The following is a 72089-nucleotide window of genomic DNA, read 5'->3' as shown; positions in this document are numbered from 1 at the left end:
GGTGATCATAGTATCTTACACATGGTTGTTGTGAGTCATCCACATATATATTCTGATTATATTTCTTAAATTCTTGCTTGTGTGTATCTTGATTTGCTTCAGTCGTTGAGTTTGTCTACGACCCTCCTGCGTCTGTTTCATTATGATTTTAGGTATGGTTTTCGTCTTTTCAATTTTTTTTGGTTTTGTTTTCAATGCTGAATTTTTGTTTTGTTATAGGTTCTTCAAACACATACCGACTTGCTCTCAGTAACCAACTTTCTAAGGAAACGGAAAGACTGAATTTGAAGTTTACAAACAACTAAGTGCAATGTACCAATTTCAATGCATGCAATACTAGTGTAAAAGACTAAGCCCATGACCTAAGTGTAAACTGACAAAATTACTGCAATAGTGCAATGTACCAATTTCAATGCATGTAATACCAGTCACACAAGCATGATTACTTTGGATCTCATACCTTGTTTTAGGAGTTTGCATTGTCTAATTTACCCTTGAGTGAAAGCAATTATTTGAGAAGGCCCACCTGAATAAAGCAGTTGACCCACAATTCCTATAATTGTTTTCAGAAGAATGCTTGGGTCAGAAAAAATAATTTTATAAATATAATGTATGCAATGCATATGTGAAGGATATAAATAAATGACATCATGAAGGAAACCCATATTTATAATTTTATAAATATAATGTATGCAATGCACCTCTTTCAGTAAATCATTAAAAAAACAACATCCCAAATTAATAAAGGGTTAATAAGAGTATATTAAACCAAAACCTGCTAGCCATTGTAACCAAAGATATTCAAAAACCGTTGAAATTGATCGAACCATCCAAATTGACAAGCTTTTTATGATGTTCATACAAACTAATCTAGAACACACAATTGTCAGCATCACGAACAATTCCGCAAATTGCTCCCAGCTAATATCTCCATAATCATACTGCAAGTTTACCGAATACGCCACCAATTAGTACAGTCTAAAACCAACATATTGCATGCAAGTTTACCGAATACGCCACCAATTAGTACACTACATATTGCGTTAAATCGAGCAAAAATACAGCACAACGTGCACTTTACCTTAAGATGAAGATCCTTATGGTCAGCCTCTGTATTTCATATATTAGCATCATCATGGATTCCAAAACTATGCCGGATTCTGGAAACCATTTTGTGCCACTCATACGCTAATTTTACAAAATAAAAAAAAAATCTTAGAAATAAAAATTAATTTATAAAAACAAAATCTACAAAAAGCTGCCAGTCTAAAGCATCTGAAAGGCAGTGGTTGATTATTAATGTTAACATGTAACCGTTTATATCTTTTCATCTAATACTGAAGTCAATCTAACTGCCGTAAACCTACCTGCAAGTTAACAGATTGAATAAGAAATCAACTGTAAACAAAACACATTTTCAGATCAGAAAAGGTAACAATCGTATTTTAAAGGGTAATATTACCTGTGGTTCACGGAATGGAGTCAGCGTATGACAAGAGGTTGACTTTCACAGGTTTTAGAAGCAGTTTGACCTCCAGCACTCTGGTCAACTATCTCGAATGACTTTACGGAAGCTTGAGATTCACAGTGGACAGAATCATCACTAACAATATGCACATCAGTCTCCACTGCAGCAGGCTGCAGATTCAAGTCAGACCGTTAGAGGTGGTTGTCATAATTACTGCAATTTTTACAAGTAAGGTTCTTTGAATCATCTTGGCTCTTTTCTTAGGTCTTTGAGGGAGTTTACACCCTTTCATTGCCATAAAGTCTTCTTCTTTCTCTGTGCTTGATAATGTAGTAAACAATTTGGGCCAAACAATCTTTTTACTATCTTGCTTTGCATCCATTGTTAACACCTTCTTGCTACTGCTACTTTCCTCGAACTCGGGTCCAGCCGATACTCGTGTCGTGTAATATCGATCTTCTTTTTCGGGTGATGATAATGCCGACATAATCTTCCTGTTGATTACCCTTTAATCAATCAGAAAGCAAGGAAAAAACCCACAAAACCAAGATAGTAAAAGAACTTTGGTATAAATTGAACCCACATGTTAAAAGAACTCGTGTTTCCATAATTCCATTTCAAGTTAATATATTACTCTATAAATCCTACTAATTGACACTTGCATAACTCAACTTTTAGTTCACTTATAAGGCGATTTCAGACGGATAATTAATACAACTACTTCTACATAAATCAAGATAAAGAAAGACTATGACCCTAATGTTAAAAAATAAGCATATATACACAAATTTTGATATCAAAACTGACTTAAGCATTTCAACAAATACCTGGTGGCCAAAACTCTATCTCCAACAGTAAACATATTAGTCTTATCAACAGTAAATGATACAAGTAAAACTCTAAAGCAGGTATGATATCAAACGACTTGATTCCTCGATCGTTAAACAGCGAACTAAAACCCTAAACCTCCAATCACTTTATAGTTCAAGACGAAATTAAAAATCCAGATAGCAAACACAGTAGAAAGTACAGATTGATGTTTTAAGTATCTAGAAATTAAGAAAAGTATGAAGAACTTACCTGATAATCGGATCGAGAAACAATGAGTGGAGGCCTGCACTATCCAACGGTGACATGGTCACCTTCTTTCACTCGGAAACATGGCGAAATATGTGTTGGGATGTTTGAATGGCGCTTCTCATAACTGCATACAACACATAAATTTTGTGAATTGGATTAGTTATGGATAAGTACGCTGGTAAATTGCAGCAAAGGGTTTTGAGTCTGAGTCTAACCACTGATACTTCTTCACATAATGGAGGTAGTCCTGATGAACAATAATGGTCCTAACCATTTTTGCACTGTGGCAAGTACCAGCAAGAATACGACCTCTAATGGAGACATCACCAGTGAAAGGGCACTTCTTGTCAATGTAAGTTCCTAAAGTAATCAAATATCGGATCATGTCTCAAATAAATGTCGGAAATTCATTAAACAAACCTAAAAGAATAATGTAATCTCTCTTAACTGAACAATCCTTTTACATAATCCTTCCATTCCCGAAACACAGTCCATATATTTCACCCAAGTGATCACTCAACTTTACAAACCATTTCACTTAAACCGACTTGCATTCTTGCGAAAATAGAAACAGTCACTCAAGTACACTAACTTTCGCATACAATTTCACAGTAATCAACATTCATTTGCAATGGAACTTGACAAGAAATATTTTAAAAAGTCAATCAACCTACTTGACTTTCTAATTTTCTAGTTAGTTGCTATCCAAATTGAAGGATAAAACCAGCCTTTTGGAGACCAACAACAATACAAAAAGACAATTTTACTGGTCCCTAAAGTAAACATCAATGATCCTAACAATATCAAGTCAAAATCACAAACATATGACCTAACCCTAGTCAACATCCTAACAAATCAAATGGGTGGATCATGGATGAATCGATATTGACCTAAAATCAAGATTCAACACCAACTACAAAAACATAATATCTCAATTGGGTAAAAACTAAGAATAAAAAACCAAATTACCAAATTGAGCATCTCTTCAACAGATTCATTAGCCTTGAGTCAACAAATCCTATAACAAAAAATATCAACAAAATGAAAGCTTTAAATGGTTGTTGTTGGAAACCATATCAATGCAACTTGGAATGTAAGTAATCATCAAGAAATAAAATGTACTAAAAACAAAATAAGCCCTAGATGTGAACATCCGAATAAAATATATATCTGGTTTAAACACATTTGGGGCTAATCGCCATATTGAAGTTGCTGAATCTTACCTTCCCTTCCCTGCTGGCTAAACACATTTGGGGCTAATCGAAGTTGCTGGCCAAACTCGATATGAAACTTACATTTGGGGCTAATCGAAGTTGCTGAATCGAAGCTTACCTGGCTGAGTGAAACTTACCTTCCCTGCAAATGAAAGAAGATCTGTCGGTTATCTTTTAGACCCTTCAATCAGTGTGCGTCATCTTTCGTCGTCGCCGATTTCACCATTTCTCCTTTCTTTCTTTGTCTCACACACACACTGATTCAGTTTCTGTGTGTTTAGTTTTAAGAGATAGATAGAGGGATAGATAGAGCAGAGATTAAAAAGTGTTTTAAGAGAGAAGGATTTAAAGAATGGTTTGAATTTTGAAATTTTGAAAGTGGAGCCAGATTTCAAATTAAAATGGTATCTATATAATAGATTTTTATGTATATAAATAAATCGGATTTGACATCAGCACATCCTACGTGGCATGCCTAGATGGTTGACACGTATGCAAAGTTACATCAGCTTCTCATATCTTCTTATAGATTATATAGATTTAGAACCTATGAACTTTTAACGATTATTGATTATATGAAATCATTAAGAGCTGACTCATCAAAGGTTCTAATCGAGCTAATGACTCATCAAAAGTTCTAATCGAGTTGATCTTAAACAACCACGAGGCATGCCTTAAATGAGCTCAGGTACAATTTTCACATACTGAGTTTGACTAAGCTTATGAGTCTATACAAGCTCATTATATATATGAATTTTTTATGCTATATAAAAATACATAACACATTCGGATAATGTTATATACTATGAAGCACAGGGACACCCGAAAGCATGGAGTACCCATCCCGGGGACGGAAACGCCATGGGGACGTTCCCTAAACGTTTCTGGATATTGGGGGACGGCTACTAAACGTTTCCGGAAAATGGGGACGGCAACTAAAGGTTTCGGGGCGGCTACATAGTTACATGGTTTGGGTGTGAATGTCCGATGATGAAAGCGGCGTTCTAGAAAGTATTGGAGATGAAAAGAAAGAAAGAAACTATGAAAGTCACACTTTTCCGGTAGTCTGCGACGCTGCTAAAGAAAGACAGTAGCCAAACGAAGAAGATGGCATATAAACCTAATTTGACTCCGATGTAGTGGGCTTTTTGTTATAATCTACTAAAGCCCATTGGTAACCAACATGAGAATGGGCCAAGTCTGTCCAAGTGTCCAACCGTCAAAAGTATTAAAAAAAGGAAAGTTCATAATGACAATTGTATTTGTTTAATATATTTTTATTTTTTCTAGATTTTTTGCCGTACCTTTGTCGTACATGTATCTTGGATTTTTGAGTTTTGTCGTTCCCAGTATCGTCCCCATACCCCAGTCCCGTACCCGTTCCCGTGCTACATAGGTTATATATGTTGTTATAACAAAATAACTATAAATGTGCATTTTCTTATATAATATTTAATAAATAAAATAAGCCGAGCCTGAACAAAGCTCGGCCCCTAAGACCATGTGTAGTGGTTCACCTCGTTTGGGGTGTCTATCGTCATGTGACATCCACGTCAACATGACCTTTTTAACCACAAACGGGTGTAATGGTTAACCACCTTTCACGCCCCTCCAATGATTACCTAATGATCACCCAATGACAAATTAATTTTATATTTAACTTTTTTAACAACAATTAACAAAAAAATAAACATTTAGTTAAAACTAAAAAAAAAACTACATAGAAAATTTTATTTTTAAATAAGAAAAAGGGATATTGGCCTCTAATAATCTCTACTAGACGTCATTGGCCATTGGCAGTCTCACATTTTTTTATTCCCTCTGACAGTCCCACATTTCAATTATTTTTCCTCCACCGGTCCTCAGTTAAAAAACTTAACGGAGTTACGTTTTTTTTCGAATTACAAACTGACGTTTTAGGGCATTTGATCAGAACGAGGATACGAGTCGAATGATGTAAAACTTACCTTGAAATTGTGCTCCAAATGAACAACGAGTGTTTAAACTTCCAATTAACAAAAACCAAGTCGTTTGGAGCACCGTTTCGAGGTAAGTTTTACATCAATAGACTCATGTCTTCGTTCTGATCAAAAGCCCTAAAACGTCAGTTTGTAATTCGGAAAAAAACTTAACTCCGTTAAGTTTTTTTAACTGAAGATCGGTGGAAGAAACACAGTTGAAAGGTGGGACTGTCATGGGGAATAAAAAAAAGATGGGACTACTAATGGCCAATGACGTCTAGTAGGGATTATTAGAGGCGAATAACCCTAAGAAAAAAACTACTCGTTTTTTTTAGATCATTATCATCATACTCAGTAAATCCCACCAATAACAAAGCTAAGGTAGGGTCTGAGGAGGGTAGATGTAGACAGCCTTACCTCTATCCCGTAGGAATAGAGAGGCTGCTTCCAGCGAGACTGTCACACCCTCAAATTACCACTTAGGGAGTGTCCCTGTTAGGCATGTGACCACTAGTAATGAGCCACCAATTACATTGAATCCATAAATTTAAAATAAAGTTTCATCATTTAATAGTAATAAAATCCAAACATAAGTAATTCAAAAACCATCAAGTTCAGCGGAAGCGTTAACGTAACATAATGTAAATACTTTCCAAACATCCATAGTAAATAAATGTTTGATAAATAAACCCATCAATGCAACCATGACCACTCACGCCCTCCAGCCAGCAAGTTCCTGTTCCCAAGTACCTAACGACCTGCGAGCATGTAACAAGTGTATCAGACAAAGCTAGCGAGTTCACAGTTTTAGAAAACGTTTGTTACCAGTTGTATGTAAAACAGTTCAATAACCAATGCAAGTAATATTGTTAATATCTCAATTCCGAACAAGACGGCTCCTGAAATACATGACTGCCCTTTCCCACGTACTCCTATCCAGTACTGGGCCCGACTGGGTCATTAGTTCACATCCGTCCTCTCTAGGAGCGGTGTGAGGGTGCCAAACCTAAGTAGCGCTACCAACTAATACCCGTTACCCTCCAGGTAACATAATAAGGGACTTACAAAAATGATAGGTGAGAATATTAACCAATATACCCGTTTTTACCCAAACCACTAACTGTCCCCAACCACTGGGACGCATGCTCGAATGTAGTGAACTCACCTTGGAGTGCTCGGTATATTATGTTGCACTATCCGTTCCGATTGATCAAGCAAATCCTAGTGTTGTTACCAGTAACAGTCAGTTTCATATGCCCATACAACACGTATTCTCTACACATGCCATGCTTATAGCGTACATAAATTTCACATAACATCATACCAGTCGCTACAGTAATTCATGCGACACACTAGTTTGGTATTATCGTATATTCATATAGCATATATTCGAGTCACATACCAGATCACATTGCAAGTTCATGTTTCAGCAAACACCCAAACAGTCCATTATCATTTATCATTGGAGTTTGCGGCCCATTAATATAGTTTAGCCCAATAAACCATGCGGCTGCCCGCACTTGTAACAGTTGCGTGGCCCTTGTGCACTTATTACTCGTTTGGCCCAGACAAGTGTGTGTGAAGCCCACCAAAATCATATGCTAATTATCCCAATTAACTACCCAACTAAATCAAAATGTGCAGCCCTATTCCGAAATACTTTAAGTTGCGTGTTTTAACCCACCACTTAACTAATTAACCCAGCCCATTTGACAAAGCCCTACTCAGTTAGTATGTGTATGTGTCTTATGGGCTTGGTGTGTAATCCGTATTCTAGCGCAGCCCACTGCCTTGGTGTAGCTCCCTATTGTAACAGGTCCATAAATCCTATAGTCTGATCCGCTAACATCCATACATAAATACCAACCCAATGTTATGAGTCCATATTCACTGATGTTTCGACCCATTAAACAATTCAGAAAATCCTAAACTATAAACTCAATGGATAAGCACCTACAGTTTCTTCAAGATAATCAATCATGCCTTCCTTGTTTCATAGAATGGCAAGTTAATAATTCAGCACACACACAAGAACATCTGAAACGATTACTAGTCATAGGTTCCCCATTTACATGACCCATTACTAACCCCTATTCATTATTGAATCACATCACAAGATAAATCAAAACTTAATTCAGCAATAACATTCAGTAGCCTATATGCTCTTAGTTCACAACATTAACAGGTAATATTTTATGATCCATATAGATAACATGTATCAGCACAACATAAAACATGTAAACCAGTAACATACATGGACAAGGTCATTCACGAGAATTAATATACCACACATGAACAAGATCGACCCACAAGAGTTAACAAGATCAATCATTAACAATTAAAACTCACATAAATCCACTAACCAAGTGGGGCTCGAATAAGGATGATGCTTCGAATAACTCTTCTGCCATCGCTAGTTTGAGAGAGGGGGTAGGGTTTGTTGTATTTTGTGTATTTACAAGTAGGTTACATATACATATAAGAAGAAAGGGGTTGGGCCAATTAGCTTATTGATAACACAAAGTGGATTGGACCGATTTGACTTTTATGCACCCTTGGGCGGTTCTTATGGGCCATCACGTGAACTTATGGGACAAGAAAGTCAAGTTATCATTATTAATATAGGAGAAGGTATTATTATTTTTGAGGAGGTATTAATATAGCAACTCTTAAGTGGATAGGTATTATTATTTTTGAGGAGGTACACGTGAACAAGGGTTTTGAAAGGACATCCTCATTACACACTTAAGATACATCATCATCTCACACACACCAAGGCTTGATTGACGGCATCATTGGACTTGAGATGTCGTTTTGTTTTTCACATAAAATAATCAAACAGTAACATATTCATGTGCAAATGGAACATGAAAAATAAAGGAAGCGGGCCGACATATCGAACCCAAATGTCACATAATGTTTACTTTAAACACTAACTCGTACATTTCATTCACATAGCACAATTCAACCAATACATTAGGATAAATTTTCAAACAGTTACACGTTTCATAACATCAAACAATTTATCAAAACAAAATTACTAAGCAAGTGATACATAAATGAAAAGACTTGAAATCCCGGGTTGTCACATCATTCCCAACTTGAAAGAAATTTCGTCCCGAAATTTGACAAGTAGCACAAAGGTATGAAGCGAGAAAATCAAGATTACTGTGGATTTTGCTCAGGTGCTACATCATCCCCAACTTGAAATGGAATTTCATCCTGAAATTCACCAGTAGGACCAGAATTAGATTGGTCAACAGGAAAGAGTTGAGGATACTTGAGTTTCATCTGATCTTCACGCTCCCGTGTGGGCTCCGGTCCACGCCGTGAGTTCCAACGAACTCTCACAATCGGAATACGACTATGTTTACGCACCTTGACCTCTCGGTCCATGTTTTAGGTAGACTACTCGACAACTGTAACTTGTCGTTAACCTTAGATTCTAGTAAAATGTATCACAAGTGTTCCATCGAACAAACACTGCCTTAGATTCGAGGCATAAAGGATATCATGTACATTACTCTATTCGTCATGTAACTCGAGTTTGTAAGAGATATGATCGCTTCTTTCCAGAATTCTGAGTAACTCCACGTAACATGAATTACGCTTATCACGCTTCTCATGCGTACCACACCCTCCCAGGGCGAGATTTTCAACACGATACGATCGCCTACAACGAACTCCCAGTGTTTCCTAAGTTGTCAGGTTTCCTGGCGATCACGCGTGGTCGCCACCCGATTTCCAATCTACATAATATTCCCCAGAGTTTCGAGTGCAATTCCTGGACCCGTGATCAGGCTGTCATCCACCTCCGTCCACAAGGAAATTGGTGTTATCATCCATGCAATGCCCCAAACAGAGCTGTATGCATACTAATACGATAATGGCTGCAGTAGAGCTCACCCAAAGATGAATGTCCTTCCCAAATGTCCACTAAAGTCAAACACGCACATGCCCCCAAACATGTCTTCGTGTGTCAGGATGGTTCGTTACTCTGTCCGGTTGTCCTGCAGTGATGAGTAATGCTCATGTCTAGATGTGACCCAAGGGTGTTGTAAATTGCCTGACATAAATCATGCATCGATCAAATTCAGAGGTAATAGGAGTTGGCACCTCGTGCCTAAAAGCCGCCTCTCTCAGAGGAACATTCACAACTGTGAAGACTCGTCGGTTTTCTTGATTGCAAGAAAGTGTGCTGGTAACTTGAGTCCATCAATAATCACCCAGGCGATAATGTTTCCGTTCCGAGTCATAAGTAGACCAGTAGCTAACATCCATGGCAGTCTATTCTCATTTTCATACACGTATTTCCGGTTGCTAATATCTCACTTTGACTTCCCACATGTCAAACTTCGTTCCCATGCGTGGCTATGTGGGCCTTCCGGCCCGGTCAACCGTACATGGTCTTCGGGTTTTAATACATCCTATCAAAACTCAGATGAATAGGATGTCGAGGCCGGTGTGCTTCGCCTGCACAAGTTCCCTAAGGTTGTTGTATAGTGAAGTCCAAGTTCCGTTCTATGAAGTAGCAAATATTGTCCGACCTGCCAAAGGTTCTTCCCTATGCCCCACATGGGTCAATCTTGAGAACTCTCTTCCTCTAGTTCTTCAATTTGAGCAAGGAGAGTCTGTTCAGGTATGTTAGAGTGGATAGCGAGCTGCAAAGCTCGTGCGCGTCCATGTTTCACGGTCGTATTCGTTCAAAAGTTCCATCCAGCGATGCCATTAACTGATTTAACTCCCTCGTAGCCAGGGTACGCCGGAGGCCCTTGTGATCGGTCTAAGCTGTGTATTCGGTACCGTCCAAGTAATGCCTCCAATTCCAATCCAAAGACTACGGCTTCCACCGCAGGTCGTGACTCGTGTAGTTCTTCCTGTAAGTCCACCATGTAAGCCATCGCTCTCTCATGTTGCATCGGTGTGTAACTGGGACACTAATTCGAACCATCATGGTATGTCGCCAGATCATCAGTACCCTCGAATAGAAGTGATGCTCAGTGCGTTACAGGGTTGGGTTTCAAAAGTTGAAAAGACGTCCTCCTATTTTGGTTCCCATGGGTTCACAGCTCCCCGCTGCGCTAAAGAGGTTAAGGTTGCGCAATCTTCGAAAATCCTATGATGAATCTACAATAGTATCCAACGAAACCAAGAAATCTCTGCATCTCCGAAGGAATCCTTGGGGTCGATCAGTTTCTAGCAAGATGGATCCTAGCAAGATCCATGTGTGTTCCCACTTTGTTAGTTACAGGATCAAATACATCTCTCGAATCTAGATGTTACACTAAACAAGACTTCACACGTAATGGCTCCTCCCTCGGGAGCCCTAGAGTAAGATACAGATGTCCTCTATGATGTTCCCTCCTCCTGGGAATGATTCAACACGTTGCCAATAAGCATAGTCGATTCATGTGGTCCATGCAGCTGCCGGTGTGATGATTAGTCTAAAGGTTTTGGTATACAATGTCGCAATGGCCGCCCTGCGCCTGATATGCCGTTCTAGGAATATTCTCCCCTCTGAACTCCCATATGATGGCAGTTCATTCGTTAGTCATTCCTCGAATGGAAGCTTGACCCTCGCACTGGTAGACAGGTTGCCAATACATGATCGGGGCAAACGGTTCTTAACTGTATCCTTGTTAGGTTCCGAATAATCAATACACATACGAAAAGGCTTATCTTCACGGATATAGCTGGGGCTCCCCAAAACGAAAAGCTAGGTCCGACAAACTCCTGTCCAGTATTTTCTGTAGTTGATTAAATAGTTCTTGCAACCCTCATGAAAGTTCCTCGAGTAGCACACCGAGAGGAGTCACGAACAATTGGTGGATCCCCGATCCTATCTTCTTTAGCCTGACAATCAGAAACGGTTACTATCACAGCGGGGTAATCCCCCCCCCCCCGTAGACACTTCTGGGCTTTCATTGCAGAGTCGATGCTAACCTTTACACATCTCTGGTACATTGGAACAGATGATGATTCTCCACTAGGGAGAGGGATACGCAAAATTCTCTCCTCACCGGGTGTATCTGCGCGACATCTGGATAGCCAATCCATGCTAACTACTGCGCCATACCATCAGGGGTAGCAGAAAGAAGGTTGACGCCGAACACTTTTCCCACAAGGTTGAGTTTACATCCCAGCAGACATATGAGGTTTCATTTAACTTGCCATCAGTTGCTGCCACCACAGGTTCGGTTCCAAGAAGCATCAGGGTTGACTAAAACAAGGCTACTCATACAAGTTACCATGCCGCCATTATGCCTGGCGTCACCTACGCCTATCCTAAATACCCTCCCGTAAACATCATTTCCAGTATTGTTGTTTTCGTTGCGAGAATTTCTAGTACCGTCTTTGTTCCCTAGGATGTTGGCACTTTGACTTAACACAGTCAATCCTTGTCGAGGTCACCTTCGTTTCCATACTGTAAGCTACGATCACGAGTTCCTTGATGTTGCCGTGACTGTTGTCTCTACTGTCGTTGCTTAAAACGGAGCCCTAAAATCTTTCACCATCAGGGTCCATCTTGTCATATTTCGTGTCACGCATTAGGGCACTACTCACTGTGCGGAAAGTTACACATTCCACTCTGTAGTCAATTGTCATCGTTCATGTTCCAGTTGATTCATAAAAGTTGACTCCCATAAGTCGCTGACTAGAGTTAAAGGTTCGATTGAAGTCAATTCACTGGTGTTAGCTGACGGTAATCAGGGTCGTCCAAATTCTGAGGTCGGTAAGGTACTACGCTCATCCTCTTGTCCATCGACCTAGCAAGTTAATTGAATAATACATGGGCGAGAGTGTAGCAGAAGTGATCGCACTTTGGAGTCTAAGACGTCGATACATATAGTTCCCACAACAAAGAGGAGTGGGGGGTATAGACTAATCATTGATGCTGCAACATCCACTCAGGGATGTTCGTACAAGCACCTAGCATTCTACACAGTTTGCTAGGGATTCAGATGAATGTTCAGGTGATTCTCGATAGCATCGATGTTCAAAAGGTTTCAGAGGGAAGTGAAAAGATCACATTCAAGTAGGAGACAATCACTGCTATGACTCCTATAGACTGTTGTGTTTCACAATAACCAAATAACGAGACGGAACCCCTTTTTCACTTGTTAAGCCTCACTGGGACTCACATGCACCCCACATTATTATTATGTGTGCACCCACAATAATATTGTGATCTGCATGCTCATCTCAGTTCCTCCTAACTCATGTCAAACGGTTCCCCAAACTCAAGTGCCAAACAGAGGTTATCAAAACGATAATATCACAGATATCCCAAGACTATGACATACTAACAACGCATCATAATGTAAGCAAGCAAATTCAGGTAGTTATGCCATAGTGACGAGTGTGTGTCCATGTGCTACATCATAAACAAGTGTGTACTAGTCATGTATTGTATGCAACAAGTGAGGAAGACGAACCTTGCGATCTGGAGCTGAGTGTCATGGTCGATTTCGGATCTGTTAGGTTATAGTCTGGTTTTACAAAAACGTTTTAAAACCAAGTTCACTATAACCAGCGGCTCTGATACCAAACTGTCACACCCTCAAATTACCACTTAGGGAGTGTCCCTGTTAGGCATGTGACCACTAGTAATGAGCCACCAATTACATTGAATCCATAAATTTAAAATAAAGTTTCATCATTTAATAGTAATAAAATCCAAACATAAGTAATTCAAAAACCATCAAGTTCAGCGGAAGCGTTAACGTAACATAATGTAAATACTTTCCAAACATCCATAGTAAATAAATGTTTGATAAATAAACCCATCAATGCAACCATGACCACTCACGCCCTCCAGCCAGCAAGTTCCTGTTCCCAAGTACCTAACGACCTGCGAGCATGTAACAAGTGTATCAGACAAAGCTAGCGAGTTCACAGTTTTAGAAAACGTTTGTTACCAGTTGTATGTAAAACAGTTCAATAACCAATGCAAGTAATATTGTTAATATCTCAATTCCGAACAAGACGGCTCCTGAAATACATGACTGCCCTTTCCCACGTACTCCTATCCAGTACTGGGCCCGACTGGGTCATTAGTTCACATCCGTCCTCTCTAGGAGCGGTGTGAGGGTGCCAAACCTAAGTAGCGCTACCAACTAATACCCGTTACCCTCCAGGTAACATAATAAGGGACTTACAAAAATGATAGGTGAGAATATTAACCAATATACCCGTTTTTACCCAAACCACTAACTGTCCCCAACCACTGGGACGCATGCTCGAATGTAGTGAACTCACCTTGGAGTGCTCGGTATATTATGTTGCACTATCCGTTCCGATTGATCAAGCAAATCCTAGTGTTGTTACCAGTAACAGTCAGTTTCATATGCCCATACAACACGTATTCTCTACACATGCCATGCTTATAGCGTACATAAATTTCACATAACATCATACCAGTCGCTACAGTAATTCATGCGACACACTAGTTTGGTATTATCGTATATTCATATAGCATATATTCGAGTCACATACCAGATCACATTGCAAGTTCATGTTTCAGCAAACACCCAAACAGTCCATTATCATTTATCATAAAAGTTTGCGGCCCATTAATATAGTTTAGCCCAATAAACCATGCGGCTGCCCGCACTTGTAACAGTTGCGTGGCCCTTGTGCACTTATTACTCGTTTGGCCCAGACAAGTGTGTGTGAAGCCCACCAAAATCATATGCTAATTATCCCAATTAACTACCCAACTAAATCAAAATGTGCAGCCCTATTCCGAAATACTTTAAGTTGCGTGTTTTAACCCACCACTTAACTAATTAACCCAGCCCATTTGACAAAGCCCTACTCAGTTAGTATGTGTATGTGTCTTATGGGCTTGGTGTGTAATCCGTATTCTAGCGCAGCCCACTGCCTTGGTGTAGCTCCCTATTGTAACAGGTCCATAAATCCTATAATCTGATCCGTTAACATCCATACATAAATACCAACCCAATTTTATGAGTCCATATTCACTGATGTTTCGACCCATTAAACAATTCAGAAAATCCTAAACTATAAACTCAATGGATAAGCACCTACACTTTCTTCAAGATAATCAATCATGCCTTCCTTGTTTCATAGAATGGCAAGTTAATAATTCAGCACACACACAAGAACATCTGAAACGATTACTAGTCATAGGTTCCCCATTTACATGACCCATTACTAACCCCTATTCATTATTGAATCACATCACAAGATAAATCAAAACTTAATTCAGCAATAACATTCAGTAGCCTATATGCTCTTAGTTCACAACATTAACAGGTAATATTTTATGATCCATATAGATAACATGTATCAGCACAACATAAAACATGTAAACCAGTAACATACATGGACAAGGTCATTCACGAGAATTAATATACCACACATGAACAAGATCGACCCACAAGAGTTAACAAGATCAATCATTAACAATTAAAACTCACATAAATCCACTAACCAAGTGGGGCTCGAATAAGGATGATGCTTCGAATAACTCTTCTGCCATCGCTAGTTTGAGAGAGGGGGTAGGGTTTGTTGTATTTTGTGTATTTACAAGTAGGTTGTAGGATCGGATTTCGACCTAAACGAGTCGTTCGGAAGAGCTCAAATCCGTTTCAGCGGCGGAAACAAAGAAACGGACGTATACACAGCTTGTATCACACTTTAATCCTCTTGTATATTGATATAACAGCGATTACAGTAAGAGGAAATACCGGCAGCACCTCGGTATCAGTTCTAAACTCCGTTACAAATGAACTCAACAATGAACCTATATATACTAACTAGGAACCGCTCATAGTGACATGCCACAAAGGCGGTTCCAACACTAAACCGTAAAGGCGGTTCCACATGTTGACCTTATAAGCGGTTTGACACGTATGCCGTATATACGATTCCAACAGTTGACCATCTTTATGCTTCCATTCCATTCTTTGTCTTCTAGTAAATGATTTAATTGGATCTTTGTTAGGTGAAGCCTCATTGGACCTCCATTTGGTCCAATCAACACAAGGCTTGAAATTGACATTTTGATTGATTAGAATAAGAATATAATCGGCCATATATTGATACATGACATCACTTGTGATGTCACTTTGGTGATGTCACTCGTGATGTCATGCCCGATCGGATCCGTAACGAGACCGAGACTCGACATTAGACGTAGTCGACAGATGACTGCACCAACAGACTCCCCCTCAGATGTTGACGAGTCTTAAGTGTCGAGTCTTCAACGACTTCAGTCTTTCTCACAGTCTTTGGACTTCTCTCTCTATCTTCAGAATCTTCAGGCTCCCCCTTTCGTCGAGCTTCCGTGCTTTTGGGATCGACACCTGGCTTTGCGTATCAACAGATTGAATGTTGACAGAATCTTCAGTGAGAGTCTTCAACATGACATTCTCGGATATAGTTCGGTCTTCTTCAAGAATTCTGCCTGGATCTAACTTTCTTTGGCTATAACCTTCATCAGACTCCCCCTATCACTCTGCTAGGATAGTTGTCTGGAATTTTGTTACCACCATCGAAATTATCTCCTGGCTTCTCTCTGTTCAGCTCATCATCTGCATCATCTGCATATATCTTAAACACTCTATCACAAACAAATAAAGTTGTGATTCAACTTAATGAATCAACAAATCATTTGAGAATTTTTACAATTTAAACACTGATCACAAATTTAAACATTTCAATTTCTAATTCAGATTAATGAATTATCTTAAACATTTCAAACCACTTAACCAACCTGTCTGTTCATCATGTTTAGCCTTTGAGATTTTGAATGTCAGCTTTTCAACATCAGTTGTCGAAAATCTTTTTGGATTTTTCAAAATAAGAAACATAATTGCAAAAACAGAAATTTAAATGCAAAACAAACATATTTTTGTGAGTTTGTGCAAGAGGATCATATCAGTTTTTGAGACATAACACAAGCACCGTTAAGCTTTTAATCGTTTTAAGTTCTAAACGATTCACGTAGATTGACGATATAATTGTCCTCTTAAATTTTCATACAATTTTCAATCTATTCAGGATACTATTTAGGTATTTTATGAACTTAGTTCAATTCATGTGTCCCACCTCTTGAATATACTCCCGTATCCAGAATCCCAATATTCAGTCTTACAGGTATGAACACTACAATGATGTCTGTACATAAATTAGGGGAAAGATGCGAGAACTGAGGGATCTCAGGTCAGAACTTCCGTTCAGCAGAGAGATATCAGCTTCGACTTAGCAGTGTGTCCCCTTTAGAGGATCTTTTCAGCTACAACAGATGATTATCAATTTTATTGTCTAATCAGCTGAGGGCTTTATGCTATGTTTCAAGCATTTTGCGGAAAGTATTAGCCAAGGACTAGGTCAGAACTACCGTTCAGCAGAAGTCCCGGAATAATACCCCAGACATCATAGAGTATAAACACCTAGTATATCAGAATACGAGACCTTTCAAACGAGATTTCAGGGGTTACCTATATATCCAAGTAGTGTTCCCCACAAATTTCACAAGTTTGAAATTTTAGGTTTATATCCCGAATAAATCTACTAAATGTACAAAAACCTATCGTCACATCATCAGTGAGACCGTTTATCACATTTGGCATTACATTTCTTTAGCATGCTGTGATAGTCCACTGATTTACAATCATTTCCTCTTTTTCACAACAAAACTCATTTTTAAATTTTTAATGTTTTTGACATTTTCAAATTTTCTAATTTTTTAAAAAATTTTCTCCCCCTAAAATCAAAATATGTTTCAATTTTGATTTTCTGGGAAAATTTGAAACAAACTGTACAAACTTGACAACCTGATGAGAATCACTTCAATTCTCTATCCATCTGGCATAAACAATCAGAACTCCCCCTCACAACAAACTATTTTCCCATTGTGATTTCAAAACACTTAAGTTTGTTTTAATCAAAATGGCTTTTCCGGAAAACTTAGTTTGTTTACCAAACAGTTTAGGTACGGGGTTACTTCATCATCTTGTTTTCTACACAAAAGTAGGAAAATCTAAGTACAAGTTAATGTCCTTGATTTACCATATGCAGTCCAGAATCCTCTGTACCACTTGTAAAACATTCACAAACACAACCAAACCTCTTTACCGTTTGCATGATTGACGTTACCGAATAAAATTCAAGAAAGATGCCGATTCATGATCCACGCTACCATCTTGGGATCTCCGGCAATTCCTGCAAAATCTTCAAACACAGATTTAAAAAGATGCCGATTCATGCTCCACTCTTACAAACCTGGGAGCTCCGGCAAGTCAGGTTTTTCTATTTGAATAGTTTCACCCAAGCCTGACCAGCCTTGGGTGATTTTGAATTCTTGTTCAACAATGGTGGAAAATTTTTCTCATCCATTGTTAAGCTAGAATTCTCGACCTTTACTTCTTCAACACATGGCTCTTCTGGCTTTACCATTCCAGAATCATTGCCTGAATGTGGCTTGTCTGACTTTAATGAGTCAGATTCATCGCCGACATGTGGCTCCTTTGTTTTCGAAGAAACAAAATCATCGCCAGGAAGTGAAAACTTCACTTTCTTCTTTTTCTCCTCTTTTGTCCCCAGATTTGTATCTGATGAATTCTTTTTGCTTGTCTTTGCAACTGAGAGAGTAGATTCATCAGAACTCTTCTTCGATCTGTCGAGTGAACCCGAGGACAAAATCTTTTCGAGATATTCTCTCGCTTTCTTTCTCTTTTTCCTCAGTCGATCTTTCTGCCCCTGAGAAAGCTTCACTTTTGTTTCTTGAACTTTAGGTTCTTTGACCTTCTGTTCTCTGACGTTTTGGCCCGAAACTTTCAATTCTTTGGGCTTGACAACGACTGGTATCTTCTTTGCCATTTTCTGATAATTAGCCCTCAATCTATCATGCGATCTCTTTGGGCAATCTCTGGCAATGTGACCTTTGATATTGCAATTATAGCACCTTCTGGTCTCATAACTCCAGTATTGGCAGTTAACAGCAATATGCCCCTGATATCCGCAGCTGTAGCACATCCTGTTATCATACCAGTTACCATTTTCACACCAAACGCTCAGATCATAGCATTGTCTGGCTTGGTGATATTCCTTCCTCAAATGTGCTGGTTTTGACGCTTTTGCACTGTGGTTTGTTCTGCACACAACAAATTTTGAATTTTCATTTTCAATTTTTTGTAATTTTTTCTTTTGATTGGATGATCGTACTGATGAGTTTTTTCTTTCATTTTCAAAGTTTTGATTCTGTTTTACAATCTTCTTCACAGGTTTTTGCTTAGAGCATTCACCTTTTTCAGTTGATTGCAGAACAGTTTTCTGAAATTTTTCTTTCAATTTTAAAAACAATTTTTGTTTTTCTTTCTTAACATTTTCATCATCAGACTCTGTCACAGACTCATCTGCTGAATAAAATTTCTCATTTTCCTCATCAGTTTTATCATCACAATCTTTGACTTTGACTTTGTCAACGTTTGTAGCCTTTTCACTCATCGGAACTGAATTGATCGGTTTTGGACAAGGAATATTCAACTTGTCAGATTTAGTCGCAAAACTAATCAATTTCTTCTCAAGTTTATCTATCTTGGTCCTGGAATTCTTAGCTTCTTCCTCAAGCTGAGATATTCTCTCAAGATGAGACTTGATGGAATTGTCATTCTCAACCTTCAAACTTTCAAGAACAGACTTTTCATTTATCAAAATTTTGATCTGTTCCTGAAATTTTGATTCATTGGCTTTTAGATTCTTGTTTTCAAGCTTTATCCAGAAATCCTCATCTTCTGATGATTTCTTTTTGCTATCAAGCTCTTTCACTAACTCTTTGATTCTCTTTTGAGCACTTTCACCTTCTTTTTCAAGTTCGACAATCTTCTGAAGATGGGAATTTATCATCTTTTGTTTTTCAATGTTGTTTTTACTAAACACATTTTTCCCGTCTTCAAGAATTTTCACTTGCCCCTCAAATTCTTGATTTTTCAAAATCAAACTGTTAAAATCAACCAACAGTTTGTCATTTTCAGCTTTCAACTTCTCACAATTTTCTTTCAAAATAAGAATCTGATTTTCAGCAACGTGCTTCTCGTCTTTCAACTTTTTGACTTCGGATGCCAAACTTGCTATGTCTCTCACGAGTTTGTCATTGTCAGTCTTAAAGTTATCGCATGTTGAGCACATTGTTTCATTCTTCACCGATTCTTCAGCTTTTGAAGTTTCTTCTTCCTTTGCTATCAATGTACCTGCACAAAACAATTTAACGAAATCAAAAGGATTTCCATTATTATCAATATAACAACCTCGTTTGAAATCGTATTTCAGCACATGTTTTGCCCTGATACATTTAGTAACCCTTTTGTGCATCTCTTCAATCACATCTAGCACATTATATTCCAAAACCTTGATCAAATCTTTCTTTTTCTTTCTGGTTTCAAGTTCATGAGTTTGAAGTTTGCTGATGAATTGATTTAGAGGTAATTTTGAAAAATTTGAGTTCTCCCTTAAATTCTTCAAACATTCACCCCATTCAATCGGTAATGCATCTGCAAATTTCTCCAATTTTTCAACATTTGACGGGTATATCTCATGATCTTTCAGATAATTCAGTAAAACACTATATCGGTCTTTAAGATCATCCAATGTTTCGTCTTTCAGACACACAAAATATTTAAACCTTTTTGCCCATCCATCTTTGCTCACTTTTCTATAACCCTCATCTAGAAATCCGTGATGCCAATCATTAAATCTTTCGAAATAATAGTTCTCCTGTTCATCAAACACCATTGCCATTTTTCGCAAATAAGCGAACCAAGTATGACGGAAAAACGGACCAATCAGCAATTTGACACAAAGGTGGACCCGTATCTAAATGGGGCGGTGGGAATGGGCTGCCACTATAATGGGCGGTGCTTGGTAAATGTTAATTTGTCCTTTTTATTATATGATGGTGGCCGACAAACAAACAAGAATATTAAGAGACTATTGGGCCTTTGTTTTAGTGTGGCGGTGATATGATCAAATAAAACTTGGGCGGTGCAAGAGATAAGATTGGGTCAAATGAGAATATTGGTCAAATGGGCGGTGACTAATAAGCGACCCTGCTGATTGTCAAATGAGTGGTTTAATTGTTCCACATGAGCGATTCATATCATTGACTAAAAGGCGGTTCAACGTCATGTAATTATGAGCGGTTCAAGGATGTTTTGGAGCAGTTCCAGACAGAATTTTCGAGCGGTTCCAGACGTGATGTCAGCAAACACGAACCGCTTGTTAAGCAAAAATTCAATTTTAACCAAATTTAAGCCGAATTAAGGTCTGAAAATTTCCAGGTTTTGTTAAATCATGATTCCGCACATATTGTGAGAATTTGGAGCAATTTTGACCGTAAAAAGTTGCGTTTTTCGAAAAAGAAAGGTGTAGAAGCAGAAAAAATGATGAAAACGAGTTGTATATGCGAGATCTCCTCCTCCTTGGCTCTGATACCAATTGTAGGATCGGATTTCAACCTAAACGAGTCGTTCGGAAGAGCTCAAATCCGTTTCAGCGGCGGAAACAAAGAAACGGACGTATACACAGCTTGTATCACACTTTAATCCTCTTGTATATTGATATAACAGTGATTACAGTAAGAGGAAATACCGGCAGCACCTCGGTATCAGTTCTAAACTCCGTTACAAATGAACTCAACAATGAACCTATATATACTAACTAGGAACCGCTCATAGTGACATGCCACAAAGGCGGTTCCAACACTAAACCGTAAAGGCGGTTCCACATGTTGACCTTATAAGCGGTTTGACACGTATGCCGTATATACGATTCCAACAGTTGACCATCTTCATGCTTCCATTCCATTCTTTGTCTTCTAGTAAATGATTTAATTGGATCTTTGTTAGGTGAAGCCTCATTGGACCTCCATTTGGTCCAATCAACACAAGGCTTGAAATTGACATTTTGATTGATTAGAATAAGAATATAATCGGCCATATATTGATACATGACATCACTTGTGATGTCACTTTGGTGATGTCACTCGTGATGTCATGCCCGATCGGATCCGTAACGAGACCGAGACTCGACATTAGACGTAGTCGACAGATGACTGCACCAACATAGGTTACATATACATATAAGAAGAAAGGGGTTGGGCCAATTAGCTTATTGATAACACAAAGTGGATTGGACCGATTTGACTTTTATGCACCCTTGGGCGGTTCTTATGGGCCATCACGTGAACTTATGGGACAAGAAAGTCAAGTTATCATTATTAATATAGGAGAAGGTATTATTATTTTTGAGGAGGTATTAATATAGCAACTCTTAAGTGGATAGGTATTATTATTTTTGAGGAGGTACACGTGAACAAGGGTTTTGAAAGGACATCCTCATTACACACTTAAGATACATCATCATCTCACACACACCAAGGCTTGATTGACGGCATCATTGGACTTGAGATGTCGTTTTGTTTTTCACATAAAATAATCAAACAGTAACATATTCATGTGCAAATGGAACATGAAAAATAAAGGAAGCGGGCCGACATATCGAACCCAAATGTCACATAATGTTTACTTTAAACACTAACTCGTACATTTCATTCACATAGCACAATTCAACCAATACATTAGGATAAATTTTCAAACAGTTACACGTTTCATAACATCAAACAATTTATCAAAACAAAATTACTAAGCAAGTGATACATAAATGAAAAGACTTGAAATCCCGGGTTGTCACAGAGACCCCCGATACAATTGTAGTTTTGTATCAAGCATTGGACCTAAGACACATAACACTCAAACAATCGGGACAGACTGATTGGTGCATGTACCCCCCGTGTCTTTCAGCTATCAATGTCACTACATGATGCATGATAAACCATCCACCGCTTTTAACGTTATTTTCATGAAATTAGTAAAATAACGTTAAAGTTAGTACCATTTCACTTTTGCTCCCCGAGTGCCCACACATATATACATTAGATGTGCACACCGCAAGCGGGGCATTAAAATATGTAAAACAACCTTTTTAAACAATGTACATAAACAAATAAAAACATAAAAAAATATTAACGTATAATTTGGCTAAAAAAATATATATTAAAATATAATTTGAAAGATGTAAAACAATTTTTTAAACAATGTACATAAACAAATAAAAAAATAGTAACAAATAAAATTTTAAACAAAAAATAGAGATAATAAAAAAAATAATTATTTTACAACTTTAGGATCCTTGGAAATGTCGAGCCAAATGCGTGTCAAATCAAGATCTTCAACCGATGACTAAGGCCTATGTGTTTTCTTGTTCTTCGGCTCATCGAAATTTTTTCTTATGAGACTGTTTTCTGAGGTTGTGACGGTCCCGACTTGTCCAGTGGCTTCTAGGGCACCACCTCGGTTTGTGACTCGGGAAAACTAAAGGATTGTGGCGTTTGTGCTTGTGGTTGAAAACCCACAACATTTTGTTGAAAACCAAACGCATTCATAGGCATGTTTTGATGTTCTATATCATGCTAAAAAGATTGTGATTTCTTTCTTGTTGTGATCTTTTAGGTTGCAGTTAAGACTTACTGAGACTCTGACATAGCCAGCTCGGACCAACTGGTAATTGAGTCTTTAGGAATAGTTAGTTTTCTCAAAAAAAAAAAAAAAAAAAAAAAACTCTGGATTAATCGAATAATTAACTGACATGTGGGTGTTTAGATGGTTCGTGGCTTGTCGGGCTGATCGAAAGTTGGGATTGGATGGGTTTCCATAGGATACATCTCGAGTAAAATTTGCTGAGTAGATTTGAGAGTATAAGAATTTGAGCATATATGAATTTTGTGAGTAAAATTAGAGTGATAGAAAGCATGAACATTGTGTGTATATCACTTTATGTGTGTGTGAGAGTGATAGAAAACATGAAATCCCAGCTAAATTCTTGGTAGTTTGTTGTAATTAAGGCTTACAGATTTCACTAATCACTGTTTCTTGAAATAGGTATGACTCAAAACTCAATTTCATCAAGCAGTTTGATAAAAATATGTTCTTGTGGTCAGGATCTTGATATGTCACAAATATTACTTGTATCTTGGTTGTTCTGTTTGTACCAATTTATTGTTCCAAACCACATAATGCCACTCAAGAACAAACCCTTTTGTAAATTCAACATCTTTCGTATTACCTTGTTCTTAAAAATTGGAACAATGTCACTGATTATTGCAACACAGTTCAAAGTTCATATGTTACTGTTGTATGTTATGAAGATGCAGTTACACACTTACACAACTTCTCAATTTCTTGGTAGGTGGTTGTGATGGCTGACGTGTGTGTGAGAGAGGGGGGGGGGTGAAGAAGATGAGGGGTGGATCTTTATATTTTTAATTGTTCAGGGGTAATCTAGTAATTCCACTCACATTTAACCGGGAAACTTAACATAGGTTAGTGCTAATGACCACATGAGTGCAAAAATTACAACCATCAGGACCAACTCTTTAATTATTAAACCATTGGGACCAATTCTGCAATATCTATAAACCACAAGGACCAACCAGACATTTAACTCTTTATTTAATATGTAATTTAACTAATGTTTCTCAACCAAAATACTGACATAAATTATTTCACTTGGCATATCATTTGTTCACGTCTTGCATTATCTCTTCCGTTGTGTGGCATCATGTGAGTAAGTGGTGAAAAGTGGCTTCGTTCAATATGTGTTTACGTAGAGATCTTTTGGAGCTTTACAACTACGTCGGCTTGATAGGAGTGGTTAGGGAGGCTTTCCATGGGGTTGTAATTATTACGTGTTGGAGTATTTGGCGTGTTAGGAATGGTCTCAAGTTTGAAAACAAGCAAGTGCGGGTTGAAGTATTGTTAGAGAAGTGAAAGTGATAGGTTTTCTTTGGATTAGTAGTAGTGTAACGCCCTGCGTTTTCATACTTTCCATATTTAGAAACCATTGCTTGAAATTCTATTTTTTTGGAAATTTTGTATTCCTCGTAATCGTATTTCGTTGTATCGTTGTAAAATCCGAGACTTTGATCATAATGAAACGAATCTTTTATACATCGTTTATACATGTTTATACATTGATACGTGCACTCGCTTGATACATGGTTCGTAATTCGTATAAACGTAAGCTTAACTCGTAAACCATGATCGTGTATTCGTAATCCTTAAATCTTCATACATTTAAACACTTAGTTATTCGATTATAAGATTAAGTTGTATGTTTTTTTTTCACTTGATCATACCAAACTATAAACCATACATACTTGTTACATTTCATGTGTTATACATACCTATGTTATCACACTTTTTGCTAAATTAAAACATATCATTTTTGCATTTTGGACCTTGTTACAAGTTACATACATACTAGACACCATGTAACACTTTATTAAACATCAAATATATACCTTCTAATGTCAAAAAAATAAAATAAAATAAAAATTATAGGGTTGTTAACAGCCTTCCACCAGCCCACTTAATTTCCCTGTTTTGAGTTATTTAGCCCACTAAACACTTCCAAAGCCCAACCCAATGAAATCCTAATCCATCCCCTATGAAATCCTCCAAGCATTTTTCACTTTCTAAACACTCTCCATTCACTCTCAAACACTCCAAACCGTAGCTGATTGCAGAAGTTCGAGCAGATTTATACCACTTCACTAAAGTGAGCATAAATCACTCAATTCTTATCTGATTCACTCGATTCTTTTTCCTACTACTTTGTATTGACCTTAGCTACGTTTCCATGGGTTTTCCCTGGAAAACCAGAGCCTGGAATGTTGCTAAAAGGGCTCCAAAGTGGACTGATTTTTCTGTTCTTGTTTCAAACTTTGATAAACTTGTTTAAACTTGAGGAAACTCATCTCAAACTTATGTCCTTATGCTTATAACCACTTCTATGGTTAGTTAGGCTTAAAAACAATGTTGAGACATTCAAAATCAGAGGTATAAACCTCACAAACTTTCTGTTTTGTTCAAGGGTTTTAACCCACAAGTGATGCTCAAGTTTAAGACTTGATGTTTGTGTGATTTAGGATTAGCTTGGGCTAACCTACTTGAAAATCCACACATTGCTTGATGTTTTCTCATAGATTAGTGTTTCATATTCTATTGTTTCTTGTAAGTTCATGACCCTCCTTGTTGTTCATAACAACAAGTGTAGTGGTGAACAATAGAGGTACTTAAATGGAAGCTTTGTTCTTCCTACCTCATGTATGAATTCCATGATACTTAGAGGTGCCTAAATGAAGACTTTAATCTTCTGCCTCATGCTTGAATTATATGATGTAATATACACTATGTAATACTTGTGTAACAACCAAATAATCGAACTCTTGGTGATGAACTAATGGACATTCGTCAAGCTAGTAGATTGTATCATCTTAGGCCTTGACAACTTGTCATGATTCTAATGGAACTTTGTTCCATGAAAACATTTAAACTCTTTTAGAGTTTCATAGTGTCAAGAACAAGTGTCATAGGTGTTAGATGATTATTTTCATATGTTTATTTTTCATGTTATTTAAACTCCAAATCCCTAGAACCATATGTAAACACCTCTTAAACTCCAAATCGAACACATTCAACTTCCTAGTCTCAACAACTTCGTCACATGGGATAATCGGAAAGCATATGCAACTTTGTGAGTATACTTGACCCATTTTACCGTTTTCACACTTTTGGGTGTAACATGTTTTTATATACAAAACACACTTAGTATACATATTCTTATGCAAACACATAAACAAACAATCCAATACATGCTTATTATTTGTTATGCTTGATTCGTGTTTTCTGGGTGATTCTTATGTGATGAACTTGTCATTAGATTCGTACAAGCCTCCACTTAACATGTATAGCGCTATAGGAGTAACGCACCACCCGTGAACGAGAGGTCATGTTAGGTTTATTCTTTCTTACTTGCGTAAACAGAGGGTTGACTTGTTAATCGCATGCCAGTTTATACGTTAAATCTTGATAACTAGGTTTGCCATGTGGATTGTTCCTTATCGTTTTTATACTTATATACTACGCACCAAACTTGTATGCTCGCCAATACTTTTGTATTGAATTACACTTTTAAAACATGTTGCAGGTTTAGCGATGATGTTGATGATGCATGGAATCTAGTAGGATGCTTAGATACACACTTTAAATTTTGTATTTTATTTGTATTGTATTTCATTATTCATGTTGTATTTGTTTCAAATCCTTGTAATTGACTCCTTAGAAATGAAATGAAAATTTATCATTTAAATACTTGTCACAAATAGTGTTATGAAGTCTCTTGCAATCTATTTCGTCTCACTCCGATGCTTCCGCCATCGGTTGGGGTGTGACAGATTGGTATCAGAGCCATAACTATAGGGAATTAGGAAAATTGCCATGCTTTTGACCTAGTCTTTAGTTAAGCACCAAATTCGACCATACTTGCTTCACATGCTATTTTTATGAGACACCTTTATGTGTTATTCTTGAAATGTCTTTTACGTGTTATTTTATTAAGATGCTTTATGTGCTTATACTTGTTATTATTATTTTGAACATACGTCTTTTACTCATTTATACTAAAATCGAAACCACTTGTAATACACAAACTAGACGACTTCACCAAAATAGGCGTGAAACCCACAATTTGGTGAAAGACTCTCCATCCACCTATTCTTTTTACATGAAATTTGCCACCAAGTTAGGAGTGAGATCCTCACCTTGATGGAGAATTGCCGATTTCAAATTCTAGTGGACCTTCGTCAAATTGTTGAAATTAAATTTTGACCCGACGAGTACGAACCACACATAGGATACGAAATCGTCAAGTTAGGGGTGAAACCCACACCTTGTCGACTAGTTCCACTCCTTGAATTTTTCATAAATCCCGCCAAGTCTCGAAATTTTGATTGATTTGAGACATGTAGTAACCGGAAGGGTAAATACCGTTAATCGACTTGTCGGCGAGAGTATTCCACCTATTAGGCCAAATCATGCTCCTCAAATTCGAAAGACTTTTCGACCACTTTGGTTAGTCAAAGTTCCGTTTTGGAACCATCCCAAATTTTAATCAAACATGTGTTTCTATTATTTATTTTATACGATGCAATCTTTCAAATTCGAATTTACTTTCGATATTTTCTTCTCACACACACATCATACTAAATCTTTTTCATACATTTATACCTATGCAGAATTTCAAAACGTCACACAATTTTGTTTACATTCTTTATAACGCCAAAAATGGAGACATATCATTGAGTTAGGAGTGATTTACTTACCTTGACAATTAACTCCACTCCTTCTTTTCTTAAAACGACCTCACCAACGAGTTAGGGGTTATTCCCTTACCTAGGTGATCGTTACCAAAAGTTTCCTTCAAAATACTTTATCAAGCAAACACAAGCATGTTTCATACCTAAATCATTTATCATTTATCGAAATACCCACTTATATCAATTCCAAAATACATTGTTTTATTTTGGAGTCTCCCCCCTTGTCGGGCTCAAGGACAAGGGCTTTGTCGTAGGGCAAGCGGTGCTCAAGGCAGAGGCGAGCAAAGTGGCAAAACATGAGAAAACCTGCCTGGATAATCAACATGTGTTTGTCCCGTTTGCGTTTGATACCTTTGGTGGTCTCGCTCCTGACGCTGTGCGACTTTTGAATCGGGTTCAAAAAGTCGTTAATAGTAATTCTTCGTCGCTAAAGGTTTCAAACTTTGTATTTAGTAGAATTGTTTTTTCTATTCAAAAGGGGGTGGCGGCGCAACTTCTTGTCCGACTACCTGCATTGCTTTGTAATTGCCCTTTTTCGTGTGGAATGATATTGTTGTGGGTTTTTTGTAAAAAAAAAAATTGTTTTATCAAACGTACTTCTTATCCGACAATCTATTTTCACATAACTCACATACACGAAATTCTTAATCATACCTTAAAACGTTTTATTTCCCGAATTTCAAAACCTTACGAAATGCTACCTATCAATTTAATCGGTCCAATGAATCTCTGGCCCATGAACTTCATATTCAACTTAATCACTAAAACACACACACGTTATATCATCATACTAGAGACTTCCATTCTTAATCGAAATCAAATCAACCTTTCTCAATTACTTATAAGATCTTATAGATGTTATATGATCGTTTTACCAAATACTCTTTTCAACATCAACAAATCATTTGTTAAAACTTTTAACAATCACTAAGTCCTTTTGCTAAATTTCTTTTCTAAGGATCATCGTTTTCACAAGAACCTCCTAAATTCATAATTTCTTGTTTAATGGAACGAACTTACTTTTTATCGAAAACCTTTTTCCTACACCAATTTACAAAACACGTGGGCAAGAAGACTTCATGGGGATCGACCATATTCGGATTACGTAAACTCTTTTAAAATAAAAGTAGCATTTCCATTCATTATAAAATACATTATGCTTAACCAATGAGTACTTTATATCCTCTTACATATATAAACTATATTCTACCCTTCAAATCAAGCTCAATCTAATTTTGATTCGATAAACTCAACATTTCGTTTAAACAACTATACATGCATATCATCACACACATTTTAGTCGATATCTCGCGATAACATCATTCATATCATTATTTACATACTCAACCGTTTGAATGCTTTTATTTTTATGCGCTTAAATCCGTTATGTCCCAACATACACTATATACGTAAATTTTATTATTCGTACCTACACTTATACGCATACGTTTTATGCTTATACTTATACTCATACTACTCGTACATTTTATGTTTATACGCGTACTTACGTGCATATTCATAATTAAACTTATACTTATGCTCATACTTTCATTCATACTCATGATTCATACATTCATACCCGTACGCGAGCGTAATCCGAGTGATTCGCTTACGTAGGTCCCATACATACTTAAGCATGGACTTGCTTATATACTATATTCTTATACGTACACATTCTTATTTGTAAATTATGTATACCCTGATTCATACACAACTAGTACAAGCTATGCGGATCATGCGATAATCAAAATAATCGCGGGTGCACACGGGATTATAGTGATAGGCGTATGAAAACCATAGAGCGTACTACTATGTATGGTAAGACGCGGAACGTAACATGACACCGAATAACGAGAAGGGCATAACATGGTCAAAACATGGTGGATACGCCGCTGGTACTTCCTATATATAAGTGTTTTCACCATGTTACCAAACTTTCGTAAAACGTGCCATAAGAAATTCAGTGTTTTGGAGACCTTTTGACCTAATACAAACTTCAAACAACTCACAAACGCATTATATCCGATTATCCATGACGAGACTTCATCTTTAACACGCTACTTTCGTCTATCTAATACTTATATCATTCATATACTTGCATTCATTTAGAGTCAATCGTTCACCCCATACTCCTATTATTCTCCATTATCCTTTTTTTCATATGAACCCCGTTCACAATCAAGCTTGTTTAAACATTCAAATCCTAACTTATCTCATTACCTTTAAAACCATCCTCCTATTCATTATTCTTGTGTAAATGTACTTAGTATACCTTTAACACTTTATTCAAAGTACCAAACCATTTCGTTCCTCTCAATAAACAATTTTTACGAAAGTGTGATATTTATACTATCCTTAAAACTTCCCCTTTAAACTACCCCACTTTCCAACAAAATACAAACTGTTTGTCAAAATTTTCCTTCTTAATACGTCCCATTTTTAATACATCTCCAATTTAAGTTATCCAAATTTGTTTAGACTCACTTTACCTATATACGCACCTACACGTTTTCAACTATGTTTGGTACCTCAAATTATTTTAGACAACGAACTCCCTTGCAAATTTACCTTGTCGTTCTCCAAAGTTTCGTACTTTTCAAACCGTTTCAAAATTTCCAAGTCTCAATTTTTGCCAAAACTTTTTCAAGTCTTCCTCTTGAATAAATTTCGTGACGAAATTTCCTAAAGGAGGGGAGACGGTAACGCCCTGCGTTTTCATACTTTCTATATTTAGAAACCATTGCTTGAAATTCTATTTTTTTGGAAATCTTGTATTTCTTGTAATCGTATTTCGTTGTATCGTTGTAAAATCCGAGGCTTTGATCGTAATGAAATGATTCTTTTATAAATCGTTTATACATGTTTATACATTGATACGTGCACTCGCTTGATACATGGTTCGTAATTCGTATAAACGTAAGCTTAACTCGTAAACAATGATCGTGTATTCGTAATCCTTAAATCTTCATACATTTAAACACTTAGTTATTCGATTATAAGATTAAGTTGTATGCTTTTTTTACACTTGATCATACCAAACTATAAACCATACATACTTGTTACATTTCATGTGTTATACACACCTATGTTATCACATTTTTTGCTAAATTAAAACATGTCATTTATGCATTTTGGACCTTGTTACAAGTTACATACATACTAGACACCATGTAACACTTTATTAAACATCAAATATATACCTTCTAATGTCAAAAAAATAAAAATAAAATAAAATAGACATTATAGGGCTGTTAACAGCCTTGCATCAGCCCACTTAATTTCCTTGTTTTGAGTTATTTAGCCCACTAAACACTTCCAAAGCCCAACCCAATGAAACCCTAATCCATCCCCTATATAACCCAAGCCTCCTCCAAGCATTTTTCACTTTCTAAACACTCTCCATTCACTCTCAAACACTCCAAACCGTAGCTGATTGCAGAAGTTCGAGCAGATTTATACCACTTCACTAAAGTAAGCATAACTCACTCAATTCTTATCTGATTCACTCGATTCTTTTTCTACTACTTTGTATTGACCTTAGCTACGTTTCCATGGGTTTTCCCTGGAAAACCAGAGCCTGGAATATTGCTAAAAGGGCTCCAAAGTGGACTGATTTTTCTGTTCTTGTTTCAAACTTTGATAAACTTGTTCAAACTTTGATAAACTTGTCTCACTCCGTTGTTTCCGCCATCGGTTGGGTGTGACAAGTAGGTTTAAAGCTAGGTCCGTTTTCATGGACCGAGTGGTGTAATTTTGTAATTATGTAAGTTGGTTTTTGTGGTTGGTCGCCTTATTTTGTGGGTTTGTAGTCTCTAATGAAGTTTATGTTAAAAAAAACAAAAACTTATATATGATTTTACTTTTCAAGTTTTCACTTTTGGTTGCGATACCATATAAGTCAAACCAGAATCAGCCAAATTTCCACACAGCGTACACGAATGAACTTTTTCCTATTATCTATCTATATTAATTCATAATATTAGAGGACTAATGATCAGGGGTGTACCCGCCCTAAGCTAAGGGTAGGCGGGCGCACCCCATGAATAAATATTTTTTAGTGTTATTTTTTCACCGGAAATCCCGACCGCACCCCTTGGAATTTTTCAGCCGCACCCCTTGAAAATTTTCAACCGCCTCACTTAGAAAAAAAAAATAATTATTAACCACTTATTCACTTAATTATTTAATCCAATCAAAGCCCAATCTACAATAAATTTTTATTAACACAAGCCCAAACCCAACCTAAAGAAATTTAAACTAAATAAAATAACCCAAACCCATCCACCCATTCCATTTTCAAATCCCGCCCCCAAAAAAACTCACAGTGACTTGACGCCACTGAGTAAGAATGTAATGAACTTATGGCGTGTTTAGTATCTTTAGATGATATTTTGGACATATTTAAAAAAAAAGAAAGCATGCAGGGCACAATTTTAAATACGTTTGTAATTTGTAATGACGTTTGACGTGTTTTTAATGTTCTTTTGTTTTAAATAATCCGACCCGACCCGCTATAAACCGATATTTTTATACAGCTAGGGACTTAAAATCTTTGAAAATATTTCGCACCTCCAGAAAAAAATTCCTGCGTCCGCCACTGCTAATGATTTTGTGTTGTGAATTTTCATGTTATCTATCTGTATTAATTCATAATAATATTTGAGGAGTAGTAACTTTTTGTCGTTTTGTGGTTTTGTCTTTTGTGTTTTTTTTTCATAGTAAACTTTAAGCTTTTTAATTTTGTAATAAAACCTTTGTTTTTTTATAATTTTGATATAAAAGTTAAATGGGTTTATTTTTTATTAGTTTTGTAATATGTTTTTTTTTTCGTATTTGGTCATCGTTCGGTTGTTACTTAGCACGCTGTTTGGTGGTCAGATTTGGTCTCTTGCGTTTTTTTACCCTATCGATTTTCTAATACGTGTCGATATAAATTTAAGTTCGTCTCACGTCACATGAGTAAGTATAAATTTAAGTTCGTTTATGTTTTACGCCACATGAGTCACTTGTTGTAAAAAACTCGTGTTTTTATTTTACGTTTTTCCCTATTTTGGTTGTCGCTTAGTTGCTACTTAGCATGATTTTACCCTTTGCAACGTTGGTAGTATCGTTTTGTACCCCTCAATGCAACGCAAACAGGGGCAAACCTATTAACAAACATCGGGTTCCCAGGAACCCATTCGGTTTTTAATTTTTAGTGCAAATATATATATAACAAATTGAAAAGAAACCCAAAAGTAAAATATAAAGTGAACCCATAAACAAAAAAACTTTGGTTCTCCACTGGTTAATCTGTGTTATTCTTTCCAGGACACCCGGGTTTGAATCTTGTATGAGGCAATTATTAATCTTTTTGTTTCGTTTTTTTTTTCTATTTTTGTTTTTTTTTCTTTAATGTAAAACCCATTTAGGGTTACAACAAAACAAACCCATAAAAAAAAAACAGCAGAGAACAAGTGAACACCAGTCATCAGCGGCGCCTCCATCTTCAGCGACCACCTCCGCTTGCTCCGGTCGTCCTCCTTTGCCGACAGTCGTCCACCTTCAGTGAAAGCATAGGTCTTTCCCATCTCTTGACTTTAAGCAATTAAGATGTTAATTTGGGTATGATTTGATTTCATAATAAGTTAAGAGTATTTAAAACAGGGATTGAATTTTAGTTTATCTTTTACATCAACAAAGAAATTTGGGGTTTGTGTTCTAGATTAATTTAATGATTTGAAACTATTAAAATTTTGACTTTTGATTTAATTGAGTTGAGAATTTGAGTAGGGTTGAAAACTTTGATCTTGAAAGACCCGAATTTTTTGTATCGTACCTTTATTATGTGATGAATCTTACTTGATCTGAACTGTCGAACCGACTCAAATTTTTTTATGTTTAATCATATGAAATTGGAGTATCTAAAAAAGTAAACCCAGTGAAAAAAATTATTGGACTCGTGGGGACTCGCGACTGAACGCATAGGCCTAAGGCTAGTTACGGCGTAATTATGCTTCGTTCAACTTTATGATCTATGACCGCCTCTTTCAACATGTCCAGCTCAGCACCCGTCCGGACCCAACGAAAACCGTAAAAACTTCCAGCTCATCATTTCTTTGACCATTCCGTATCCCCTGTACCCGCCCACACTCGATCTTTCCTCCCTTTAATATCACTTTTCATCGGTCGACACTACAAACGCACGCTAAATTCTCTCTCTCTCTCTCTAGCTGTACAACTAAAAGATCTGTAAAATCTCCCCAAAATCTCTCGTTAAGGTCAGTTTTCCAGATTCTATACACTTTTAGCACTACGATTACGTCTTTTAATCCGTTAGTTGTTCCTTTATTCACTGTAAATGCATTTGAATTCATTAGATCTGTTTGTTTACGAAGCAATTCGCATGTTAATTGATGTTTTGATTCAGTTTTTATGCGATACGTTTGTTGAATTTGATTGACGTGTTCGCGATTGATGAATTTGTAAGGATCGTGTAAATGTTGATTGATTATTGTGGTTATGAAGCAATTCGGATGTTAATTGATGTTTTGGTTCAGTTTTTATGCTCTGTGTGTGTTGAATTGATGAGTTTGTGTTGATAATTGTAAGGATCGTGTAAATGTTTGCTGATTTGAGTGTTTTGATGTGGTTAGGGTTTTGATTTGGACAGAAATGGGGAGTCGGTTGAAGGAGGATGAGAGGAATGAAAGAGCTATACGGAATCTTCTGAAACTTCCTGAGAATCGGAGGTGTATTAACTGCAATAGTTTGGTACTGTGTCTACTTTTTTCTGATATTTTGTCAGGTTTTGTACTCATTTGATGCATCAGGTATATAATTTTGATGATAAACTATTTGCATCCTTTTTACTGAAGTCTGTAGTTTCTGTAAATAGTTTATTACTACTTCAAAACTAGAAATGATTAAGAATGTATGCTGTCATGGTAGTAAATTTGAGGACAATTTCTAGTGAGTTGTATGAGGTATTGTAGTAGAAGTCTGAATTGCAATATGGATTTCTAATTGTGGGATGTAGGTGAGTCATGAGTGGTAATATCATCATGCTTATCATATTTGGCTATTTGTGAGTTAGTGTACGTAATTGAACCGTCTTTCTGAATTTTAGGCTTGTTCTGTATATGTGGTACCAGTTAGTTGGTTATGTACTGATCTGTCTTAAAATTCTATAGAGGCCATGCTATCTTTAAAGTGAGTTAGATGATGCTGAACTTTTTTGGCCTTCACGATGTTAGAATTTTTTAATTGACTTTTGAGCTCAAGTAATTAAGTAAAAGTATGGGGATTAATGATTATTTGATCTTTTGGTGATGGCATGCTTCTTAAAGTTGTGTACACATTACTTTTGAGCACTTATTACTTTTGAGCTTTATGCATGCTAAATAATGTGGTTGGTAGGCTGGAGTGATGTTAGTGTGTACACTAATGTCTACTTAGCCAACATGTTAAATTTGGTTGTGCTTAGTGATATCATAAATTTTGGCTTTGGTTTTAACTTAATCAAAACATAGCTACAGAAATGTTGACACTGATCTTAGTGCGTCCTGCATTCCAACTAAGCTGAGTATAAGTTTCTTTTTATTGGTGTTACGTTTAGCTATAATTTGGTATGACTATAAAAGTTGACTGAAATATAACGAGAAATCTTGATTTTATACTTATAGTATGTTCTATTCATTTCTTTAACAGGGACCTCAGTATGTATGCACAAGCTTTTGGACATTTGTTTGCACAACTTGCAGTGGCATACAGTGAGTTTTAACTTTCTATGGTTGAAAAATAAATTTCATATCTCTAGGGGATGAAAGTTTTAGTTAAAAAGGTTACTTAAACCGGGTTGAACTTAATTCATGCCTGTATATCATAATATGTATTTCACTTTTCTACAGCCGCGAATTCACGCACCGGGTAAAATCTGTGTCGATGGCCAAATTTACTACACAAGAAGTTAGCGCCCTTCAAGGAGGAGGAAATGCGGTATTGTGGTTGCATAAATGCTTATTTGAATATTTTAGGGACAATTGACTTTGTTTTATTAAGGCCACTGTATATTGAAACTTATTGGCCACCGAAATATACTAAATCCGGCTAAAAACATGCGTGATGCTATAACATTTAAAAGCCTATAGTCTTTTTACATTGAATCTTTGCTTAACTGTATATTGAAACTTATTGGCCACTCAAATATACTAAATTCGGCTAAAAACATGCGTGATGCTATAATATTTAAAAGCAAATTGTCTTTTTACGTTGAGTCTTTGCTTATTGATAGCCCGATACATTGAATCATTGATATTATTGTCTTGTAATAAATTTAATGGGCATGTTTGTCATTATGCATGCTCTTAAGCCAGATTTGGTATAAGCAAAATTGGATGCGTCAGCGTATCTGGATAGTTGGATGACCCATAAAGCGGTTTCAAACTTTCAATATATGGGTGGCTGACTGGCTTCTACATACGTTACCAAATTGAATAATTGGTTTACCGTGAGCTATAATCTACATAAATCTGCCAAGTTTGACTTTGACTTCTTTTAATTGCAAGAATAGAGTGCCAAGGAGATTTATTTTAAAGAATGGGATGCACAACGTCAATCCTATCCTGACAGCAGGTATATGGCTGTGAATAAAATGCGATGCTTTTCTCTATTAGAAACTGTAATTTTGACATTTTCTCTTATATGCAGTAATGTTGAGAGACTTCGTGACTTCATTAAGCATGTCTATGTTGATAGAAGATATTCTGGTGAGAGAAGCTTTGACAAGCCTCCAAGGGCAAAAACGGTATCCCACCTAATCTTTAAACAAATCAACCCTTAATGTATGCCTTCAATATCTGGGGTATAACTCAAATAAACATACCTAATTCACATTTGGGATCTATAATTATTAAATGTGGATAACACCTGAATTAAAGTTTTCATTGAATAATCAGAGTCTAATACGATTGCTAAAATTACTCTCTTTTAGCAATAATCAAATATTTGGATAAAAAGAATTGGAAGGTTTTATCCATTATTAAACACACTTTGTGCAAAGTTCAACCCGAGTAACCTATTTGTCCCATTGAACCTTTTCGGTTCATTTAAAAAAAAGAACTTATGATGTGATCATTAGCAAATGGGTTCAAATAGCCCTCTCCAGTAGTTATTGATGGTTTTCTGGAAAGAGATTTAAGTGTTTTTGTAATTAGTAGTTTTAAGTTCTGTATCATGTAATGTTATTTAAATTTGGATGCATTTGCATATCAAACAGGGGGAATCAGAAGGTTCTAGGAGCCCACCTTACGAGAACGAGCGGCGTTACAGTGATAGGCCTAGTCCCGGTGGAAGAAGTGATGGAAGTTCTAGAAACAGTTATGATGAAAGACGTAGTCCCGGGTATGACCCAGATTTCAGAAAAAGCCCAGCTCGGCCCGATATTGTTAATGATTGGCGACGAGAAGATAGATTTGGGAATGGAAAAAAATCTGATGATGGGAAAGTTTCTGATGGAGGCTTTAAGGTTGAAGGTAGGTCTCCTGATCACCAAAGAAATACAAGTATATCGAGCCCCCCGATAGTTAGGCCCGTTAGGGATATATTGGGGGAGAGTGTTTCTCCTCTTCGGGTTATAGAACCTCCAAAAGCTAATGGTTCAAGGCCAGCAGATGGTTCGTTTCAAACACAGGTAACCGATTTTTATTCATCAAGTTTTATGTTAAATTTGTAATGTTTTGTTTTCGTATATGTTTTTCTTGTTTGCTCACTTCATTATAACTTATGCGGCAAAAATATGCATTTAAATTGAAGGTGGGTCAAAAAGGGTGGTTTTTGGTATGGATCTAAATTTATTAAAAGGGTGTACCTATTTGCACACTCATTTGCCTATTGGCACACCAAAAAGGTGTTTTTTGTCCTATATGCACACCCTGCAGTGTCGAGCTATGGCCAAAGCGCGGCGTTTTGGTCTGGTCAACCAGACAAAGACTGACGGGTCTGTTGACCGGACCAAAACGCCGAGCTTTGGCCGCGTTTTGGTCCTGTCAACCAGACAAAAGACTGATACCCGGTCTGGTTGACACGACCAAAACGCGGCCAAAGCTCGGCGTTTTGGTCCGGTCAACAGACCCGTCAGACACCCGTCAGTCTTTGTCTGGTTGACCGGACCAAAACGCCACGCTTTGGCCACAGCTCGACACTACAGAGTATGCACATAGGACAAAAAACACCTTTTTGGGTTGGCTATCTACACACTTGGTGTGTAGATAGTTTAAGCCTATTAAAAACTTTAGATAAGTACTTTGTCAAATACAATTATAAAAATCACATTATTTCAATAGTACTATATATATATATAGAGAGAGAGAGAGAAAGTATAATGTACTTCAAGGCTTAACCTACATTAACATACATGACAAAAAATATAACGTGCGTTATTATCATAGAACGTGCGTGATTATAGTCTCATGCGTGATTATGTGGTCCCATGCGTGATTATGTGGTCCCATGCGTGATTATACCCCTGATCCAACGGTTACCATTGTCTCCTACGTGATGTATGATAAGGCTTTTTGTATGTTAACCTTACTCTATATATATATATATATATTTTATAAAATTGATGGTTTTGGAAGTTTTATGCATTAACAAACATATGGCGACTTCGAACCCATTATATTGTAAGATACATATATTTCAATTCAAGTCCCTTTTCTTAATCTGTCAGAATAAAGGCATCTATATTGATCCGTTCACAAGTAAATTGTTCGAAATTGCCATCTTTAGTTTATACTGCTTTTGTGGCCTTTGCCAATCACCATGTTCTTTTGAGTTGCAAACTCGCCATGTACAAGAGGCACACACATCTGACAAGTTTTTAGTGAAAAAATCTCACTTCAGCTGTGCCTCATATACAACTCGCGCCTCATGTAGCAAAAAGCGCAGACCCTGGCGTCAAAGTGCGCCTTGCGCCCGAGGCACGCTTTTTTAAAACCAAGGTTGCAAACGCATATAAAGCAAGTGTAGATTTGTTCTTACAGTATACAAGTTTTCTTCTCATTAAATGCAATTGCGGTGATTATAACATGTTTTAAGTATTTAACTACAAGCTTCTATTGTTGTTTTTTTGTTTACAGGTTTATGCTTGTTTCTTCGTCTTAATGTCTTCCAACATATATTAAAGCTTATGTTAAAATTTGTTTCTGATCGCAGAGAACCGCTTCTTCCAGTATTTTAGCATCATCTAGTGGGAATCCAACAGAACTCAGAACCGAAACTTCATTAATTGATTTTGATGCCGACCCTGAACCACCTTCAACCGCCCCGGGCCCACAAACACAACAAACTGCTCCCGCTCCTGTTCCAGTTGTGGCACAACCAACAGTATCATCAAATGATAATTGGGCCAGTTTTGATTCATCTCCTGTAATACAACCTACTCAATCTCTTCCGTCAAGTTCTAACTTGCTTGATGTACTTTCTGAGCTATCAGTTCCTGCATCTGGTAATAGTCCAGTAGTTGCTAGCACACAAATGCCACCTGCACCTGCAGTTACACAACCATCAGCGTTTAATGCATTTGGTAGTTCTGTTGACGGAGGCCAGTGGCAAAATGTGCCTGGTCAGCAAAATTTTGTTCCTGCTACTAGTATTCAGCCTCCTATCACATCATTCAGTCAGGTTAGTGGTGGTTATCTAAAAAATTAGTTTTAGCTACCTTGAGTGCTTTTTTTACAAATCACGGTCCATCCTGCTCAATGGATAAATGAATAAGAAACCAAGGTCCATCCTGCGAATCACATTGTTTTCTCTTGGTGTATTCTTTGACATGTTATAAGTAACTGATTTAATTTTACTTACTATGAAAGGAGTACATATGATAATAGTGTTTTAAAATGTTCTCCTCCCTAAGTATGATATAATGATCATAGGGCTTGTAGCCTAGATGTATCAAAGTGTGATGGAAGGGTGCCCCTTCATGAAGTTGAGGGTTCAAGTCATTTGGTGGACAACAGTTTAGATTTACGAGTAGGATTAGTGGGTGTGTGAGTCAGCGTTCAAAAAAAGTAAGGAAAAGAAAGTATGATATAATGAAAGCTAGAAAGATATATATGAAATTTTGTACTTTTGGAAAGATATTCCCTATATATCATTACAATAATAAACGAATTATCTAAATAAATGGTTTAGGAGATTCTACGCTTTAAGAAGAGTGAATTGCAAGTTTTGTCCTTTATCTTTAGGCCATTTTGCAAGTTTTGTCCTTTATGTTTAAATTTGACGAGTTTTGTCCTTTATGTTTAAAAATCAAGCACGTTTTACCCTTTGGGCCTTAAAAATCAAGCACGTTTTGTCCTTTATGTTTAAAAATCAAGCACGTTTTGTCCTTTATGTTTAAAAAATCAAGCATGTTTTGTCCTTAAAAATCAAGCACGTTTTGCCCCAAAGGGTAAAACGTGCTTGATTTTTAAACATAAAGGACAAAACTCGTCAAATTTAAACATAAAGGACAAAACTTGCAAAATGGCCTAAAGATAAAGGACAAAACTTGCAATTCACTCCTTTAAGAATATGATAGTTTTAGTGTTTTGAAAGGGTAAGCATGGTATTAGTAGGAAAGCTAGAAGGATATATATGGAATTATGAATGATAGAAAGGATATATATGATTATATGAAGTTACCTTTATATTATTACAATAACAATCATACTATATAAATAAAATGTTTAGGGGATTACGCTTTAAAAATAGGCTTTGGACAACTTTCAACTTGTTCCCCATTTATTTTTTTTTATCTGACCTGTTTTGAGATAAAAACAGCCCGGATCAACCCATTATTATAGGTAACTAGTTTGAATTTTCCATCTGTTGTTTTTCACTTCTTTGTATCGTGATTTGTTCCACATTATTTTTACAATTTTGTTTTCCTTGCAACTTCTTGCAGCCATGGAATACCTCTAGTGGAGATACTCAAATACCTTCTAGTGCTCCAAGTGCAGATTCTCAAGTCACATCCACCATTGAGGTTAAACCTGCTGCCAAAAAAGAACTACCTGCGGTAATGGCGCATATTTTTTGACTGCTGTATCTTGTTTTTTTTTTTTTTTTCATTTTATTGTATCTATTTGCTTATTTAGTATGGGTCAAAATCAATGTTAAAAAAACCGGTTCAAACCGGCTGGTTGAACCATTCGGTAGAACCGGTTAAACCGCCCGGTACACCCGGTTGCACTGAACCGCTCGGTACACCTGGTTGAACCACCCGATACACCCGGTTGAACCGTTTCTGACCAAATCCGGTACAGTATAAAAACCGGATTTCAAAGCATTGGTTGAAATTGCTACCTCTAGTTATTAGATTTTATTTATATTTTTTTTGACTTTGGTGGTGTGTGTACAGGATTTATTTACTTCAAGTTATTCACCATTCACTGCTCAGGGTGCAGGCTGGTACCCTGCTCCACAATATGGCATGGGATACAATATGCAGTATAATCTTCCTCAGGTTTGATTGATGCAACTTACCACATTAACATCATTTTTTGTTGGTAACTTAGTATATGATAGTTCCGTGTCATAATATACATGTAAATTGAATATTTGAACGGTATATGAACTACATAGATATTGATAATGACAACCTAATATTTTAGAGATAGACCTACTTTCTTAGATAACCAGCAACTCTCTTAGCGATGATGCTCATTCTCTCTCTCTCACACACACACACACATTGTATACATCATTCTAAATTTATAGCATCATATTTACCGTTAACACTAATTTATCATATTTAATCATTGGTTTTAAAAAGTGTGAGGCGCTTCAAAGCAAGAGCTTCACATACGTGAGGTTTTGCTCTATGTGTAAGTACAACCAAATAAGCTTTATGTACAACACAAATGTGGATCTCTCTCGTCTTTTTTACAGATCCGCCCTCTTCATTAAGTAAATCATTCATAAGCACTTCATCCTTTTGGTCGTTTTTTACATATCAGCCTCCTCCAGATCCTAATTTTGACCCACATGTGCAAGAAGCACTGTCTTGAGACCTTGAAGCGTTTTTCAACCGCCACACATACACGCTTTAAAAAATGCATATCTAACCAATAAAACACTAATGTTGCTTTTCTGTAATAATATTAGTCATTTGCATTCGTCTAACATATTGTTTCTGAGATTTGTGATGCTACAAAATTAATTGTGTTTTTTTTTTAATTGTAGCAGCCTGTGCCATCTTTTATACAGCCATCGAAGTCATCAAATCCATTTGATCTCAATGAATCACCTTCAGTTCAAGCTACGACAGTAAGTCTTTTTTTTTTTTTTTTAAATTATTATTGGTTGAGCATCAAGTTTAATCACCATGAATCTATTTTCTTGGAAGGAAAATTTTAACGGATTTAACACATTTTAATTCTTGTAATCTATTGTTAAAATATGAGTTTCTCACATTGGTTGTCTAGGTCAAGAAAGCAGCATGCGTGTATTTTTTTAATTTAATCTTTTAAAACCAGTAAATATATCATTCAATATGATTTATCTGTTTTGTAGTTCCCTTCAATGGCTCCGTTACAAACTGCTTTACCAAACACCGGACCGCCATCTGGCATGCAGCAAACCTTGGGCCTGGGTACTCCTGCACCAACATGGATGACCCACCAATCCATGCCGCCCCCAGGCCCATCATATGGATCATCAATGCCTTCGGGTACTGTCATACCTTCTTCGTTTTCTTGTGCTTCTTAAATCCCATGGCATAGGTGCAATTCTAAGACAGACATTTAACTATGACTGGGTCGGTTTGGGTTACTTTTAAACTCATTCGTCAAAAAAAAAAAAAAAGATGAAAAAGTAACTAGTCAAATGAGTTGAAAGGTGACCAGTTTATTTTGAATGCATACATCCTCCAAAATCTAACTTATAATAAAAGACTACAAATAATGCCACATGTCATTTTTTCCTTCAACCTCATAAATTTTATTTATATTTATTTAATAAATTTCTTTTAATATTAATATTAATTAATAACCAATATATAGATATCACTTATTTTTATCTTTATCTTTATCTAAAATTAATAAATAACTTTAATTTTACAATTTAGACCATTTGTTTTTTACTTTTAACTCAAAGTTTTTCATCTTTTGCAAATTTAATCCCAACTCTTTTTTATTTTCAATATTGGTCCACATACTTTTCATTTTTCTCAAGTTTTTCGTTTCGTTCTAATTTTTTTTACTTAACGCACCGCAACGTGCGTGTGGGTTTCAACATTTTTTCGTATATTTTTTCCCGTTTGACTGGCCCATCGCGTCACATCTATTTTTTGCGTTTGGCAAGTTCATCCAACATGCGGGTCCTGGATGGACTTAGTTATTTTTTTCTGTGTTTTACGTTTCGGTTTAATTTCTCAGCTACGAGCGTGCATGATTCAAAGATTTTACGTCCACTTTTCGCTCGGTGTTATTTTTTTCCCGTTTTTTGATTATTTTGTTTTTTTACGAGTTTTTACTGTGTTGGTGTTCCCTGACAATGGTATAGTATTGCTACTATTTAACACACTTTATGACAACCGCTATATATCTAATATCTAACTTATAATAAAAGACTCCAAATGATGCCACATGTCATTCTCTCATTCAACCTTATAAATTTTATTTATATTTGTTTAATAAATTTATTTTAATATTAATATTAATTAATAACCAATATATAGGTATCACATATTTTTATCTTTATCTTTATCTAAAATTAATAAATAACTTCAATTTTGCAATTTAGACCCTTTGATTTTTACTTTTAACCCAAAGTTTTTCATCTTTTGCAATTTAATCCCAACTCTTTTTTATTTTCAATTTTGGTCAACCATACTTTTCATCATTCCCAGGTTTTTCGTCTCGTTCTAAATTTTGTGAGTCAACATACTGCAACGTGCGTGTGGGGTTCAACATTTTTACATATATTTTTTCCTGGTTGACTGGCCCGTCGCGTCACATCTATTTTTCTGCGTTTGACAAGTTTGTCCAACACGCGGGTCCCATATGGACTTAGTTATTTTTTTCTATGTTTTACGTTTCTGTTTAATTTCTCAGCAACGGGCGTGCGTGATTCAAAGATTTTACGTCTGCTTTTCGTCCGGCGTTATTTTTTCCCGTTTTTATTTATTTTGTTTTTACGAGCTTTTCCGGTGTTGGTGGTCGCTGACAATGGTATAGTATTGCTACTACTTAACACAGTTTTATGACAACCGCTGCAACGCAGGGGCTTAATACTAGTTGCTTTATAAAAATAAGAAATATTAGTGTAACTATTGCTTTTGTAATAATGTATAATGCAGTAGTTTTATACTTTTTTATATAAAAAAGATTAAGAATTAAATAGGAAAAGTGTTTTCTTGTCAACCTGATCTGTTCAACCCAGCTCAATTATGGGACCCATTTTTTCTTAACCACCTAGCATGCCAACTTTACTCGCAATACCATAATTCGGATCATATCTAAAACATGTTTTTTTTGTTTACATTAGGTCCTTTCATGGGACAAGTACCTCCAAACACCCCACCCCAACCCAGGTAATATTCTCTTGCCTCGTTTATTTTTTTTTTGTGTTTTTATGACTGTCAGAACCTGTTACTGTTACTGGTAAACATACGGGACCCTACCGATACAGTGCCAGCCAATGGGATCGGATCAGAGGAAACACAATAATTTGTTTGACTACAAATGGGTTGATTTGGCTTATTCTATCTCTAAGGGGTCAAGCGGGTAAAATTTTGAATTCAGCTAAAAGTGAATTGGGTCGAAAGGCATCGTGAATTGTTAAAACGAGAAAAAAAGTGAGATTATTTTTTTCAACAAGTTTCCCTATCTTGTTTTAAACCCACCAGATTTACTCGTTTTATGTTTTGACCTAGGGGTGTCATTTTCTAATACGGACATGATCAGGTTTTGGATTGTCATATATAATATTGAGTTAAATGCCATTTTAGTCCCTGTGGTTTGGACCATTTTGCCAGTTTAGCCCAAATGTTTCATTTTTTGCATGTGGGTCCAAAAAGGTTTCACTATTGCCATTTTAGTCCACTGGGTTAACTTCATCCATTTTTTATGTTGATGAGAAGGGCGATTCTGTCATTTATATGGCCGAATTGCCCTTCTAGTTAACAAAATTACATATAAAATGAGCGAATTGTCCTTCTCGTTGACAGAAAAAATGGATGAAGTTAATCCAGTTGACTAAAATGGCAACGGCGAAACATTTTTGGACCCACAGGTGAAAAATGAAACCTTTGGACTAAACTGGCAAAATGACCTGAACCACAGTGACTAATGGCATTTAACTCTATAACTAGAATTACGACCCGCCGCAATGCGGCGGGGATTCTTTAGTTATAACTAAGTCGATTTAGGACGCGCACGTTATGTTGGATCTGTCAAACATGAAAAAATAGACGATGTAAAAACGTTCACCCACACACGCACATTGCGTCGTGTTAACTCGCAAAATTTAGAACGAAATGTAAAAACGCTAAACCAAAGACGCACGTTGCGATGTGTTAAGTCACAAAATTTAGAACGAAGCATAAAGCGAAAAATTTGCGGAAAATGAAAACTATAAAGGACCAAAGTTGAAAGTAAAAAAAATTGTGAGGATAGATTGCAAAAGATAGAAAGTTTAGTGTTAAAAGTAAAAAAAAACAAATAGTTTTGGGTTAAAAGTAATTTATGAAATACTTTTGGGTGAAAAGTAAAAAAATCATTTTTTTTTGTAAAACCCCCAAAGCCAAGGTTACAACAACCATATGCATAACCATTTTTTCTTTGGAAAACCCCCAAAGCCAAGATTACAACACATAAGTAAAAAAAATCAAAGTGGTTAGATCGCAAAAGATGGGAACTTTTGAATTAGAAGTAAAAAATCAAATTAATCAAAGGGGTTAAGTTATCAAAGATTAAAATTTTAAACTTAAATTGTCAAATATTAAAACTTTAGGGTTAAAAAGGAAACAAAGATTAAAAATTTTAAACTTAAATTGTCAAAGAATAAAACTTTAGGGTAAATTGTCAAGATTAAAACTTTAGGGTTAAAAAGGAAACAAAGATAGAAGTTTAAACTTAAATTGTCAAACTTTAAAACTTTAGGGTTGAAAAGGAAAATTACCTTTTTTTTTTTAAAGACTCCCAAAGCTTACATTACAACACATATATGCATAGTTGGGTTGCTTCTTTATAGTGTTTAATATTTTATTAAACATGATATGTTTGGGTTGATCTGTTTAACCTCGTTTATATAAACACACGTCAACGCCCCAATAACCCATTTATTTAAGCACCGAGACCAACCTGTTCCCAAACACTGTTTAACACGCTTACAACTTGATCACACAACCTGCCAACTCATTAACCCGTTTAAATAAAATGGTTAAATGGATCGTATTCGGGTTACACAATTTCAAGTGTTTCCGGGTTTGGGTTAAACAATCTTAATGGTTGATGTCATTTGACACGAATAAATACACGGGTCGTGCTCGGGTTCAACAATTCACCCTTTAAACAAAGGCCAAGTAATTAAAGAATTTTCACTGCATCTTATTCACAGGCCACAAGTAGGAAACTTTGGATACGATATGACGTCCTTTGGTTCGTTGAGTAATACAAATCAACAACAGAGTGGATTATATGCTGCGGCTGCTACACCAAACACCTCTTCTAACCCATTTGGGTAAATATAAAGGCAAAATCGCTATAAACATCTCATGAATATTCAAGGAGTATGCAAAATCATCTAATTTGCTTGCCCCTGAAACATTAAAGGATTTTTTTTGTCCCATAGTCGTCGGTTTGTTGTAGATTTGTATTTATCGACTTCACCTGTCGGTAAAATTAGGTTCGTGTTTTTGGGGCACTTGAGTAAGTTAAGGGGTGTCTTATGTAAAAATCAAAAGTGGATGATGTCGATTTTACGGCTTTTTTTTTTTTTTTCTGAATTTTGTTTGCTTCTATTTCTTGATAAGTTGTATTATAGTTTTTAGACTTGATTTATATTTAGCTGTTGTCTTGTTCTTTTTTGTTGTATTGCATTCTTTTTTTATTTGGGTTGATAAATAAATGATTTGCTTCTTTTTGCTTTATCTTTTGTAATGTACTTGTGTGGTAATCAGTGATCACAATTTCCTACTTAGATCATCCGTAGTGGAAGCCAAATTGGGCATTTTTGCCCCACTCACGCCCAAAAATGCCCGCGCACCGCTCCCTTGGGCGTTTTTATTTACATTTTTTTGGTTGGGCGTGTAGATTAATACTTTTTGACCAATAACAAATTTCTAACTCATTTTTTTGTTTTATTTTTCTAAAAAGCTAATAATTAGGTAATCATTGTTGGGGTATTATGGCATTATACCACTACACCCATTTTAGAAAAACGCCTAATAATGCCCTATTGCTGACTGGACCGCCACATGACGGATAATGCCCAAGGGTCTTCCTTTATCACTTCTTAAAACTTGTTCTATATTGGACGTATCATAATTACCTTTCTAAAAGTGGTTTTATATTAAACAAAGCTTATGAGTGTATAACATTAATCATGCATTATGATGTAATTAATCATGCAATATCGTATAGTTATTGTTCTGGTTCATCACATAAATACATTCATATTCGAAACTGGAAATGATTCACATCCAAAATTAAACCACACAAATGACTTGTAATTATAATGTTTTCTCATCAGTATTTATAGATAGGGTCACAACCCCATAAGAGTTCACATATCGTTTTACAATGGCTTCTCCCAAGGGACAAGGGTTACAGTTGGTTTTACCCCCCTGTGTCATATCCAACATATATGTATAATATATATACATATATTATGTATATAAGAAATAAATAATTGTGGAATTAGGTTGAATATTTACAGGGCCATACGGTTACATCTTTCTTCTCCTTTCTTGACTTGATATACTTTTGCAACATAATAATCGGTGGATATTTATATAACATTGCTTCATTAATTCAGTTGAGGTGGTCTCTTCATGTGGATATGTCTACTTGCCCGTTTTTCCACACGATCGGAGCTACTAACATCCACACTACATACATACATAACATACCCTTATTAGTAGTAACAAAACCAAACGGGATACTAAGTAACATTTTTACATGGGTGTTGAGTGGGTTAAATTGGTGGATTGACGGGTCAAACTCACACAGACTTGAAAATTATGTAAAACACATGGATCCGAACGCGACATGAGTTTTCGTAGGTTGACACGAAGACGACCTTTTAACCGGATTTTTTTTTTGTTTTATTTTATGAATTGATACGCTAATTCTAATACGGCAAATAGGCATCTAAAAATATAATTGTATATGAAATAACTTCGTGTGAACTATAAACCCAAAGCTCATTGCTCCTTTTTCTTCTAAACTTTGGCCTATAAAGTAATCCAATGAGTTCAAGTTACAACATACATAAAACACATTTCTTATAACAACTTAGGAACCCAACACGTCGATCCAAAAGTACAAACTACTAATCTAAACATGTTCGGTGGTTCAACCTCATATTGACCCAACTGTTTATACTAAACCTAAACCTAAACCTACGAATTATGTTTTAAAAATTCACACCACTAGTTTCTTTTAACTCTATACCAACAAATGTCACATATCTACTTCATTTTCACTGATGCACATCCTTATTTTCCAAAAGTACAATAGTTAGCTCACTTTTACTTGTTGTAACTATACTAATATATAAGTACTTATAAAGTTTTAAAAAAATAAGAGTTAACTGCCATTTTCGTCCCTGTAGTATGTCCAATTATGCCACTTCAGACCAAATTTCAAATTTGTACCATTTCCGTCTCTGACATTCTTGAAACATGCCAGTTCCGTCCAAAAAAGTATGAGTTAACTTCCATTTTCGTCCCTGTGGTTTGTCCGATTATTCGATTCAACCTTAGTTTTTTGGATGGAACTGGCATGTTTCAAGAATGTTAGGAACGGAAATGGTAAAAATTTGAAATTTGGCCTGAACTGGCATAATTGGACAAACCACTGGACGAAAATGGGAGTTAACTCAAAAAATAAAAATAAAGGTTGTGAAAGATAGATGAAAGTAGAGGTGACTGACTACTCACAGTAAACGCACACAGCTAGCCATTCATTTACTATTCTGACCCAAGTACTGGTCCAACCAACATCAATGGTCCACCTGCATATATAGAGGGCAGTTAGTTAATCTCATATATAATAAGATCCAAATTAATTAAAATATATGTATATATACTTTTTCATAGGGTGGTGATAATTCCAGCCAATTAATAACATTGCAAAGTACATGGCTCCTGTGGCGAAAACAAGATGGAAGAATCCAAATCCATATGGTACATCATCTTCCTCCTCTTTCTTCTCTTCCTTTTTGAACTGCACATTTTATATTTTTATTTCATGCTTATTAGTAAATACAACATTTCGACTCGATGCATATTTAGTAATGTATGTATTATGGAAAATGAGATGTATTAATTGGTATTGGTACCTGAAAGCATTTAGAATCGATTCCTGTCGAGAAAGTAGCGATAACGATGGCAAGTACAGCAACAACAAAGCTCTGTTCACAACAAGAGGAACTGAAACAAGTCAAACAGTTGATTCCTGAGGAGCATCAAATCAAATCACTAATTTCGTACATTAAAATCAACACTAGTTATATACTTGATTACTTATAATTAAGATGCTAATATTATTATCCAAATTTATTTTATAAGTCAATTGGTAATCACTAATCAGCAGGACAATTCTACTTTGAATTTTAAGTTATCATGATCAACTGATTATATATGTTCACATGCATGTGTTTGTGCATTCACATGTTCTTAGATATGTTTTTGTTTGTAACTATTTTTCCAGGAACATAGTTTTTTACAAAGCACACATAATTCTAATTTTTTTTTTGAAAGAAAAATGTTTGCTACATGAAGTGAACTAGCAAAGCATGCTCATGCAAATGAAGTGACATGTGTTAGACTTATAGTTAAACTTAATTATGCTATAATGTATGTATTCGTATTATAACTTATACTTTCGATATGTATGATAACCTATATGGTGGTGATAAGCGGGTATAAGTTTAAACTGCTATGGCAGTTATTCCCGCCAAATGAAACCGCCAAATACCTATGTATATAAGTATGATATCCGGCAACATGTTCCGGTATCAAGACATTCTGTTTCTTAGAATTGTCCTCTCATTCTATTCGAATACCCTTTGATCCTTACTGTTTCTGCATATCATTTCCTGTTTAACCATGAATACCGATTCAAGCAAATCAATTACTTCCGCTGCAAATGTGCTTGAATCCCAACAACATGTACAGTGAACTTAGGGTCATTTTGTCATAAGCCTCAATTTTAAGTACAAAATCGCAATCATGGACTCATTTTGGATCGGTCCCTTTGGTATTTTCCAACTTATAGACATTGTCTATCATAGCATGAACTAACTAAAGATTAATTTTATGTCATACACTCGAAAATGTTTTTGAGAGTTTGATATTTCTTGGAAGAACAAATTTTAATTTCCATCCATTCATGGGTGAACTTGTTGATTTAGGTTATATCATATCTCTATCTGGGAAAAAAAAAGTCCTTAAGAAACCGGTCAAAGGGTATCAAATGCATAAAATATCATAAATTGTTATATTGATAAAACTATTGTGGTTCTAAACATATTATAGTAACAGGAGGAAGGTTAACGTACATTACGGCTTAACGTACATCACGTACGACAGGTAATTACGCATGTTCATTTTAAAATCACGCACGTTATAACTCAAAAATCCAAAATCACGCATGTTGAAACACAATAATCACGCAATTAATCACGCATGTTATAAAACAAATCACGCACGTTGTCATACGTGAAGTACGTTAAGCCGTAATGTACGATATACTTTTTCTAGTAACAGTCTAACAGTATTACAAAATATTATTATAAAAAAGAGAAATGGACGAAAAACTATTCCGGATCAATCAACCGCTTGGACCCATTACCCAACCTGACCCATCAACCCATTTTGTCACATCTAATTCCAAATCTTAGGTGGTATTTGGTTTGAACTCTGGAATCACACTTATAACAGGATGGAATGGGAATGGGAATGGATATCTAAACCTAAGCCTTCAGGTGGTATGGAGGGAGGATACCTAATTTTATATGTACCAAATTATCGACTTTATTCCTTCAAACCCATACCCCACAATACAAACCTTCAAACCAAACACCCCCTTAAATATGTATAAAAGGTTTTGAGGCTTACTATGATGGTTAGCCAGTCTCTTGAAGTTTCAGATTTTCTGAGACATTTATCATCTGGTGGTTCACTGTAGACAAAAACACATAATCAAGTATCACGCAACGAGGCCGCAAAATAGTAACTTTAGTTATAAAATTAAAATTCTTGTGAATACCTTCTAATAGCAGACCAACATAGGAACACAACATAAAGTCCCATAAAACCTGGAGTCAAGAATCCGGCATGAATCTGTTTCATAAAAATAGGCTGTTACTTATTTGTTGATCACTAACGGGCCAAACAAGTAAGTAAAAGAAACTAAACTAGAAAGGAAACGAGTTGAACGGGTTATAAATTTCCAAAATGGCTGTTACTTATTTGTTGATCACTAACGGGTCAAACAAGTAAGTAAAAGAAACTAAACTAGAAAGGAAACGGGTTGAACGGGTTATAAGTTTCCCAAATGTATTTTTAAGGGCAGACTGCACATAATAGAAACAAAATCTGCACTTTCCCCCAGTTTAGCAATTAATTTTACATTAGCGCAAAATAGAAACTAACATATGATTTGTTATTGATTTTACGTGTAAATTGCTTATGCAACACTAGTTGATGCCATGCCAACCACCACAACATGTCACATGCAAAATACTTGCGTGGAAAGGAAATTAAAAAAAAAAAATTATTATTTTAGATGTTTTTTAAAACTTATATATAAAATGCCACTCTATAATATATATATGCTACATGGCATTTTCATATAAACTAAAATGACAAATAAGATGCCATGCCAACAATTTCATCAAAAGTATGACCTTAAAAACCAATTTAAAGTAGGGGTGTTAAAAAAATCCGGATCCGAAACCGAATTATCCGAAAATCGGATAATCCGAATTTTTGGATTTCGATATTGATTTCCAAAAATTTCAGACAATCGGATTATCCGATATCTGAAAGCTTAAAAAATAGTAAATATATATTACATAAGCATTATGTTTAGTTTAAAAATTAGTAAAAATATAGTAATAATCGGACTCGGATGTTGAGTTATGCATGTTGTATGTTTTCAATGTTGGAAACTTAGCAAATCGAATACATATTTAGTTTTAATTATGCACAAAAGTTTTTTTTTTATTTCATTTATAAATTAGGATATCCGTTTAAATATCCGAATTCGTATCCGTAATTTTGGATATCCGAACCGAAATTTCGGATACGGATATTAATATTCACTATCCGAAATTTTCGGATATCCGAAAACGGGATAATCCAATCTTGAATACCCCTAATTTAAAGTCTATTGCAAATATTGATAAAAGCTGCAAATTATTTTAGTAAAGAAACTTGTTTAGAAAAGTTGTCTTTTTGGACATAAGTGTTTTGGGTTAACCTAAATTAACCGTTTGGAGATATAAACAATTACTCACGGACCCACCTATTTTTCACATCGAGTTATGATGATTGAACTTACTTTAGGGTGAAGAGAGACGCTAGTCATAAGTTGTAGGAGTACAAGTGTCCATGTAATGAAGAAAATATTGAGTAGGCAACTCGGCTGTGGTGTGTACCAAATGTACATTAAAATGATTCCGAAAATGCAAACGATGTATGCAGCAGTTGCTAGCAGCATCGAATGGATGTGGCTGGACCAAAACAACATTTAGGATCATCAAATCACATATATAAAGTACCAATTAAGTAGGCCTGTAAACGAACCGAACGAACACGAACACGAACATATAATCGAACATATTATTTTATTCGTGTTCGTTCATTAAGAAATCGGGCATGTTCGTGTTCGTTTAAAGCCTAAACGAACAGTTCACGAACATAAAAAAAATTAACTGAACACATTTGAATAAACATAAATTAAAATGATTGAAGAAACAAGTCTAATATATTACATTTCATTCGAAAACACATCTAAATAAGGGTTGATAGATATACTAATTAGTTATATTTATATAAGTAATTAGAAAACCTAATATTTATATAAATATAACTATTTATATATTTATGAACATTTAAACGAACCTTTACAAACATAAATGAACGAACATAAAAGAATGTTCACGAAGATAAATGAATGAACACAAGGTGTGTTCATGTTCGTTCATTTATATTAAACGAACAAATTTTTTTGTTTGTGTTCGTTCGTTTATTAAATAAACGAATATAAACAAACTTCTCGCTGAACAAGTTCATGAACGTTCGGTTCGTTTACAGGCATACAATTAAATGAAAATATAGATGTGATTCGTTTGATTATTAACGCATTGATTTGGGTTATCTTAATTTTTAATAAGTAAAAAAAGTAAATGGAAGATTAACGTAAGAGCAAATGGGTCAAACTAGTCGAAAATCATCCAAAAGTGTATTTTTTTATTGCATAAAATCTTCTAAATCATTTTATTAAAAATATATTATATTAAATATTTAAATTTAAATTATATAGTTTTTAAACTCGTATATAACGGACTAACTAAATGTAATTTTTTTTGACAATCTAATATTTTCAATAAAATGATTCACTTTTACAATTAAAAAAAAAACCTCTTTGGAAAGGATTACTGAAAAATTATATTTCTTTTAGTAAGAAACTTACCATCTCTCAGCGTATTTTTCTGATAGGCAGCAATCATTCAGCCATGTAATGAAACTGATTATACTGATTAGCTGAATTAGCAGAAATACCCTACAAGATAATCATAATCAACATCATGTAAATGTTTTCACACGTTCAAAGATAGTCATGAGACGACAAATAAGGAAATGATTATTAAAAAAAGTTAATACCCTGCGCCGAAATGTGCAATATCCCCTGCCAAATAATAACAATGCATTATTAGATCAAATGTGTATGGTTTATATAAAGGTGTCCTTTGTAACAAGATTTGAGAAACTGGTTATATATAAGGGTGAAGGGGGCACCCCCTAATGAGGTGAGGGGAAACTTTTTGTAACCCAATCATACGTTGCCATGTCATTTCCCCTCTATAACTTCCATCTTGTTCAAAAACGTACGGGGTGCACCCCTCTTAGGGGAATTGTTTTTTTATTCAAAAAAAAAAAAGAAAATTTTTATTGGTTGTTACAAGCTATGGGCCCACCTTCTCTCTCCTTCCTCTTCGGTGACTTCTCCCCCAACCCCCTCCCCGATTTCCCTCCCCTCTTGGTTGGCGGCACCATCACCGCTCGGCAACATCAGTCCCCGAAGGGAGTCACCGAGGGTGCCCCCTTCACCCTAAGAAAAGTAAACTATGGTCTGGATTACCAAAATTTTGGATTTAGTCCCTAGCTTTTCAAAAGTACACGGATTGTCCTCCATGTGGTTTGAACTTTGTAACGCATTTAGCCCCCAATTATTTTTTCCAAAATTACATAGATGGTCACTGTGGTTTAGATGAGTCAGTTGGAGACTAAATGCATTACAAAGTGCAAACCACAGGGTACTATCCATGTACGATGTACCTTTGAAAAGCTAGAAACCATATCTAAAATTTTGATAAACCACAAGAACCTTTTACTGTAATAGAAAAATGCGAAACTTTTGAATGAAAAGTTGTTTCATACCAACCCAACCTCACCCATATAAAAGTTACCATAAACATAGCTTGAAAAGGGGTTGTAGAGGATACCCCATATTGGGCGGCCCAACAGGTAGGCCCATTAGGGTCAAGAGTTGGCCTTTATGCATCTTTAATACATAAAGTCTCCTAAATCATTTTAAATTTTAATATCTTTTTAGAATACTGAAATAATTTAATTATGTAATCTGATTTGAGAAACTGGTTATTTATAAAATATTTGTGAATCCAACCTAACACATATAAGAATTACACGTTTTGACTCGTTACTCAGCCCACCCGTTTTACGGCATCTGCACATTTAAGGATTGATTGTGTGAACAAAACTAACCATATATCAGAATCATTTCTGTAGGAAGGAAAAACGGCAACACAATTAGGGCAAACATGAGGAAAAGCTTGGCAGACCACCAACCAGAATGCCATAATTCTTTTCGTCCATGCAACTTTGAGGTACCGGCCGTTGAAACAAACATTGTGAAATAAAATATCTAATATATATATTAAGGTTTTTCCCAAATCTATAACTGGGAACAAAAATTTACCCAACTTTGTATATTTTTTTTATTATTTATAACTATGAGAGTCTATTGTTGAAAAATTAATGGGACCCCACCAATGCCCTCATAACTAGGGTGCAAATGAACCGAAAAAATTCGTTTCTTAAGGAAATATAAGTGTTTACGAAGTGTTCATGAACACTTACCGAACGAGGTTTTTTGTTAGTTTTCGTTCATTAAGGAAATGAACATGTCCGTGTTTGTTTGTGTTCTTTTGTTAATTTTAGGTAACAAACGCAAACGAGCGTTCATCAACACAAACGGATACAAATGAAAACAAATAAACACAAACTGGCGTTCATGAACAGAGTATGTATTACACATTGATACTTATTAAATATTTTATTTTTATCAGAATAATTAAAAGCACTAATGAATTGTCGAACATAAATGCACATAAATGAACATGTTACAGAACGTTCACGAACGTAAATGAACGAACGCGGTCTCTGTTCATGTTTATTCATTTAACTGGAACAAAATTTCTTGTTTGTGTTCGTTCATTTATTAAACGAACAAACACAAACGAACTTCCCGCCGAACGGTTCATAAACTGTTCGATGAACGTTCGGTTCATTTGCAACCCAACTTATAACTAATGGAATCAGGTAAAATGCTACCGATGAAGGTTCAAAATTTGTATTTAGATAGGTTAGGAATGAGATAGAAGGATACGAAACAACCCATGCTAACTCTCAGAACTCCTTCTGTGCCTAAACAGTCTTTTCCACCTTGGCAACTCTTCAATCCTGAAAAAAATATCAGTTTTAAAACATGTTCTAATGAAAGTAAATGTAACCAACATAAAACATGGAATGAATTAGGGAGTGTTTGTAACTTTGTATGTGTGATTTTAAAAATTATTGTTTCAAAACACATAGTAAAAACACCCCATCAAACTTACTCTTCATTTCGGTCAATGCACTCGGTCCATAATCACGCACAGCCCACGCTAGCAGATTTGCTAAAAGAAACATCACGCTGTAAACGTATCTAGCCATCCACGGATTGGATCCATGGCTGAATTGGGCTAACCAAGAACCCTCTAACAGCTTAGCGTACCGATTCCTTATACTGTTTGATGTGTCCACCATCCCACCTTCAAGTTTTTCTACACTCATGTGATTACTGTTGTTTTACCGAATATCAAGAGCTTGTCCGATTACACCACAGGTTCCCTTCTCATCTGCAAACTGTTAAGAGGTTAAGAAATCATGTATCATATATGGAACCAATATTATCAACATGATTGGTGCACTTAATAGTTTATCGAGCCGCAAACATGTTCATTGAGCCTAGTTAAAACAAGCTTACATCCAAACATCATCTTCTATGATTAACTCATTGTGATTGTTTCATATCCACAGCTAGTTTTGAAACATGCATCCAATTCCAAACACCTAGAATCTCAACTACAATGGAACTTTTGAGTTTTATATCTTATTTGGTCACATTTTTTATTAATTTTTATTACACAAGGTTTGTCACCATCTCACAAATAGCTGAAACTTCAAGCAACAAAATTGTTACTTCAATTCAAGTATATCAGCAAAATATATTTTTTCTATAAAAAGAGTGGTGATGAAGACAAACAGGAGCAAGCAGATGTCACCACTCCATTTCTATCGACTTTTTATTGTTAAGAAATGTGTTCAAACATTTTAAAACATAAAAAATGTAATTATTGCTCTCATACAAGATATAATATATGACATTTAGTTACGGTAGAAAAGATATTATAAAATTTAAAAAATATAACTTCTACAGAGATATATATGAAATTCTCTTTATAAGTATTATTATAACTTTTATATATTAGACTAGGTTAGAACCCCGTGTATTACACGGGTTGAATAAATGTAATTTTATATATTAAATAATAAAAAGTTATATCTTTATGAACCCCGTATATTGTACGGGTTAAATATATATAATTTTATATATCAAATAATAAAAAAATTATATCTTTGAAACCATGTGTATTACACAGATTAAATAAATGTAATTTTGTATACTAAATACTAAAAACGTCGTATCTTTAAAAAACCCGTGTATAATTGGGTTGAATAAATCTACCAAATAATAAAAAAATACATCCTTAAAAACCCCGTATATTACACGTGTTGAATAGATCTAAAAAAGAGATATATCTTTAAAAACCATGTCTATACACATATTAAATAAATGTAATTTTGTATATTAAATACTAAAAACGTCATATCTTTAAAAAACCCATGTATAGTCGGGTTGAAAAATCTACCAAATAATAAAAAATTATATCCTTAAAAAACCTTGTGTATTACATGTGTTGAATAAATCTAATTTTACATAGCAAATGATAAAAAAATTATATTTTTAAAAACTTCGTGTATTACACGGGTTATATAAATGACTTGTATAGTAAATAATTAAAAAAGTTATATTTATAGTAAATAATAATAAATTTATATTTTTAAAACCCCGCGTTTTACACGAGTTGAATAAATATAATTTTGTGTACCAAATAAAAAAAAAATATTTTTTAATAAATTAAGATAACATTTAATATTAATTTATTATTTATGTATTTAATATAAGATAAGTAAGAAAGAGAGGTATTTGTTTTAAAAATATATTAAATTAACAATTTAGATTTGAGGATAATATTTTATTAAAGTACGATAAGATTTAATTTATTATTTATTATTTATTTATTTAATTAATATAAAATAAATATAGATTTGAAGATATCTTCAATGAATGACACGTGTCCAAAACCTAGTTTCTTTTATTACAGTAAATAGATTTGCCAATTAGGGCTATGCAATTAAGTAATCAATATTTAAGATCAAAAAGTTAAGAGATTCTTTGCCGATGATGTGGGTTAATCAGAAAAAGTAACAAGAAATAGACGTCGAGACAAACTAATTTTTAAACTTTTTCAACTTGTAACTTTCCCTGGATAGAAAATTAGCATAATTCTTTATGGTCTTTTTGTTCAGATGACCACAAACCAATACAAACGGTGCATAACGTTTGCACTAAGCAACCCTTGATTCCCCCGATACTTGGATTGGATCTCTACATTTTTCACACCTAACTACAAAGTGATTATGCTTTTTATATTTTTAAAAGCAGGAGAGATTATTATATAGGGGTGAGACCCGATACAAATAAAATTAAACTACTAAACGTGCAAATAGTAGAGTAATCATTGTTTGATATCGTTGATTTGCTGTAATTTTTCTTTGTTTTGTGTTCCGGTTTTGTTTCGTTGTTTTATTCCCGGTTTCTTGCTGCCTCTTTATATTTATATATAAAGCAAATTGCCGTTCAAAAAAAAAGTTAGAGTAATCATTACTCTAGTTATTTGTATGTTTAACACGTTAAGCCTATTTGTATTTGATCCTAATACTTGTTATATAAATTTTATAATTCTCGGATGCACATGATCCGATCCAACTGGTTTTGTCGAAAACTCTAGGTCAAACCGCCAACTATGAGATGTACAAACCAAACATATCTGTTTTACTAGATTTACCATTTGGTTTTTGTACTAAAATCTTTACAATAATATAAATCATTCATGATTATAATACATGTGTTTCAAATATGGAGAAATATATAAACAACAAAAACGACCGCATTATTTTACACAAGCACGACCGAACCATAAAACCAAAACCAAACCATGAAACCGAATGGCTTGCTTCGGTTGTAAGAGTTTTAGAACAACCGAGATATAGTTTTAAATACTAAGTACTTGTATAGAAAGTAAAAAGAGAGAAGATATAAAATGAGCTAAAAAGAAACATCATTATTATATATTATATAAAGTTGAAGAGGGTGTTAGGAAACTCAAGGGGGAGCCATTTAAAGGCAATCATTTGTATTTCACTAGCCTTTTTTTTTCTTTTACTTTTTAAATTTCTACAACATGTGTATATATAGAAACAAACATATAAAACTAATAAAATCTATACTACCTCAATTGGTTAGGAAATTTACCATTATGCATGTGATTGAGGGATGATCCCTAGCTTTTTTAGTGGTTTTTCATTGGCCTCTTCAACAATTTATTTTTTTAATTGTTATTTTATTATAGTATTAAACTTATGATAATTGTCTATTTACCACTAAATTTAGTAAACTTTATATTCATTTATATTTTAACGATTATTATTACTAATTATTTTATTTCTCTTTCAATTTTCAAACCCTTTATTCTACAAACTATATACATTTTTAATCTATTTAGTTTGATTTTCTTTCTAAACTTGCATTCCTTAATTTAAAAAAAAATATATATTTGGTTGTGTTTAGTTTGGTATAAGTTTTATTAACAAAAGAGTTGTAATAAAACTTAAAAAAATATTGTTTTTCTCGAGTGTCGGTGTTGTGTCGATACTCTGATAAACCGCGTCGATTCTAATCGAACATATGTACGAATTTTGGTATTATCGAAACCAATGTGTTATAGCGAGTGCCGCTACTGTAATCAACCAAAATGACGACGACAAAATTCCTGGTTACCCGCTGCGGAGCGCGGGTATTCCCACTAGCTATCATATAGATACAAAAGATGCAATTTGCCATATATGATGCTATTATTCTTGAATATAAATATCAAGGTAACAGTTTGTATTACGTGTACGTTTGTTTTTCCGTAATTCCATTTCATGTCTCTAGATGATGAATAAAGTTGATATATGTGACCACCAGAATAGTAAATGATATTATATTGTTTTGTTAATGATTTGAAAATTGAACACATGATTCATAAAAGTCTAAAGAATTATTACATCCTAAATAAAGTATATGCACATACAAATATAAAATAGAATTTGTGACAGTGAGCAGAAAAACCGAACCATTGAGACACCAATGGTTCAGTTAAGATACTTTTAATAAGTGATTTTGCGGTTTAATTATACTATACAAATAACTGAATTAACTGAATTAACATCAAAACCAATAATATGTTACATGTCATAAATATATAATTTTCTCAAAAGTAACATATTAATTTTCGATCATCCCATGTATAACTTAAAAAGATTGCTAGCATTTTATTTTACCTAACATATAATTTTCGATTATCCCATGTATAACTTAAAAAAGATTGCTAGTATTTAATTTTACGTAACCGATGATTAACCGAACTATCTATAACTGAATCCAAATAGTTGTGCAATTTTAAAAACTGAAACATTCATTATAGGCAGTGGCGAATTCAGAAATTTTTTTCCAAAGGGTTTCTTTTGGTAGATTCTTACTAATTTTTCCAAAATCTTCCAAGGTTTCCACTACTTTTTTCCAAACCGAGGGATTCCTAGGAACCCAGGAACCCCCTGGATCCGCCACTGATTATAGGTTCGGTTTAAGTTATACCCAAACCGACACCACGAGTGCGCACCGCTAATTTTTACTGTGTACATCAGTTACCACATGAGTCGTGACAAAGGTAGAAAAAAAGGTCAGAATTTCAGAACTTTGTGTGATGTTTTTTCTGGAACAGCAGAACTTTGTGTGATGTGTGGTACAAAAATTTGATGCTATTGTATGTATACGTTGATTCTTTTCGTGCTCCTAGTTCCTAGACTTTCCAAAGACCGTAATTATTCTCTGCATGCAATAATTACTTGTACGGTACAAGTGGACTATGCACGTGACTCTATCACCTTATTGAAGCCGACGATCACGAATTCAGCCTTTCAGGATCGTTATTCGTTAGAAATCCAATTTAACACAGAAATTGGATTAAAAAACACTTAGCAACAAACTAATAATCAAACAGAGCACTATTATCGTCCGATTACAGTGCACATTATCAGGATAATTATCAGGATCATGAGAAATCGAATGCGATGCATAAATCGGATCTAAAAAAACGGTTAATAACAGTTCTAGTCAATAAACTATTCGTTGAAAATCGTACACATTCAACAGTTTTAGTCAATAAACAACGAAACGAATGCAATTCAATTCAATTATCAGGATCATGAAAGATCAAATAGAGGCGTAATCAACAGCCAAAGCATTACGATGGATTAAGACTAAAAATCAGCTGATACGCAGCGTTCAGATCCAAAAAACACACATCTTAGAGAGAATCGATGAACGATTAAGCATATACGCATACATTTCAATAACCGTTTGCATTGATTAAACTGAAACGATTGAAAAGCAATAATCGATGCTTAAAAACGATTAATAACAGCATTAGTCGATAAACAGAGTACGATTCATCAACAATTCGAAGTAAACAACAAGCATTACGATCGATTACGACTCAAAAACCGACTAATATGCAGCGTTCGTTCAGATCTTAAAACCTCACACAGATTAAGGCTATACGCAAACATTTCAATAACCGATTGCATTAATTGAACTGAAACGGTTGAAAAGCAATAATCGATGCTTAAAAACGATTAATAACAGCATTAGTCGACAAACAGAGTACGATTATCGAACGAAAACCGTACACATTCATCAACAATTCGAAGTAAACAACAGTCAAAGAATTACGATCGATTAGGACTAAAAAAACGACTAATACGCAGCGTTCAGATCTTAAAAACCTCACAGATTAAGCCTATACGCATACATTTCAATAACGGATTGAATTAATCGAACTGAAACGATTAAACGTACCTGATGAACAGCGAGAATCGATGTACGAACAGCGATCGAATGAGTGTTTCTTGTTCGAAAACCGTAGAATGAAGCTCTTAGGTTTTCTTCATGAGCAAGCAATTATTCAAATAGAGAGAATCATTATTGATTATGATTCATTCACCGCAACACCACCACTTAACAACTACACAATTCCAGAACCTTTTTAGTAGGAGAGAGAGAGAGAGAGAGAAGAGAACCTGCTTTTGAGTTATTTTATTGTGCTTCTTTTTGCTCTTTGATGTTTCTGTGATTCAATGTGTTCATACATAATACAAGCATACATGCATGTCTGTGTATATATATGTAATGTATACGTATAGAGAGAGAAGAAAGATAAGAGAGAGAGAGAGATTGCTTTTGGAGAAAGATGTTTTGGTATTTCTGTGCTTGCTTTCCTTGTGGAATGGAATGGATGTTTGTGACGGTTGTTGGTAGAAAGGTAAAAAAATAAATAAATAAATTAATAAAGGTTTTAAATTGCTTATATTTTAGCATGATATAGTTGCTAAAGGTGCCCGTGCGATATAGTGAAAAACACATATAATGTTATGGTGTGTGTGGTTCGATTAGTTTGACTATTAGACTTAGGCGAAGTCAAAATTGAAGATATCCGTTATTCTATTTTATTAAGCAATTAGTTTTTGGTTAGTCAGTTTTGTTTACTCGGTTAGATTAACAATTTTTGGTTTGGTTAATATCCAAAACCAAACTTGGGCTAAAAGTTATACTTAGAAATACATAAAATTAATGTTTAAATACATGAAATAGATGTATAAATAACTGAAATAAAAGTATAAATACATAAAATGAAGTTATAAAATATTAACTACATGAGCTGGAGGTATAAAACCGAGAATTATATGAAAATGTGAGTGGTTTGGTTCGGTTTATTTTCGCTAAATGAGGCTAAAAAAAGATAATCGTTTTTTGGTTAATTCGGTTTTCAGTTAATAGGTTATTAGTTAATGCAGTTTTTGGTTGATTTGGGTCGGTTTCGTCTGTTTGGTTCGGTTTCAATTAACGCTTCAGTAATTGCTCACCCGTAGACACTTTTAATCATGTAACATATCAGTTTTTCAAATTAAAAAAAAAACTATATCAATACTATACTCACGTAACCTTTGGTAATTATATGATTTGCAGGGACGTAGCTTTTAAGGGACCGGGGGGGGGGGGGGGACCAGGCCCCCGAATCTTTTGGTTAGAAGTGTAATATTTTCCGTTTTTTGTTTGAAAATTTTAAAATTATAGACCCGCCCCCACCAATTATTTTGCCTAAAAATTCCCTGCCCCTACAAAGTTTGTTGTTCAAAATATTTATATATATTTTCGTATTTAATTACAAAAAAATGTGAAGAATGGACTATTAGTAAGTTTTTATAATTGTTTATAAACTTTAAGTAAATTTTGTTACTACTTTATATATAAATCAAAGTTTAGGGCTCTTTTTTTTATCTTAAAGGTACTTACCATTTATGTTAATGGTCATCGGGCCAAGTTCTAGTTCTTCATCTAGGTACTTTCGATTTATCTCACATCATTATAAATATCTTTGTCTTTATTTTTGTTCAACAACATTTAGTTTTATGTGTAAGAACGCGTCATTTAAATGAATGAAGATTATGTAGTTTTATTTGGAGTTATTATTGTTTGACCCGACCCATCAATTTACTTTCTCCCCCCCCCCACTTATGGAACTTTTGATCAAACTCCGCTACTGTTGATTAGTCAAATGTCTATTTCAGTAATTTTTCTATCAATATATATCTATTATATAATGGCTTTTTTTTCTTCATATTTTGATTATGTGAGGACGTGTCATCTTTATGATAAACTTTATGATAAAGTGAATTATCACTTAAGTAAATTATGTAACATAGTTGTTTTGGTCAAAAATCAGACGAGGATAATGAAACCAAACTCTTTGTTACGGGGTATGATGCTTGAATTGGTGAACAACAATAAGGATCACTTAGAAATAAATTGCACAAGTGACACAGAGATTTATACGAGGAAAAAGCCCTTTATCAATGAATGATCTCCGGCATAAAAAACCTCGGGTGATGGAAACTACCGATCACCAACTTCCAATTAATCAATAACTGTTTACAACTTCGGATAATAGCGAGCTAGGTACAAGGATCACTATAGTGTGTCGTGCAAAAGTGTGTAAAAAGTGCTAAGTGTTTTGCCGTATGCTCAATAGTGCGGTTATACGAGTGTGTGTGTAGCCAAAATTAGCCAAGTGTCTCTAAAGCTAGCTCGCTACCCCTTTTAAAATAGAAGTTAACTAGCCTAACAAACTATCCGCAATTCGTGCCATGCTCCCACGTTCTCCACAACGTCCATTTTCAGTCAAACATGTGCGAAATAACCGTGGAATATTCCATAGTTACGTTGCCAAGACCAAGTCCAACTTGTTACTCCTGCAAAACAATACGAAATTCAAAGTTAACAATCGTTAGTATAAGGATCCTTAGGGTGATCCATGATCCTGAAGCACTTCTGCGGATCACTATCTGTCACAGAAGTAAGGATCACTAATTAGGATAATAAGTGAAGATCATAGGTCATTAAAAATCTTGCCCTAACAATTGCCCCAAAATATAAGGAGTAATTATATAACATAAACGAGTTATATTTTGTTGATCTTATCCGCAACTAACTAACGGATATATAGCCGTTAATATAGAACTAGCAGTTACTCTTTTGACGTCACCGAAGTGACATGCCTACAGGATCATGATTATAAATAAGAGATAGAGATAGGGATCAATTAGCATTTAAATTCAAGAGAACTCCCTTTATATTCGTATCAGAAGATTAACCAGGTATTCCTCTTTCCTTCTTCTTCTTCCTTCTCTTACTCTGTTTTTCTCTCTTTTCCATCATCAAGAATGATGCTCCGAAAATCTCCTGCCAAGGACCCCAAGAAGAACAGCCCCTTGAATGTTCAAGGGATCATCAAGGATTCTCCCACTGAGAGGTGTTGCTTTACTGACCCTCAAATTGATAAAATCCGGCACTGCTTTCCGGCGAACACCTTCTTTAAACCTTTCAGTCCTACCGCTCTGAGCGATTACATCTCTGAGACTTGGGTGGCTTTCCCGGTCACTCCTTTCATGATAGGATACTCGTATCCTTTCCCTCAATTCACCCAATCCTTTTTCTCCCTCACCGGCATCTGCTATATCCAGGCTATGCCGATGATCTGGAGGGTTTATACACCCTTGAAAGGATCATCGAGCAAGAAGGGATTGATCTTGGAATGTCAGAGCTGGCTGAGATGTATGATCTCACTACTTTTGGATCCCACCGATACTTGTTCAAATGAAAAGCTGGTGAATAGCACCCTGTTTTCAAAGCTACCGAAAATGACACGAACTGGAAGCGACGTTTCTTCTTTGTCAGAAGAGACACTATCCCAAACGGAAATAATCTACCAAGAAAATGGGCCACCCATGGTAGGATAGAGGATCCTGAGAAGGATCACCAGACAGTTTTCTTTTTGCATAAGGATCACTAACACCCTTTTTTGTTTCTGATGTACAGCTATCACTGTTTCACATCTCATCCCATCACCTGCTGCTAAAGAAAGACTTGTTGCTTTTAGAAGGCTTGATCCTGCAACAAGAACATTCAACACCAACACCCAGGATTCACAAGAGATATCCTCAGGCTCAATTACTATGTCAAGTAAGTATCCTGTTTTTTGTATGATTAAGAATTTAAATAAATAGTTACACAGAAATAGAATAAGGATACTCATCTTATTTTGAACGTGCAGGTGCTGGTAAATCCTCCAAAGCTGCCTCCAAATTCGGTATGGCTGATCTTGACGCCGTCAAATCCAAGAAGAAGGCCATCGCAAGCCCGAGCGTCTCCATTCCCAAGGCACCCACCAAAGGAAGGGGAGGCGAAAAGAGAAAGAGCTCTGATGCTGAGGACCTACAAGGCCTGCCCCTGCTTCGCCACCAGTTCCTCGAATATTTCAATGAGGTAAGGATCACTGATTCTGCTTACATATCCTGACCATATATCCTGCTCATTTGAGGATCACCTGACCTTGAACTGCCTTGACTTCTTTGTAGAAATTTGCTGAGATTGAGGATTACGTGGGGAGCGTCGAGGAGCTGGATAAGAAGATCGCTGACCTCCAACAAGTCTCAGTGCTCAAGGATCACAAGATCGCTGATCTTGAAAAGGCCCTCCAAGCTGCCAGGACCGAAACAACCAAACTCCTGATTGACCTTGACTACAAGAAACATGAAATCGTGGAAGGTGCAAAGGTCTCTGCCGCCATCACAATGTACAAGACAAAACTGCAGATGGCTCAGGAAGCCCAGGATCCTAACTTCGACAAAAGCAGCTGGGATGTTGAAGGCTGGAAGGCAAGGCTAGCTGACCTGGAGAATGATGAGGAGGCTGAGGAGGCTGAGGAGGTTTTGGCGCTTGAGGCTGGAGGCAGTGGAAAGGATCAAGGTGGAGAAGCTAGTGGAGCTGGAGGTGGTGATGCGCGAAGGTGTAGGCTGCATGATTGGGCAATGATGGACACTTCTAGACATAGCCAGAGCCTAATTTTTTAGGTTTGATGGTAGTTCTTTTTGTGGTTGTTGATGTTTTAAAAACAATTATGGTTTGTGTTTTGGTCAAAAATCACACAAGGATAATGTAACCAAACTTTATGAAAACGGGGTATGATGCTTGGTTAATTATGAAAGTAAAGGATCACTTCTGTGATAAAGATGCAAAGACACGATGATTTATACGAGGAAAAAGCCCTTGATCAATGAATGATCTCCGGCATAAAAAACCTCGGGTGATGGCAACTACCGATCACCAACTTCAATATAACAAAAATATGATTACAACTTTGGATGATAATGAGCTGAGTACAAGGATCACTGAGTGTCTAAGTGTTTGAGAGTTGTGTCGTATGTCGTGTGTGTTCTTCCGAATGAAGAAGGGTGGTACTTATATGTGTGTAGGTGACCTATTTTAGGTAAAATGACTAATTATCAGCTCATTACCCCTTTAGAAATAAAGACAATCTAGCCTAAATTGCTGCCCATAAATCAAGCCTAGTTTCCATATCCTGTGCAACGTCTTTCTTCGATTAAGCTCTTGCCATATTTGTGAAGACGCGTTCCTGGATCATGATGTCTAGAGCATATCCTGCTAGATGTTCCTGCAAAACAATATTGTATTGAGTGGAAGTGGCCGTTAGTATGAGGATCACCATAATTCCCCATGATCCTGATCTTGAAGTTCTGCGGAGGATCACTGTCTGCCAAAGAAACAAGGATCACTGGTTAGGATCATGTGTAAGGATCACCTATAATAAAAATCCAGCCCTAACAATTGCCCCCAAAATATAAGGAGTTAATTGTAAATAGACGAGTTATATTTTGTTTTGATCTTATCTCTAACGGGCGATTCCGGATAACTAGCCGTTACACATGGACTAGCCGTTGTGATAATTACGTCACAGATGTGACAATCCCTGCAAATCATCATTATAAATAGGAGATAGGGTTAGGATCATTCGGTATTTAAATTCGAGGTATCTTCCCTTTATAATCACAACCGAAGACTTGATCAGGTATCCTCTTCTTCTCTCTTTCCCTTCTTCCTTCCCTTTGCTCTGTTTTTTGCTTCTACTCTGTTTCCGTCTTGTCATAAACATGTTGCTCCGGAATTCTCCACACAAGGATTCTAAGAAGGATAGTCCTTTAAAAAGCCAGGGGATTATCAAGGATTCTCCTACGGAGAGGTGTTGTTTTACTGATGTTCACATAGACAGAATTCGTCATTGTTTTCCGGCGAATGCGGTTTTCAAGTCCTTCACACCTACCGCTCTGAGTGATTCTGTTTCGGATACCTGGGTGGCTTTTCCTGCTACTCCATTCACCATAGGGTATTCATATCCTTTTCCATCCTTCACCCAATCCTTCTTTTCTTTAACCGGCATCTCTTATATCCAAGCTATGCCGATGATCTGGAGGGTTCTGTATACCTTCGAAAGGATCATTGAGCAGAGAGGGATTGATCTGGGGATGACGGAGTTGGCCGAGTTTTACGATCTTACCACTTTTGGCTCTTACCGGTATCTGCTGAAACGGAAAGCCGGGGAGGATCACCCTGTCTTCAAGGTCACCAAGAATGATCCTAACTGGAAGCGTCGTTTTTTCTTTGTTAGAAGGGATTCCATCCCGGATGGGAAGGATCTGCCCAAAGAATGGGCCACTCATGGTAGGATAGAGGATCCTCTAAGGATCATTGTCAGCCTTGTCCCATATGATGAGGATCACTAATATCTCTTTTTATTTCTTGTGCAGCTATATCCATTGCTCATCTGAAATTAAGCCCTGCTGCAAAAGAGAGAGTTCTAGCTTTTAAAAAGCTTAATCCTGAAGTCAGAAGTTTCCAGGTCACCGTCCAAGATTCTCAAGAAGTATCCTCTGCATCTGCCACTATGTCAAGTAAGTATCCTTACAGAAAATAAATTATATGTAGGATTGTTTGATTAATAAAGCAACTTATCTTGTTTTTTGATTGTGTAGGTGCCGGAAAGTCTGCCAGGTCTGTCAAATCAGCTTCTAAATTTGGGTTAAGTGATCTTGCCAATGTTACGTCTTCAAAGAAGAAGGCTCCTGCTGCCAGTCCTTCAGCATCAGCTCCCAAAGCGTCTATCCGGGGCAAGGGGAAGAAGAGGAAGACTACTGAAGATCTACAAGGATTTCCCCTCCTCCGTCAGCAATTCCTTGACTATGTGAATGAGGTAAGGATCACTGCCCCTGTAGGTTATCCGCCTAGCATATCCTGCTTTTCTTGAGGATCATCTGATCCTATGCTTATCTTTTTCTTCTCCTGTTGCAGAAACTTGCCGAGATTGAGACCTATCTTGGCCATGTTGAGGACCAAGAGAGCCAGATTGCTGACCTTCAACAAATGGGCGTGCTTAAGGATCTCAAGATAGGAGATCTTGAGAAGGAACTCCGGGTCATGAAGGCTGAGGCTGCTCAGAGGTTGATTGATATGGATAACGAGAAGCAGGAGATCACCCAAGATGCTAAGGTCTCCGCGGCAATTGCTATGTATAAGATACAACTTCAGATGGCCGAGGAGGCTCAGGATCCTACCTTTGACAAAAGCTCGTGGGATGTTGAAGGTTGGAAGGCAAGGCTGGCAGACCTGGAGGACGAGGATGAGGCTGAGGAGATCCCCATGCTGGAAGGTGGTGATGCTGAGAAGGATCAAGGTGGAGATGCTGGTGGTGATGAAGCAGCGAAGGTGTAGGCTGCATGATTGGGCGATGATGGATATTTCGAGACTAGGCCGGAGCCCAATTTTTTAGGATTGGTAGTGGTTTTTTGTGGTTGTTGATGTTTGAAACAATTATGGTCTGTAATCTCTGAACAATAGTTTCTTAGGGTTAAGGATCCTGGATCCTTCGAACAATAGGTAGGATTACAAAAGGTGGAGGGATCCTCTGTTTGGGGGATGAAGCCTTTGTGATCCTGCCGCTTTTATTTCCTGCAAAATGCTAAGACCGCATAGACAATGGACACCCTTTGCCAACCCATGTGGACGGGCCACGTTTTGCTGGTAGAAATGTGGGTTGGCAATTTTGACAACTTTTTGAAAAGGGTTAATGATCCTTTTGTTTAATAATATAACTTAACTTTTCTGGCTTATCTTGTGTTGTTATCCTTCAATAATCCTCTTATTTCTCAATTGCTATATTTGTTAAAATAACAAGAGTTGACAAAGTGTTTAATAAACTTAGGATATGATCCTGGATCAAATATCCTCATATTGAAAATTCTCAAAGTGTTTTAGTTCAAGGATCATAGGTTCGGTTGTCAAAGTATAAGGGTTGGTTAGGATAAAGAGTATAATCAAAAATAGTCAAGGATCATACCTGAGGATCCACGTTAGGATCCTAACCTTCAATCAAGACAATCACAGATAAGACTTTGATAGTTAATAACGATTAAGGACCCTTATATGTTTAGACTTCCAAAACCTGAAAAGTGAGATATAACTTGGGACTAAGCCAACGTAAAAGATAAATTAGTAACTGGGGACATGCCCAAAGTATAACTGAGAATGATCCCAGAGGATCACTGGGGACAAGCCCATAGGATAACTGGGGACAAGCCCAAAGGATAACTGGGGATAAGCCCAAAGGATCGTATGTAAACTGGAGTATGGCCCTTTCTGGCAACTATCCAAACTTAGTGACATGAAAAATGTCAAAACCTTAGCTAACGTGAAAACGTTAGAAACCTTAGGAACGGATGTATGGTGCGTCCACCATTATACGTAGGATCCTAAATATAGCCAGTACGATGAGGTTGTCAGCCCCGAAAGTGGGTACTGGTCCCAAAGACGTGAACTATACCAGGATCATCGTGCGCTGCTGGCGGAAACTGGGGATAATCTCAAGGATAACTGGGGTTGTACCCAAGGATCTGTGGTGCTTTTGGAGATCTTTGCCGATTTGCTGAAGATACCTGAACTATCATAACTCAAATGGTTTGTGAGTAGAGGATGAAGGATACATGATCCTTATCCTTAGGCAAAAAGTAAGAAAATGCAATAGTTTTAGGATAAGCATATTACCAGAGTAAGGATCACCGATATCTCCAGGATCCTTCAAGGATTCTTCAATGTAAGGATCACATGCGGGAAGGATCATGTTCACATGAAATATTTCTTTAAGTGAACAGCATTCCAGGCTCTTGGTAACAAGTTTCCTTCCATGGTTAGCAACCTGTATGCCCCCTTTCCTGCTTCAGCTTCAATCAAGTAGGGACCTTCCCATTTTGGTGCTAGCTTCCCGTCAGCAGGATTGATAGTATTTTGAAATGCTTTTCTCAACACCATATCTCCGACTTGGAACTTCCTTATCCTGACATTCTTGTTGTAGGCACCAGCCATCCTTTGTTGGTAGCTTGCCATCCTTATCCTAGCTAGATCCCTGTTTTCCTCAATAGTATCCAAATCCTGAGCTAGGATTGTAGCATTTTCTTCAGGATCACGAGCACTTGTTCTAGCAGTTGGGATCACCATCTCTGTTGGGATCACTGCTTCTGCCCCAAATACTAAAGAGAAGGGTGTTTGACCGGTGGCATTCTTGGGAGTTGTCCTATCAGCCCATAGCACATAAGGTAACTCTTCTGCCCATTTCCCTTTCTTGGATCCTAGCTTCTTCTTCAGATTGTTGATGATGATCTTGTTGGATGATTCTGCTTGACCATTGGCTTGTGGGTGAACTGGTGTTGATGTGATCATCTTGATTCCCCAACTGTCACAAAAGTTAGTGGTTCTGCTTCCAATGAATTGGGAGCCATTATCACATACAATTTCAGAGGGAATGCCAAATCTAGTTATAATGTTTCTTTTAATGAAGGATATGACTTCCTTTTCTCTGACTTGAGCGAAGGCTTCAGCTTCTATCCACTTGGAAAAATAGTCAGTCATGGCAAGCATAAATACTTTTCCACCAGGTGCTTTAGGGAGCTTGCCAACTATATCCATTCCCCATCTCATGAATGGCCAAGAGGATGGTATGGGGTGTAGTAATTCAGCTGGTTGGTGAAGGATATTGCTATGTCTTTGGCAAGGATCACACCTCTTAGCATACTCTATAGCATCCCTTTTCATGGTTGGCCAGTAGTATCCTGTTCTAAGGATCCTTGAGAATAATGCCCTGCCCCCAGTGTGGTTTCCACAATCTCCTTCATGGAAGTCCCTCAACACTTCTTCAATTTCAGGATCTTCAATACATCTTAAATATGGTCCTGCAAGGGATCGTTTATATAGCACATTATTCAAGATTGTGAATTGAGATACCTTGATCCTGAAAGCTCTAGGATTTTCTCCCATTGGAATCTCTCCGTTTTGCAAGTATTTCATTATTGGTGGGATCCATGATCCTGAATAAGGTTGAGCTTCTTCACTAGGGATTACTGCAGTATCCTCTACTATTTCCATGGCCACCTGATTTTCAATAGCAGGAGCCAGGATATG

The 72089-nt window shown here is 36.0% G+C and overlaps 2 protein-coding genes across 5 annotated transcripts; one reads left to right on the top strand and one right to left on the bottom strand.

Moving 5' to 3' along the window:
• The first annotated feature begins 34084 nt into the window (after positions 1-34084).
• LOC110928598 (probable ADP-ribosylation factor GTPase-activating protein AGD14) lies at positions 34085-47014 on the top strand. Of its 3 annotated transcripts, none has more exons than XM_022171621.2 (14): positions 34085-34223; positions 34599-34716; positions 35653-35714; positions 35853-35940; positions 36515-36576; positions 36652-36748; positions 37220-37633; positions 39157-39624; positions 40889-41002; positions 41345-41449; positions 42172-42252; positions 42499-42655; positions 44473-44518; positions 46546-47014. In XM_022171621.2, the coding sequence occupies exons 2-14, from the start codon at positions 34618-34620 to the stop codon at positions 46670-46672; spliced, it is 1920 nt and encodes a 639-aa protein (XP_022027313.1). In that variant the 5' UTR covers positions 34085-34223; positions 34599-34617; the 3' UTR covers positions 46673-47014. The 3 variants fall into 3 exon arrangements, with proteins under 3 accessions (XP_022027313.1, XP_022027311.1, XP_022027312.1); XM_022171619.2 differs by having other exon boundaries at positions 42169-42252; XM_022171620.2 differs by having other exon boundaries at positions 34167-34223; positions 34616-34716; positions 42169-42252.
• Positions 47015-47653: 639 nt separating this feature from the next.
• On the bottom strand, positions 47654-62471 carry LOC110928600 (probable serine incorporator). 2 transcript variants are annotated; one of them, XM_022171623.2, is made up of 13 exons: positions 62028-62471; positions 56299-56587; positions 56070-56143; positions 55166-55325; positions 54044-54068; positions 53853-53942; positions 52719-52890; positions 51423-51496; positions 51272-51335; positions 49492-49563; positions 49240-49376; positions 49091-49164; positions 47654-48037 (listed from the first exon to the last, which is right to left on the bottom strand). In XM_022171623.2, exons 2-13 carry the CDS (start codon positions 56513-56515, stop codon positions 47979-47981), a joined length of 1218 nt encoding a protein of 405 aa, XP_022027315.1. In that variant the 5' UTR covers positions 56516-56587; positions 62028-62471; the 3' UTR covers positions 47654-47978. The 2 variants fall into 2 exon arrangements, with proteins under 2 accessions (XP_022027315.1, XP_035843258.1); XM_035987365.1 differs by lacking the exon at positions 62028-62471 and adding an exon at positions 56709-56785.
• Between the last annotated feature and the right edge of the window lie 9618 nt (positions 62472-72089).

Source organism: Helianthus annuus, chromosome 3, assembly GCF_002127325.2.
Source record: "Helianthus annuus cultivar XRQ/B chromosome 3, HanXRQr2.0-SUNRISE, whole genome shotgun sequence".
NCBI lineage: Eukaryota > Viridiplantae > Streptophyta > Magnoliopsida > Asterales > Asteraceae > Helianthus > Helianthus annuus.
The sequence above is the reverse complement of the archived record's forward strand: the minus strand, read 5'-3'. Positions and strand labels throughout refer to the sequence as shown.

What these genes read in the sequence shown, in the direction of transcription:
- LOC110928598 (XM_022171619.2), top strand. Translation starts at nt 34,618, where the DNA reads ATGGGGAGTCGGTTGAAGGAGGATGAGAGGAATGAAAGAGCTATACGG. An exon ending in ATGGTTCGTTTCAAACACAG is followed by an intron (nt 37,634 to 39,156) that starts GTAACCGATTTT and finishes TTCTGATCGCAG; the next exon opens with AGAACCGCTTCTTCCAGTAT. An exon ending in TGGATCATCAATGCCTTCGG is followed by an intron (nt 42,656 to 44,472) that starts GTACTGTCATAC and finishes TGTTTACATTAG; the next exon opens with GTCCTTTCATGGGACAAGTA.
- LOC110928600 (XM_022171623.2), bottom strand. Translation starts at nt 56,515, where the DNA reads ATGAGTGTAGAAAAACTTGAAGGTGGGATGGTGGACACATCAAACAGT. An exon ending in TGCATTGACCGAAATGAAGA is followed by an intron (nt 56,144 to 56,298) that starts GTAAGTTTGATG and finishes TATTTTTTTCAG; the next exon opens with GATTGAAGAGTTGCCAAGGT. An exon ending in GAGACTGGCTAACCATCATA is followed by an intron (nt 49,564 to 51,271) that starts GTAAGCCTCAAA and finishes TGTTGTGAACAG; the next exon opens with AGCTTTGTTGTTGCTGTACT.